Source organism: Zingiber officinale, chromosome 8A, assembly GCF_018446385.1.
Source record: "Zingiber officinale cultivar Zhangliang chromosome 8A, Zo_v1.1, whole genome shotgun sequence".
Classification (NCBI taxonomy): Eukaryota; Viridiplantae; Streptophyta; class Magnoliopsida; order Zingiberales; family Zingiberaceae; genus Zingiber; species Zingiber officinale.
In genome coordinates, this window is record NC_056000.1 from 140,544,965 (window position 1) to 140,617,053 (window position 72,089).

At 38.5% G+C, this 72,089-nt stretch overlaps 2 protein-coding genes and 1 long non-coding RNA gene across 5 annotated transcripts; 1 reads left to right on the forward strand and 2 right to left on the reverse strand.

Annotated features, from left to right (window-relative positions):
- The first annotated feature begins 10,980 nt into the window (after positions 1–10,980).
- LOC122010446 lies at positions 10,981–31,562 on the forward strand. Of its 2 annotated transcripts, XR_006119900.1 has the most exons (8): positions 10,981–11,172; positions 11,279–11,341; positions 11,440–11,493; positions 11,566–11,632; positions 11,719–11,774; positions 11,868–11,919; positions 12,024–12,079; positions 30,891–31,562. It is a non-coding gene; the product is annotated as an uncharacterized LOC122010446 (long non-coding RNA). The 2 variants fall into 2 exon arrangements; XR_006119899.1 differs by having other exon boundaries at positions 11,566–11,774.
- A 2,647-nt stretch (positions 31,563–34,209) lies between these two features.
- LOC122010447 (phospholipase A I-like) lies at positions 34,210–42,663 on the reverse strand. 2 transcript variants are annotated; one of them, XM_042566979.1, is made up of 18 exons: positions 41,911–42,663; positions 41,189–41,336; positions 40,956–41,034; positions 40,713–40,866; positions 40,428–40,637; positions 40,094–40,339; positions 39,847–40,009; positions 39,480–39,740; positions 39,273–39,394; positions 39,011–39,172; positions 37,279–37,465; positions 37,021–37,157; positions 36,615–36,753; positions 36,306–36,512; positions 35,740–36,211; positions 35,437–35,653; positions 35,255–35,344; positions 34,210–34,851 (listed from the first exon to the last, which is right to left on the reverse strand). In XM_042566979.1, the coding sequence occupies exons 1-18, from the start codon at positions 42,463–42,465 to the stop codon at positions 34,402–34,404; spliced, it is 3,999 nt and encodes a 1,332-aa protein (XP_042422913.1). In that variant the 5' UTR covers positions 42,466–42,663; the 3' UTR covers positions 34,210–34,401. The 2 variants fall into 2 exon arrangements, with proteins under 2 accessions (XP_042422913.1, XP_042422914.1); XM_042566980.1 differs by lacking the exon at positions 41,911–42,663 and having other exon boundaries at positions 40,713–40,877; positions 41,189–41,250.
- A 27,866-nt stretch (positions 42,664–70,529) lies between these two features.
- On the reverse strand, positions 70,530–71,477 carry LOC122011352 (zinc finger MYM-type protein 1-like). The gene has a single exon (XM_042567735.1). The coding sequence runs from the start codon at positions 71,475–71,477 to the stop codon at positions 70,530–70,532; it is 948 nt and encodes a 315-aa protein (XP_042423669.1).
- Positions 71,478–72,089: the final 612 nt, after the last annotated feature.

Sequence of the window (72,089 nt, forward strand, 5' to 3'; positions counted from 1 at the left end):
GTCTATTACATGCAGTGGTTTCCTTTTGCTGCAATCAATTAATGGTGAATGCATTGAGAACTTAGAGGTGATAGCTAGAGTTTCTATAGAACAGATGCAGATAAATCAACCAGGTTTGAAACGTTCTTGGCAGTAAGCAATTTGTAAGCTTCAGTAACCCAAGGGCCAGTAAAGTTGTTCCCCAGACCACTGCTCTGAAGCTTCTATTATGTTTTCCCACTTGATTGGTGACAAATAAAGCTCCTTGTCTCCTTGAGCATTCTCTTTGTGCTGTTTTAGTTTGAATTAAAGCATAAGATTCATGAATCGGAACTTGAGAGGTTGGGAACAACTTTACTTTTGATTATTCTTTCCTGCAACTCCAGACAATTAGCTTCAATTATGTGGTGGTCCTCTCTTTATGGGTTTGTGTAGTGAAAATTTATTAAAATTTTGTCATTTTATTAAACTTGTAGTCAATTGCTCAATCAAATATGTGCCTTTTTTAGAACTGTGCAGAAGTAAATATATGATTGAATGCCAAAAAAGGAAAAAATATTTCAAAGTCAACTTCATATTTGTTCAATATGACTTACTAAGCACTTGACTTGAGCTATCACGGGAAGAACCGGCCTGGACATCAGTATTTTTTAAACCAATATTGCATATCTTGGTAATTATCCTTGGTAAAGTACTGATAATTCTTTTTAATGTTGCATTACAGGATGAATATATATAGCAAAAGAGGGAGGGTAAGCTGCAATGCGAAGGAGCAAAAGAGGATATTCTTACCAAGGCACTTGAAACTCAGGAATATTCTGGGCGTGTCCGGGGTATCGGAGGTCATATCAACCCAACAATCTATTTTAATGTTGGTAGAACAAGGAAGAAATATGATGTTACCCTAGATATAATCGCTGAGCATAAAAGGGAGCTGAAGGAGGCGAAGATGCAAATTTTAGAACAAGATGTACGCATCCAAAAACTTGAAGCATTAATGCATAAAAGGGGTGCATGGGACAATTCAATTGATGACAAAGGCAGTTGCTCGGTGAAGTTTCATCAGAAGAATATTGAAGAAGATGACGTACAGATTGTGGGTAAAGACGAAGTTTTACAGGTAAAATACAAGTTATAGTGATATTCATTATTATTATAGCATTATAAACTAAATATAATCAACATGTTTTTTTTTTAATATTTTAGGGTCAATCAGTTGCATTGACATTGGAATCTTGCTCAAATATTGTTGCATATGGTACAATTGTTTGTTTCAATGGCATGGAAAAAAATGCTTCATGGTATTCCATTTCCCAAGAATTGCATTCGAGTCTCCATTGATCAAGCAGTGGACAAATCCGCTCCTTTGCCATATCCAATTCCAAGTGAATGTGAAGTAATTGGTGATGCCATAGGAACTGTTGTGGCTTGGCCTGAACAGCAGATTGTGAAGCAAGATGAGGTATATGAGATATTATATTTCTAATTATATTGTCACTTTATTATTATATTTCTAATTATATTGCCACTTTATTATTATTCAACCTAGCTATCTAACTTGTTTATATTTGAAATTATTAGAAGCCTAGAAGGAAGAAGTTTGAATGAAAAAAATCAAAACCTACTTTGTCAACAAGTGTCCCAAGAGCATTACATATGTTATATTGTTACAGTAAGCATGCTCTAGATGGAGGAAAATGTATATCAATGTGCTTAGATAATGAAGTGTTTGATGAAGATTGTGAACTTTTTCTTGACCTTGAGGACATCAATTCTTTGTATCATTTGGAGTCAATTTCAGGAAATTTGATCGTTGCCTACATATGGTAAGTAAGTTTATTTAAGCAATTTCAGCAACTTTTTCATCACATGTTTGCTTCCCAATTTTAGCAACTTATTATGGTTTATTGTTACAATTTCACCAACTTATTATGAGTGATCATTATTTTTTAATCCACATGATTGTTTTGTATCTAAATTTTATTATTTTGTATCTAAATATTATTTTCTCAGTTGCAACTGCATTGCTTTACTTATGCTGGGAAATTACTGCATTGCTTTATGTTTGCTGGGAAATTCTAATATCTAGCAAGACAGAAAATCCCTGATTTGAACTGCAAGAAGTTTACTAATATTGTTGTGTGAACAAGTTTACTCTTGAAAATTCAACTTCTAGTAATTTTCTCATACCATGTTATTCTCATTAAGTTAATAGTTCATCATTTCTATTGAGAGGTTTACTAATATCAATTGATGTGGTACACTTTACATAAATATAGCTCATTCATTTTCAACCGGCCCTTAATGTTTGCCTTCTTCCATTTGTTCTTCTAGACAGGAAGTACTTTGCTCATATCTTTTTTCTTGTATATTTTTAAGTATCTTAAATGTGCTTGTCCTCAAGAAATAAAAGAATTTGCATGTATACATTTCTGGTATGTTTAATATGCAAGATTCATAGTAAGTTCTCATGTATGGATGTTACTATCATCGGCCATAACTTAGTGTTATGAGTGATCATTATTTTTTCCAACTTATTATGAGTGTTTTGTATCTAAATTTTATTATTTAGTATCTAAATATTTTTTTTCTTTGCAATGATAGGTGTCTGTATAAAAAGATGGTGAAAGATACCAAGACAAAGAAATTCAGATTTATGAATCCTCACAAACTCCCATATCTGGCAAAAACGGCACAAGACAAATCAGTTAAGCTTGAAACCCTGAATCAAAGGGCAACTCTTTTAGCAGATAAGCTGACAAGTGCATCAACAGATCAACTAGTGTTAGTGCCATGTAATGTCGGGTAAGCAAGAAGTAAAACATCACTTTCAATTGCTTCCTTTCGATAATTTATTCAATTTTATGATCTAATCCTATGTATTTGCCTAGTTTCCATTGGAATCTTAGTGTTATTGAACCTTACAAGGATGCTATTTACTCTGGATTCCCTAAGTTGCCGCATTCGCGATGATGATTCAAAATACGTAATGGAAATGTGAGTTCAGATTTCTTTTAATAAATATTTATTATAATAAAAATCTTATTTAACAAATATTCTTAACGTATGAAGGGCCTTAAAATTGTTTAATTCAACCAAGGGAAGGAAAGGTAGGAAAAATGTTAAGTGGGAAGTAGTTAAGGTATGTGTACTTTTGTTTAACATATATTGTAATGTGTATAATTTTCATTAACAATTTGACTCTAATTACTATATATAGGCTCCTCAACAACCGAATGCGAAACAATGTGGTTTTTTTGTGATGCGATTTATGAGAGAAATTATTGAAGAAGTTGAGACTATTGAGAGAGATTCGCTACAATCAATAGTAACATTATTTAGCTTATCTCAAATTATTTGACATAAACTATTTAAAATTGCAAAGTGATCAGTGTTGATTATTTTTTCCATTAATATAAATTGTGTATGCTCACAGTTCACAAAAATAGGGTACTCTCGTGAACAAATTGATGAGGTTCGGTCCGAGTTGGCGGAGTGCATACAAGATCATATTTATGAATAGGTATGGAATGATAGTTGCCATAATTCTATTTAGATTTAAGTTCATGGAATGGTGGTTTTTTTTGGTGGAATCATAGTTAATGCCAATTTTTTTGATGCAGTGCATAGTTACCAGATCGACCTTGAGCAGTTGACCCCAAAGAAAAGTTGTCACTGAAGTTTAAAAACTTGTGAAAATTTTTAGTGAATGATGATGTTTTGTGAATGATGATGTTTTGGAAAAATTATCACTTAGGTGAAAGGATGTTTTCTGGATTAATATGCAAGTACAAAGCACTGTATTATATGTTATTCTGTAAAGTTCTGTCAATGTAAATTATCTAGTTTCTTTATCTAGCTTTTGTTCCACTATTGGGTTTGTTTTTCTAATAATTACTCGTGCAGCAAAATATTGAGCAAGAAGCTGTAGATCTTATAATCAGGTAAAGTAGAAAAAGTTAACTACTTCATTATGCTTTCATCTTAGTATTTGTATATTTGATTTGTCTTCTTTGAACCAGCTTCAAGTCAAAAAGCCAGATCCTCTAGATAGCTGTTAAAAATAAGGTATTATTTGGTTTGTCAGTGATCTTAATATTTGGTAATATTTGGTCTTTGATGCTCACGACAGAGTTCCAATGCTGCATGATTACCTTGTTCAAGCAGATTGCTCGCTGCCTCAGTAGCTCGCATTTTCAGGTTTGTTTCATCATTGATATTCCTTCTTTTTAGTGTTCTATATTAAAAGGAAATACTAACTGTCGATGAGATTGTTATCCTCTTGCTTGAACATGAACCAAAGTATATAAATTTGACCTTTTGATCTGAAAGTATAAAAAAAGTTAATTGGATACTAGTTTTTTATTTTTTTTTTGCAGTTGCATTTGTTGTATTTTCATATGTTTCTCAGTGAACTTCTAAACAATTCTTTTTTCATTAATTTATTAAGGCTTATTATAAGTTTCAGTTTGATGGTGCAAATTGTTTTCTTTTGTAATCCATCTGTTTCTTCTTTGGTTTAGGAAAGTTGAAGTGAATCCCTTGATAGTTGTTTCATAGGTTTGTTCCATTATTTTCCAGTACGTACTGGAATCACTATCAATAGCCCTCAAGGACTGTTTACAACCTTGCAATCAAATTAATTGGACTTATAATCTAATGTATGGTCATCTGGAGCATGAATATTGGAGGATTCATGAATGACTCTTTAGATGATGAATGTATGTCATTTAATATTGGTTCATGTATTTATTTAGATACATCTTGAGTATTCCTATAAATACCCTATGTATTTAACAATTCAAAGATGAAGAAAATCAGAAGTAGTTGAACACTAACACTTGGACGCCAACATTTTTGAGTTGGCGCCTAGATTTGACCATCTAACAGACACGGCTAAAGGATCAACTTCTATGAACACCCTTAATAACTTATACAGATATTTGTGAACAATTAGGTTGGTGGCTATCATTTATCCTCCCTTTTTGTTGTTTTTTCCATGTACCCAATGCAGCTTTCATTTCAAAGGTTCCAAGCTGATGAACAAGGATGGGTGGACACAATCAAGTTAGTGCGATTTGGAGGAGCTGTCAGGATTAGTACCATGGATTGGCTTGGGCAATCTCAATATTTGTGTCAAACTGTCTTGGCCTTCCCTATCATCTGCAGATCCGAGGTATACTATGCCCATTTACCGTGAATTTTCCTTATTGAGCTTGGGCTCGTGATGATTACGAATGTATTTTATTTCAAGAACCGTATAAGCAAGTGTTCGTGCATCTAGTTTTATAACAATGCACTTCGTATCTTTGATCTAAAAAGCTTCTGAAACAAGTCATCTTCTCCAAGCATGCCCTGGTCAACATGCTAGTCACCTACTGGAGTCATTTCCTCGATGGCACGGATGAATACCTGAAATCCATCCTCTACTCCACCATTCTTTGCCACTCCTCAAGCCGAAACAACTGCAAAGGTAGAGTCAACATCAAGTATTACATTGTGCCTGGCTACAAGAAGACCGGGGCCGCAAAATCCAATAAAGACAGGTCAAACATCAAGTAGCATTTTGTAACTTATTCCTCTTAGGTTATATGCTTGGTTAATATATATGCTTAGAACTTGTAAAGACAGGTCAAACATTAATATGCTTGGTTAATATATCCATCTACAGCACTCCCGCTTTTTCCTCTAAATATGATTTTCATTTAGCACAGAACTAATGCCAATTTTTTTATTTTGATGCAATGTTTAAAGAGCTTGAGTAGAAGTTGGCCCTAAAGAAAACTTGTCAGTTACGATATAAACACACTTACGGTATGAATTACATGTATATATAACATTGACATATTATTTAGTACGAGATTTACATGTATGAAAGTTTTCATACAAAATTTCTTGATTGCCTACAACCCCAGGTGTGCTGATGACAAGTTGAAGAAGATGGCTCTAAGAGTGATAGCTGAAAGCCTTTCAGAAGAAGAGATTGCTGGACTTAAAGAAGCAATTCCATGCGATGGACACCAACAACAGCGGTTAGTCAATGATGAGGTTTTGTAAAACTTGTGTGTTTGAAAAATTATTGTCATGAAGTTAAGGATAACTTGTATGATACAAATTTAATTTGTGGATCAATATGTATACATTTTGTTTGTATAATATAAAGTTTTATTTATTTGTTAAATAGTCTTATTATAAAAATGATTGTGGTTGTGGATATTCAATTATATGTAAATTTTGAGTATTTTTTTATAATTTTTGCTATTTAATTAAGAAAAACAGTATTTTTTATAAATTTAAAAAGATAACGTTTTTAAGTAATAAAAGACAACGCTTAAAAAACAATGTCTTTGAGACCAACCACAACGCTTTTAAAGCGTTGTCTTTGATATGTGCATTTTTACAACAGCATATTTAACAACGCTTTTTAAGAACGAATAGACAACGCTTAAAAAGCGTTATCTTTGTGACCAAGCACAACGCTTTTAAAGCGTTGTCTTTGATATGTGCATTTTTACAACAGCATCTATAACAACGCTTTTTAAGAACGAAAAGACAACGCTTAAAAAGCGTTGTCTTTGTGACCAACCACAACGCTTTTAAAGCGTTGTCTTTGATATGACTTTCTACAACACCATCTACAACATTACTTTTTAAGTACATACGACAACGCCAAAAAAACGTTGTTGTTTAGCTTTTTTCTTGTAGTGCCACCTGTAAATGTCCATTTGATTTATAGTTAAAAGTTTTTTTTAATAATGAGAATAATGAATCTGATTTCTTTCAATGAAGTTTGATGGGTTGAAATTAGCTAAAATAAATTATTTGTGTTTTTTTATTTAAAAAGAAATATGTAGTTCCTCGATATGTTTCACTAAACATCAAATAACTTGCCTTACTTAAAAATAAAAATGATCCCTTTCTAAATTTTATATATGAGTATTTTAAAATTATCTCTTGTATTTTTCTAATTTAGACAATTTCAAGAATAGTAAATAAATTTAAATCAGCATTTGTATGTACATTAATTTTGATTCGAAGTAATTAGAATTTTCTAAATTGAAAACTTATAAAGGGCTTGTGTAAAGATTTAAAGACACGTAAACCTAAGTGATTATTTCAGAAAAAGAATGGTATAAGAACATCAATTACTCTAAATTAAATTTTTATTTTAAATTTTATATTTTACATTAAAAAAGTATCACCCTACTCATTCCCTAAATATACATTTTATGAATAGTAATTTTTTAAGTTTAGGGAATGGAATCCATTCCCTAAATATTAAAATACTATTTATCTCTCATTCCTTTAATAATAAAAAATTTCTCTCTCCTTTCTCTAATAATACAAAATTTCTCTCTCCTCTATCTCTTTCCTCCATCTAATAATTAAAAATATGAAGAAAGAGAAAAAATAATAAAATAAATAAATATATGATAAATTATAGGGAAATTGATATATCATGTGATAAAAAATAGATATCTAAATTTAATAAAGTAGTTCTTTTATCCTAAATTTTAGATTTTGGATAAGGATATTGATGTGAATGGTCTAGAATATGTTATATATTTTATAGTTATAAAAGTTTGGTAGGCGACAAAATGTTGAATTTAAAGGGGCGTTTGGTTCTTTCCTAGGAATAGGAATCGGAATGGGAATCATTGTATTATGGAATGAGAATGAGTATGAGCATGAATATCACTCTTAAAAGTAATGTTTGGTTAGTTGCATATTTTTTATCGGAATAAATCAAAATTTTCTTTTTTACCCTTAAAAGAAAATAAGAGAAAAAAATTAGATGTGAAAAAAAGATGAATGTGAGAGAAAAATATGATGAAAGAGAATGATGAGAGAGAAAGTTTCATGAGAGAGAAAGTGTGATGAGAAAGAATGGAGAGAGAGAAAGTGTGCTGAGAGAAAATGAGAAAAGAGAGTGTGATAGGAGAGAGCATGATGAGAAAAGATGAGAGAGAAATTATGATGTGAGAGAAAGTATGATGGGAGATGATGAAGAGAGAGAAAATGTAATGAGAAAAATGAGGAGAGAGTGTGTGATGAGGGAGATTGAGGAGAGAGAAAGTATTGTGAGAGAGAAAGTATGATGAGAGAGAAATTGTGATGAGAAAAAAAGAGAGCAGTGAGTGTGATGGGAGAGATTGAAGAGAGAGAAAGTATGATGAGAGAGAAAGTGTGTTGAGGAAAAAAAGGAGAGAGTGTGACAAGAGAGATTGAGGAGAGAGAAAGTATGATGAGAGAAAAAGAAGGGAGAGAGTGCGATGGAAAAGATTGAGGAGAGAAAGTATGATGCGAGAGAAAGTGTGCTGAGAAAAAAAAGAGGAAAGAAAGTGTGATAGGAGAGATTAAGGAGAAAGAAAGTGTGTGATAAAATGATGAGAGAGAACAAGGAGAGAGAAGTGATATGAAAGAAAAAATAAATAAATATATTTTGATATTTGATATTAAGGGAGAAAATTTTAGTTTTAGGTCAAGGGTATTTTTGGAATAAGGGAATATTTTGATTGACGAAAATAGGGTAATGACTCATTGAAGGGGAGGTACATGGGAATGAGTTATTACCCAATTTCAAGGATTCATTCCCTTATTTGCATTCCTATTCCTATAATCCAAACATTAACAATGACAATCAATGATTTTCATTCCCATTCCCCACTCCTATTTCTCTAAATCAAACATTCCCTAAATTCTTATATACTGACTGAAATTCCTTTTGAATATAATCGATTTGTCACTAAAATATGATGTCACTAAAATATGAAAATCATAGACTGAGTGATCTCTTTCGAAGGTATAAATAAAAAAATATTTAACAATTTTTTATAATCAATAATTGTTTATTAGCTTTCTATTTTTTTATTAGTTATTGCTACCTAGATTTATCATGATTTGAAATGTCGATTAGTTAAGTTTTAAAAATATAAAAAAATATACTTATTTAAATAATCTATGTATCCTATAACATAAAGGAAATTTAAAGTCACGTGGTTTGTTAATTATTTTGGTATTAAAATTATTTATTTCACCTATTATTATTATTATTTTGAACTTTTGCCAACTAAAATAAATTTAGAAGAATATTATATTAAATGTTGAACCATATTTATTTTTTAACACCAACAGTTTGTTCATTCATTAATCTTATTAAGGAAATAAATTATGGGATATTATCCTTAATGTAATGGTCGTTTATATAAGAAAAATGATCCCATGATTATGGTATCATGGTAGGATATTTAGATTGTCTCCCAGATATTCATGGTTCAAATCCCAACTACGGCATATTTACATAAATTTTTCCTCCAAATGGGGGACGTAATCAAAGGATACTCGGCTTATGGGTTGGCCGCCATGTGCGTTTCCCGATTTACCCTAGTGGCCGGTGGAAAATTTCTGTGGGGCCGAATTGGTCATTCCAGGCTCGACGTTATCCAGCTTGGTTAATCAATTTTTTTATATAAGAAAAATGATATATAAATTATATCTTTTCGTTAATTTAATATATTTAAAGAAAAACTTTCCTGTATATATATATATTTTATTAAGAATTTTTTTCTTTATTAACCAACTTTAGTGAAACTTAAAATAAAAATAAATTAATATATTTTTTTTTGTTATTCACAACGAAAATAATTTTAAAGTTTATTAATAATTTTCACAAATGCATCGATCAGTAATCTAAAGTTTGAAACTCAGCTACGGTATATTATTAACAATTTTTCTCATTAATTAATTAAAAATTTAGAGTTCTTTTTAGTCTACATCTTAAAGTATACTTTTCTCAACTTACTCAGATCAAGTATGATATTAAATTAATTTTTTATGAAAGGAGTATCAGACATCATCCTTGCATTTTATTATTATATGAGTTTGGCACAACCATATATCAATTTTTTTTATTCTTATTAATTTAATATTTGATATAAATAATTAAATTAATTTTTTTATAAAAGAGAGTATGTTACCCACACGTGTTCATGTATTATATCATACACTCAAGCACAGATAGAGCCACGTATAACTTTGGTGCTTTGGTCAGGCAATTATCCCACCTTAATTTTTTATAACCTTTTATATATATATATATATATATATATATATATATAAAAGAGGTCGAAATAAGTAATGGAGGCTATTGTTGGACTCTTGGTTGAAATACATTGATGGACGTAGATAAATCTGATTGGATCTATTCCAGATCTTGTGAGTTCTGACGTTACAAGGAATTTAACAGTACCTTCCATTACTTATTTTTGTCTCTCACTATAATATTATGTAAACAGTCAACTAAAATGTGATTATGGTCTCTGAAAAATCAGACCAAGTTCATGGTAGTGCAAATCAATACTATCAATGATCCTAAGTAATTAAACTATGATGTTAATTTTTAAAAATAAGTATTATAATAGTTATTATATGTATGTAAAAGAGAGCTGAGGAAAGAAAAGAGAAGAAGAGAGGGATTGTATGCATATAACAAGAGAGCAAAGCAAAGAAAAGAAAAAGAAAAAAAACATAAGATTTGACCTAGGATAAAATGAGAGAAAGTATGCTTTCTAGATATTTCAAAATTTATGATGCTTTTTACCATTCTAAATTTTGGGTTCCGCTGGTCAATCTCCATTCTTTCCAAGATATGGGTTTAAAAAATATATTTCCTTTTGAATTTTTACTTATATTTTTTATTAATTTAAAAACTTAATTGATTATAATTTCTTTTAGACGATAGGAGCCTCTGGAGCTCTTTTCTTAATTTGCTCCTGGTCCAAGAAAAAAAATTAGTAGAAGACAATAAGTGAGCGTCATTGTCCTACACCAATATAAAGATTGAACCAAGATCTGATCCAATCCGTGGACTAGAGAATTATCCCATTTTTTTTTGCATTAAATACTTAAAATTTCGTAAAATATTTTTTTTAAAAAAGCATATTTTAGTAAAAAATAAAACTAAATAAATTTATATAATACACAAGAACAGTGGCCGGCACATGGCAGTGGACACAGAGACATGAAAAAGCCTTTTGATGCTGACTTTTTTCAGCTTTACTCCGCCGATTCCGCCGCTACTCCTTAAAATTTAAAAAGGAGGCATTTTTTTTTTCATCTTTTCCTTGATCTTCTCGTTCTTGGTGAATTTCTTCCGCTGCTCTTGGTATCTGGAGACCAAACAATCTGTCACTGGTAAGCAGATTGCGTTTCAATCTATCTACTTATGAAGATCTTCTTTGCTTTCCCTAATTGTTTCGTTTATTTCCTTGTTTTGGAATTTATGTGCTGCCCTTCGTAGCTGGAGAGCTGGCATTGGTATTTGGTGGTGGTATAGAGAGGAAGAGCAAGGGATCCGCCATTTGTAAGCAGATCGTGCTCGATCTGTTTGTAAAGATCTCTATTTTCTCTGATTTTATCATTATTTTGCTTGTTTTGGATTTCTCATGCTGCTGTTGATAGCTGGAGTGCTGGGGACTGGTGACCTTTGCTAAACAGATTGTGCTCAATTTCTTTGTAAATATCTCTACTTTCCCTAATTTTGTCGCCATTTTCCTTGTTTTTGATTTCTTATGCTGCTGTTGGTAGCTGGAGAGCTAGGAATGGTGGTGTCATAAAGAGGAAAAACTAGCAATCTGCCATTAGCAAGAAGCTTGTGCTCAATCTCTTTATGAAGATCTCTACATTCCCCAATTTTATCGTCATTTCCTTATTTTGGATTTCTTCTACTGCTCTTGATAGCTGGAGAACTGGGACTGGCGGTGGCGTAGAGAGGAAGAACAAGCAATTTTCCATTGGTAAACAGATTGTGCTCAATCTCTCTATAAAGATCTCTACTTTCCATATTTTTGTCATTATTTTATTGATATTTTCTGCTGCTCTTGTATCAGAGAGCTAGGACTGGTGGTAGCCTAGAGAGGAAAACCAAACAATCTGCCATTGGTAAGCTCAACCTGCTCAATCTCTCTAAAAAAAAAACAAACTCTACTTTCCCTAATTTTATTATTATTTTCCTTATTTTGGATTTCTTCTGCTGCTCTCGATAGCTGGAGAGCTAGGAAGAGCGGTGGTGTAGAGAGGAAAGCAAAGCAATCTTCAACTGGTTAGCAGACTGTGCTCAATCTCTTTTGCTAATGCGCTATACTTTCCCTAATTTTACCATATTTCCTTGTTTTGCTCCTATTATTGGATTTACTACCCAATATACTTGTGATGATGAAATTTGCCCTATGTGTGATTAGAATGATTTAGGGGCTATGAGAACATTCTAAAGGCTCTTCTGTCCTATTTTGAAATGAAGGATTATTTGTTTTTTTTTTCTTTATTGTTTTTTTTAAAAGGGAAGTTCAGTGCGCGAAGTTCCCGGTAATGTGGGATTTTGGAGAAGGGTTGTACTACATTAGGTCTATTGTACAACTTGTGACCTCCAAGTCACACGACAGTAACTTTACCGTTACCGTTGCATCAAGTAAAGTTGGCTCATTATTATTAAAAGAAAAAAAAAGGAGAAGAAATGTATCCCTATGTTATTTGTTTTGGCTTATCTTTTTGCAGTATTGTGGTGTCTTAGAAGAATGTTTGAATTATTCGATGGAGAAATGAAAGATTTATGATTTTGTTGTGAGCCAAAGATTTAGTCTTTGGCCAGAATGAAACAGTGCCAGTGTTGTGTCGGTGTGCCGACATGTGGTGTTGGTGGCACCATTGAGCAGTACTAGAAGTGAGAAGAGGAGAGCAGAAGAAATCAGAGAAGTAGGAAAGAAAGAAGAAGGGAAGGAAGGGGCTTTAGCTCTAGCACCTTGTTTAATTTGTCCCAGCTTGCAGTTGCTGCTTATGATGACCCAACAGCAACGGCTTGCCCACCTTTGCTAGTGCATGTTGGACCACTCTGCTTAACTGCACACCGCTGCTTGCAGTTGAAACCGTCGAAGTTGATTGCGGTTGAGGAAGGGGCTTGCTCAAAACTTCAACGGATACTCATGAATCCACCCACCCACTTGCAGCTGAGGAAGATGATCAAGTGCTACTGTGCAAGACAAGCATACACATGGAATTGAGGAAGGCACTCACATTTCGGCTGTATTGGAGTGTTATGTTTGTCGGTCGATGAGCAAAAAGATAAGTTTTGTCTGCTAGTTGGAAGAGTCCATAATACTGGCATTGTGCCATTCACGACTCGCTAAGGGACGAGAAGTGCTCGACCAACGGGAGAGGAATCAGACTCTTAAAGAAGGTTTGGATTTGCAGCTATTTAATTGTAGCTAGTTGCTGAGTGATTTGTCGGATGATATTAGAAGCATTGAATGGAAGGAGGGAGAAGGGAGCGGGTACGTAATCAGACTCTTCGGGACGAGGATAAAGATTTGGAGTCTCGCCGAGTTCCGCAACTAGGACTATAAAATACCTTTCAGTGTTGGACGTTGTAGACGTTGCAAAAGAATTGCAATGTTAAACATTGAGGAGATGATTGGTTCATCTCCCTCAACGTTTATTTCAATAAAGGCCTATCAAAGCATCGGTTTCAAACCGATGCTTTCTTTTTATATATTTATGAGTCCAAGAGCACTCGAGAGGTGTGCTAAGAGGCGACGGTGGGCAAAGGAGCAAAGGAGAACATCCCTTCAAGATTTAGTTTGTGATCTTACGAAGAGCTTTTCGATCTGTGATCACTCTTCCTATAAGAAGCAAGAAGAACTTGTAGAGATTTGGCTCGTGGTCTTCAAGATCGTCTCGGGAGATCATTGTAAGTGTTTACAATTTCTTTATAGAATTTGTTTCGTGCTTTACAAACTTGCAACAATGGCATCAAAATGATCTAGTTGTAAAAGCATATTGGAAATTGTGATCTGCCGCCAACGAAATCGTGATTTGTGATTAATGTTGGCAGGCAACTGGCTTTTGCAGCCGACGAACGCAGATGACCGCCTTTGAAAGGCCGGCGATCGACCGACCATCGTATTTGTTATTCCTTTCATTCATCTTATACCCACTTTGTTCAGAACATGATCTATGTGTCTGTCCCCACTAGATTGACTACGTCACACCTAGCCCAAGTAATACTTCCTCGTTCTACTTATTCAAATTACTTGTATATGAGTACAAGATTCTCGTACTCTTAACATGTGATGCTTTGAGACATCTCTCAAAATCTAGTAAGAGGTACTGTTCTGAGCAAAAGTATGTATCCCAAGACTCTTGAAGAAATAGTCAAGATGAAGAAAAATCATATGTTAGTGTTATTGGTAGTTTAATGTACATTATGTTGTGTACTCATTCTGATATAAGTTATACTGTTGGCTTAGTTAGTCGTTTCCAGTCAAATCCAAGGTCGAGACACTGGAAAGCGATGAAGAGGATATTTAGATATCTTAAAGGGATAGTGGATTATTGCCTCTGTTTTCAAGAATCAGATATGAGCCTGAGTGACTACATAGATGCAGATGGGTGGAGGATCTTGATGACAGAAAATTCACATCTAGCTATATCTTCTTGCTGAATGGTGACACCATCTCAAGGAACAGTAAGAAGCAGACTTGTATAGCTTTGTCGACAACAGAAGCTGAGTATGTGGTTTGTGCAGTGGTTGTGCAAGAGACTGTCTGGTTAAGAAGGTTCCTGAAGCATCTGAATATTGCTAGGACAATGGGAGGCATGTTACAATGTGATCCTGTCCGATAGTCGAAGCGATGAATTCTGGGGATGTGACGCTCTTGTTGATCGCTGGCCGACTCCTCTCGGACCTGCAATCACAGATTACGTTAGTGCCGAGCCAGGGAAGGGGTCCCCGACGATGGCCTTTCGACGCTCAAGTCAGTCTACGGCTAAGCAAGAAGAATAAGAAGTAGCGAGAACTGTAGCGCAACAGTATAAATCGCGTGTGAAAAATATACCTCCGCCGATGCTTGGACTCCTTTATCTAGAGCTCCGGCAGCGCACGTGCACGCTTCTCGAGACGAGTACACATCTCAAAGCTTTCCCTGAAAAGACATATCAGTAAAGTATCCCTGACACAGTACCTTAATAGGCCGAGCATATCTCTGAAGTGACAGTGGAAGCTTCCGCCATACAATTCTCTGTCTGACCATGCCGCCTGCCAGCGACACTAGTCCCCAAAAGGATATCGCAGGATATCCCTCTGCGTCTGTTGCTTGGTCGAGCGAAATGACCATTCGGCCGGAAGTCTGCTGTCCTTGCGTTGTCTGCTGTCACGTCGAGCGGGAGAGCCACTCGGCTGAAAGTCCACTGTCCTAGTGTCGTCTGTTGCCGAGCCAAGCGGGATGACCGCTCAGCGGGTAGTGCACTATCTGCGTGCCTGGCCGATGTCTGGTCTATTGTTAGGTTGAGCGAGGGAGCCGCTCGGCTCGACTTCTATGTGTCCCTTGAGCGTCGGTTTGATTACTCACTGTGCTCGAGACGGTGTGTGAGTGCTCAATCCCCGACTGGCGTCGTTCTCGCTCGACAGGCCAACACCGTCCACCCATTGACCATCTTGACTTTGACTTCCACTGTGGCAACAGGGTGGGACTTCTCTTAATCACCGCATCACAAGTCTTCCCTTCAAGTCTAGTCGAAGGAGGCTGTAGTCTGACTGACTGGACTATTGTGTGAGTAGATTCCCCCTCGATCAGCCTGCGTTGCTGTATGGAATCCGATCAGGATAAGCCCAATCCTCGCCTATCGACCCTTTGAAATTGGTTGCTGGGTTATAAGCAAGCTCCCTCGATCCGATCGGACGGATATAGGTTTGCACTCGTGGAACTTTTTCCTCGGGCTATCCCGAGCGAGCGCGGGCCAAGCTGATGTTACCCAGATTTCTTTGGAATTGTGCAAATCCTCGCCCATTAAGGCTGAGCACGTTCCCACATCTTCATTAATTGTCGACTTGTGATGGTGTGTCATGTGTCACACTCGCAGCCGCCGCACGCCTGACGTGACAGGCGTGATGTGGAGTTTGGCAGTTTGAATTCAACGGTGAGATCTTGGCCTGGGTTTCCGTGACCTAAATTGAACGACACCGGTCGGTCGAGCCCAAGCCTTATAATCTCGTTGCGCCTCTTCCTTCGCATATTCCGTGTGCGAATTCCCTGATGATCGTTTGCGTTCCTTCGTGCTTCACTCTCTGGCAAAGCTCCGTGCTTCTCCGACAACCTCTGCTTTCCTGGTGCCCTCTCTCTCGTAAGCCCTCTACTCCTTGCGCCTATCTCTGATTCTTTTTTCGGCTTTTTTCCTTGTTCCGACGACATTTCAGCAACCTTTCCCTATCTTTTTGACCGCATTTCTTCCTTTTCGCATTTGTTTTGGCGATGGCTAGCTCCTCTCAGCCGCTTGCTCCTGTTCCCGGACCCTGGTATTCATCCATGGAGTTTAGGTTTGATGGAGGTGATATTGAGAGCCTGCGCGAGACTTTTGAAATTCCTTCCGACCATCAGATCATTTTTGCCTTCTCCGTCCGATCGACCCAATTTCTCGCTGACGGGCTGCCTTTGTTTCTTCCGCGATTAATTTGTTGTCGGCCTGCGGTTTCCTCTTCATCCTTTCATTCTAGCGGTTTGTAAGTACTTCCGTATTTCCCTTCTTCAACTTGTGCCGAACTCTTTTCGGCTGTTGTGCGGGGTCATCATCTTATTCCGCATGCACGACATTCCCTTTATTCTCCAGGTCTTCCACTACTTTTATTACCCTAACCCGTCCGATCCGGGGACCTTCCTCTTCCAGTCGCGAGTTGGTCTAGCCTTTTTCGACAAAATGCCGACCTCCAACCAGCACTGGAAGGAATACTTTTTCTTCGTGCGCCTTCCTGAGCGGCCAGATTTCCCGACCACTCGAAATGGCACCTCATCCCCCTCTGAAAAGTTACAAGAGCTGGTCGGACTATTTGATTGCAGCCTCCATGTTAGCTGGTCAGATGTATGACATCCATAAGCTGCTGCTGGAGGACGTCTTGTACATCTTCAGCTTGAGTTCGATCCGCACCCGGCTGCCGACCAGCCTAGGTATGAAGCCTCTTTACCTCTTCTTTTGATGATAACTGATTTTTCTTTTTCTCTTACAGCCGAAGTCATGATGCGAGCGCGCATGGCCGGCAAGGCGAAACTTAAGGACACTGCGATCGAGGCGGTGGCCACTGAAGAGCTGGTGAGCCGGGGCCTACAACCGGTTGGCTCCCATGAAAATCCGCTCGGCTTGAGCGAGGAGACGCCAATGGTGATGGGCGAAGGCGAGGCTAGCCATGCGCCGAGTGGAAGAGCTGCCCCGGGCTCACAACCTTCGGCCGAGCAACGCCCCATTATTCCCGTCGAGAAACTATCGGGCTCGGCTTCCTCTGACGTGCCATTGAACCGGCGCAAGAGGCAACGGCCCGAGCCTTCATCGCGTTCTGCTACTTCGACAGCGCAGTCGGCCGAGCAGGTCGAAACTTCGACCCCAACTCTGGCTTAACCAACGGTGGCCTCCGCGTCGTCTGATCGGATGTCGTCCCTTGCCGAGCTGCCGCAAGGGACTCTAGCCGCTCCACCGGTGGCCTTCATGTCGCCGACTTCGAAGCCTTAGAAGGTAAAGAAGTCCGACATCCGTCCGGCATCCACCCCTCGGCCGTCCGATCGAGCTACTTCGACGCAGTAGACCCCGAGCAGCCAGCGCTACATCACGGTGATCCTCCACTTGCCTACCGAGAAAATACAATGAGACAAGCGCTGAATCTCGAGACCTCGAGCATCATATTATCATACAGGGGTCGCTCGCTAAAATCTGGGAGGACGCTTGAGCCCGTGCGGTGATGATGCCTCCGAGCGTCTTTGCGAATAGTCGCACCCAAATATCCACTAGAGTAAGTACTTTAATGTAAATTCAGATTTTACCTCCGATCGGCACTTACGAACTCCTTTTTGTTTGTCCGTAGTACTGGGTGGAGAGTTTGGTCATGTGCCACAGGTTTGCGTATCTGGAGGAGGAGGTAAAACAACTGAAGGCGTCGAGCGGCCAATCCTCCGCCACTCAGCAGAAGACAGACGCCGAGGTGGCCCGACTCCAAGCCGCTTTGGAGAAGAGTTAGAAGTTGCTCGAGGCCGAACGGGCAAAGAGCGCTAGGCAGACCATCATGCTTAAGCGGCTGAATAAGCAAGTCGCCACCTTTGATAACAAGATCGAGTCGCGAATGTGAGGAAGAACCGGGCCATCGCCGATCTGGACGAGAAGAATAAGGAGGTCCGGGGTCTTGCCCAGAAGCTGAAGGAGCTTGAAGACTTCTTGGCTGTCGAGCGGAACAGCCGCTCGGTCGAAGAAAAGTCCCTCCGCGACCAAATTGCCTCCAACGATGTCGCGCTAGCCACCGCTAAGGATGAGCTGGAAGGCTCCCGGGTGGCATTGAGGATTTATCAGGATGCCGAAGGGAGTAGGTTTGAGGCTATGAAGTAAGCCTATATCCGTTTGTACGCATTCTGTGATAAAGTCACCGACTGGGCCCTTCGGCTATTTGACTTGGTGATCGAGGGAACGATCGATCAGCTTCGCGAGGGTGGCCACCTGCCGACCGCTCTGACCAGCAAGGTCATAAGCCGGGACAAGTTTACAGCCGCGCTGCCCGATGACATACTGGATTATCTCGAGTGAGGCAGAGTCCTGTAATGTGTAGTCCTCAAGTTTTGTAAAATTTTTGAAGTTGAAATACATGCTCGTCCGCTCGGACGAGCTTTTTCTTCTTGTATGTTTTTTTCGCACCCTGCTTATTTGCCAAAGCTCTTAGCTTCGTTCATCATCTTTCTATTTCCTGATCGGCTAGGAGGCTTGTGACTTTCGAACGCTGGACTCATGACTTAAATTCAATCTTCAAATACAACTGAGTGGCATGGGAGTTCTAACTCGAGGATTTATAGTCGTCACTTGACTTGTTGATGAAGGTCCGGGTTTAAGGTCGCTGTTCGATCGCTAAGGAATTCGTTTTCAAGACTTGAGTTTAAGGTCGTCGCTCGACCGTTTATGTAGACCAGCGTTCAACGTCGCCGCTCGACGGTCGGTGGGAACAAGGCTTTAACGTCGCCGCTCGACGGTTGATAGAGACAAGGTTTTAACGTCGTTGTTCGGCGGTCGGTGGAGACTCGCGTTTAAGGTCGCTGCTCGACCGTTGTTATACATTCGTATACCCAGATTTAAGGTCGCCGCTCGACCGTTGAGGGAGATGCACTTGAGAGTCCTTTGCTTTTTTATTCAAACTTTGCCTCGCGTTCAGCAAACACACAACAGATACAAAGTATAAGATTCACTTGCGCACCTCTCATTCAGACATGGAGGGTTGAAGATGGTTCGCGCTCCATGGCCTCTCGAGCCACCTCCCCTCTTCATCCTCTAGATAGTTTGCGCCCGAGCGAAGCTTTTCCACGACCTTGAAGGGTCTCGCCCAAGGAGCTTCAAGCTTGGAGACGTCGCCGACTGGTTTTACTTTCTTCCAGATTAGGTCCCTGGCTTGGAAAGACTTTGGGATTACTCTCCGAGTGTAGTTTTGCCTCATCCGTTGCCGGTATGTCATTAGCCGAACGACTGCTTTATCTCGCGCTTCGTCCACCAAGTCAAGCTCCATGAGCCTTCGCTTGGCATTGCCTTCACCGTAGCTCCGCACCCGATCGGATTCTACTTGGACTTCTACAGGGATGACTGCTTCGTCGCCGTACACCAGGTGGAAGGGAGTTGCATTGGTCCCTTCCTTTGGGGTCCTGCGGATCGCCCACAACACGCTTGGGAGCTCGTCAACCCAGCTACCTCTGATGTAGTCGAGCCAAGCGCTTAGAATTTGAAGAATCTTCCGATTGACGACTTCCGCTTGCCCGTTGCTCTGGGGATAGGCCACAGAAGTGAAGACTTACTGGATGCCGTAGCCCTCGCACTATTCTCTGAGTATCCGACCAATGAATTGCCTCTCATTATCTGATATGAGCCTACGTGGTATGTCGAACTGCATATGATATGCTGCCAGATGAACTTCACGACCATTTGCTCGGTTATCCTTGCAAGCGGTTCGACCTCTACCTAGTTTGAAAAATAGTCCATCGCCATGAGCAGGAACTTCCGCTGGCCGGTTGCCAAGGGGAACGGACCGACGATATCCATGCCCCATTGGTCGAACAGACAAGACACCGTGGATGCCTTCATTTCTTCAGTCGACCGGTGCGAGAGGTTGTGATACTTTTTGCAGGACATGCACGTGGCCATCGTCCGAGCGGCATTCTCTCGGAGGGCCGGCCAAAAATACTCGGCCAAGAGTATTTTTCGCGCCAAGGACTGTCCGTCCGGATGTCCTCCGCAGGATCCTTGATGCACCTCTCGCAAGATATATTCAGGATCTTCCGACCCGACGCATTTGAATAGAGGCCTGGAGAAGACTTTTTTATATAACTGATCTTCGATCAGGGTGAACCGTCTGGCTCTCTTCCTTAGCAGGTGAGCCTCCTCCTGATCGGACGGGGTGGTTCCTGACCGTAGGAAATCTATTATAGTCGTCCACCAGTCGCTCGGGAATATGATCCTCTCCATTTGATCAATGTGCGCGACCAACGACACTTGTTCGTTTGGCTGAGCTATGGCGATTGGCGACAATGAACTGGTTAGTTTGGCCAGTTCATCTGCGGCCTGGTTCTCCGCTCGGGGGATCTTCTGGATAATGACCTCCTGGAAGTTGGACTTCAGCTTTTCGAGAGCTTCCGCATAAAGCTTGAGTCGGACACATGCCAAGCGGCTTGTAAGCTGGCGATCAGTGCCTTATACTCAGCCGTATTGTTGGTGGCTCTGTAGTCCAACCGAGTAGCTAATTGCATCCGGTTTTCTTACAGTGAGATGAGCAATGTACCAATGCCACTTCCCTGCCGGGTGGACGAACTGTCCACGTATATCTTCCAAACGACTTCTGATTATGGGTTTTGCACCTCGGTAACGAAATCCGTCAAGGATTGTGCTTTGATGACCGTTCGGGGTTGATACTGGATGTCGAACTCACTAAGCTTCGTAGTCCACTTGATCAGCTGTCCTGATGCCTTTGAATTGAGGAGGACTTTTCTCAGGGCACTGTTGGTCATTACAATTATTGAATGCGCGAGGAAGTACGGACGAAGCCTCCGTGCGGCAAGGACTAATGCATAGGCTAACTTTTCGAGACCAGTGTAGCGAGACTCAGTATCTTTTAATATATGACTCGAAAAGTACACCAGCTGTTCTTCGCCGTTCTGCCTAACTAAGGTTGAACCGACCGCATTCTTGGTAGATGACAAGTAGATTCGGAGCGGCTCGTCGATACATGGCTTAGCTAGAACGGGTAGGGAGTTGAGGTACTCTTTGATCTCTTCGAATGTCTTGTCGCATTCAGCGTCCCACTGGAATTTGGTAGCTCGGCGTAATATCTTGAAGAGCGGTAGACTCCGGTCGGATGATTTGGAGATGAATCTGGACAGCGCCATAATCCGACCGATCAATCGCTGAGCTTCCTTCAAGTTGCGAGGCAGGGGCATATCTTGTAGGGCCTTCATTGTGCACGGATTTACCTCGATGTCCCGCTCGGTGAATATGTATCGTAGGAAGCGTCTACTTCTTGCACTGAACAGACACTTGCTTGGATTCAGCTTTATCCCGTAGGTCCTCAATGTTTGGCAGGTCTCCGTGATATCTGTGCATAGGTCAGCAGTTCGGAGGGATTTGATGAGTATGTCATCGACGTATAGCTCCATATTGCGGCCGATCTATCGTCGGAACACTTTATTCATTAGCCTCTAGTAGTTGGTTTCAGCGTTCTTCAGTCTGAACGACATGATATTGTAACAGTATGTTCCATCGGCTGTAATGAAGCTGACCTTCTCTTGATCTTCCCGGGCGAATGACACTTGGTGGTATCGTTGATACACGTCGAGCATGCAGATCAGCTCGCAGCCTGTCGTCGTGTCTATCATTTGATCTATCCTGGACAGCGGATAGAAGTCCTTTGGGCAAGTTTTGTTGAGATCACGGAAGTTGATGCAGACTCGCCATTTGTTGCCTGGCTTGGAGATTAGCACAACATTAGCTAGCCAACTCGGGAATTGGACTTCTCTGATATAGTCAGCCTCCAGTAGTTTCTCTATCTCCGCCCGGATAATCACGTTCTGCTCCGCGCTGAAATCTCTCTTCCTTTGCTTGACCGGTCGAGCGTCCTGTCGGATGTGAAGCTCGTGCTGAGCCATACTCGGGGAGATGCCGGACAACTCATGTGTTGTCCAAGCGAACACATCATGATTCTGTTTGAGGCAGGCGATCAACTCTGCCTTCTTCTTCTTCTCCTTCTCCAGGTCGGCAGCCACGAAGGTCGTGGCTTCCGACCGACTTAGGTGGATTTACACCCCCTCATTTTCTTCATATACAAGGGTGGGAGGTTTTTTGGTAATGACACTTTCCTCTAGCTGTGGAGTTTTCCGAACCGCTTTGGCCTCGGTTTTGACTATCTCTACATAGCAGCGCCGAGCAGCCAGCTAATCGCCTTTGACCTCACCCACCTGATCGTCTATTGGGAACTTTACCTTTTGGCACTAGGTTGACACTACTGCCCGGAACTCGTTGAGGGTCGGTCGGCTTAAAATGACGTTGTAAGCCGATGGCGCGTCCACTACTATGAAGTTAGTAGTTCGAGTCCTCCTCAACGGCTCTTCTCCCAGCGAGATGACCAACCTTGCTTGGCCGATCGGCAACACTTTGTTTCCTGTGAATCCATAAAGCGGGGTCACCATAGGCAACAACTCGCTCCGATCAATCTGTAGCTGATCGAATGCCTTCTTGAAAATGATGTTCACCGAACTCCCCGTGTCGACGAAGGTCCGGTAAATAGTATAGTTGGCGATCACTGCTCGGATGATCAGAGCATCATCATGGGGGATTTCAACACCCTCCAAATCACTGGGCCCGAAGCTGATCTGAGGCCCTTTAGCCTTCTCCTTGCTGCACCCCACGGTGGGGATCTCTAACCGCCGCGCGTATGACTTCCTGGCTTGGTTGGAGTTTCCGCTAGTCGGCCCTCCTGCGATCATGCCTATCTCTCCCTAGGAAGCGCTCTTGTTTTCCTCCTCCCGGGCGGATGACCTGTTTCGCTCAGCTGGGATCCTGGTGGGATCATTTTCCTCCCTTTGCTGATGGCGATAGTGTTCGAGCTCTCTTCTTTCTTCTTTTCGTCGCTTGGTCGAGCAGCGATGATCTTGTCGATCAGGAGATGGGGAACAACAACGATATCTTCTGGGGACCGGTCGGTTGACGATTAGTGTTAGTTTTCGGCAGTCCCGTATGTTGTGCGTCACCGACTGGTGGAATGAACAAAACATAGGCGCCCACACCTTGCCCTTCGGCGCCTTGGGCCGACTGGACGTCACATGCTGTACAACATGTGTCCTGGTCTCCTGGTGCGGTCATACTCCTTCAGTCGTCGACCCCTTGGGCGGTAGATAGCTGCTAGCCGATCGACGCTCAGTTGGCGCCGAATGCTCAGTCGATGCCTCCTTTCTTCTGGTCGCTTGGGCTTCTTCCACGTTGATATATTCGTTGGCCTTCTTGAGCATATGGTCGAAGTCTCTTGGCGGTTTTCGGATGAGTGACCGGAAGAAAACTCCCTCGGCGAGCCCCTGGGTAAAGGCATTTATCATGGATTCGGACGAGACCGAAGGGATGCCCATGACCACTTGGTTGAAGCGCTGAATGTATGTTCGGAGTGTTTCCTTGGGCCCTTGTTTCAGTACGAAGAGGCTGACACTCGTCTTTTGGTATCTTCGGCTGTTGGCGAAGTGGTGTTGGAAGGTAGCTCGGAAATCTTTGAAGCTTCGTATCGAGCCATCCGGCAGCCTTCTGAACCAGAGCTGAGCTGATCCGGAGAGAGTCGTGAGAAAGACTTTGAACTTCACTTTATCCGTGTACTGGTATAGCGTAGCCTCGTTGTTGAATCGATCTAAGTGATCATCTGGGTCAGTCGACCCGTTATACGTCCCGATCGCCAGCGGGGTGTAGTGTCGGGGCAGAGGGTCTTGTAAGATCTCCTCTGAGAACTGCCGGTTGATTCGTTCGGGAGACGTGTCACTTCGGGGCGCCTTACCTTTTCGTACGTCCCAAACGGGAGCGTCATCAGAGGATGACCCCCGCTCCTGGTGCGCTTGGCCCATCTCCGAGGGGGTTTGTAACAGAGCTCGATGGAAGAGGATCGATGCAGACAACGTTTCCCCTTGGGTGTTGGTCGGCCTCCGGTTCTGCCCCCATACAGAGAGTTGCTTCGCTCGGTCTTCTTGCCCCTCTCGCCTGTCGACCCTCGATGTTGCAGGCTGTGACGCTAGTCGATCGGCTAGCGCCTGCGGTTGTTGTTGCTTTATCATTTTTGCTGCTCGTGCTTGCACAAGCATCTCGAGCTCCTCCTGAGTGAGCGTCACAGTGGTTAGTTGTCCAACGTCTTCTATCTTCTCGGCTCGGATTCAGGTGACGTTCCCACAGACGGCGCCAAATATGATCCTGTCCGAAAATCGAAGAGGTGGATGCTGGGATGTGACGCTCCTGCTGACCGCTGGTCGACTACTCTCGGACTTGCAACCACAGACTATGTCAGTGTCGAGCCAGGGAAGGGGTCCCCGACGATGGCCCTGCGACGCTCAAGTCAATCTCCGGCTGAGCAAGAAGAATAAAAAGTAGCGAGAACTGTAGCGCAACAGTAGAAATCGCGTGTGAAAAATATACCTTCGCTGATACTTGGACCCCATTTATCTAGAGCTCCGGAAGAGTGCGTGCACGTTTCCCGAGACGAGCACGCATCTCAAAACTTTCCATGAAAAGATATCTCAGTAAAGTATCCTGACACAGTACCATAACAGGCAGAGCATATCTTTGAAGTAACAGTGGAAGTTTCCGTCATACGATCCTCTGTCTGACCATGCCACCTGCATGCGGCACTAGCTCCCAAAAGGATATCACAGGATATCCCTTTGCGTTTGTTGCTTGGCCGAGCGGCCATAATGGCCGCTCGGCCGGAAGTTTACTTTCCTTGTGCTGTCTGCTGTCACGTCGAGCGGGAGTGCTACTCTGCTGAAAGTCTACTATCCTACTGTCGTCCGTTGTCGGACTGAGTGGATGACCGTTCGGCGGGTAATGCACTGTCTGCGTACTCGGCTGATGTCGGGTCTATTGTTAGGCTGAGCGGGGGAGCCGCTCGGTTCGGCTTCTACGCATCTCTTGAGCATCGGTTTGATTACTCACTGTGCTCGAGACGGTGTGTCGGTGCTCAATCCCTGACCGACATCGTTCTCGCTCGACCGGCCAACACCGTCCACTCGTTGACCATCTTGACTTTGACCTCACCGTGACAACAGGGTGGGGCCCCTCCTAATCACCGCATCACAGTGTACTGTGACAATCAAACTGCTATAGTTTTTTTCAAAAATCCTAAATATTACACGAAAGACAAATATATAGAAAATAAGTATAATTTTGTAATGGATATTATTGATAAAAAAAAGATAGTTCTTGAGTACATCCCTATACGTAATATGTTTGTCGATCCTTTTACTAAGCCTTTGACTAAAGAGTCATTTCAAGGACATGTGAAGTCTTTGAGACTTCAAAGAATGTAACTTATTGTAAAGATATTTATATAAATGAAAATGACATGATTTATTCAATGTATATGTCTTTGTTATATTTAAAAAAAGTCTCGATAAATATGTTGGCAGATTGAGATTGGTCTACTCACATGGACAATCATCTCTGTTTGTTATATTTGTTAAGTATGAATAGAGATAAAACTTCTTTATAAGACAACTTATGTAGCTGTGAATAGAGACATACTCAGAAGTTAAGGTCGCCTTGATAATTATGTCAAGATGAGATCATTTATGTAATGATCAAAGTAAATGAATCCGCCATTTAATGAATCTGCTTAAGGTCATATTGGAATTCATATGTTGAATTCAGGATTAGACATTAGGTATGTTTATATCGAAATCTATATGATGTTAAATTTTGAGAAAAACATGTGTTCTCTTTAGCATATATTTCATATCACATGTGCTATGACGACAATAAGGATAGTATGAGAATGGATCCCTGCTTCTCTACTATGTGAGACCCTTAAGATTATAAGTTAATTTCAATCTTGCTTTAAATGACTATATAATTGTCTACTTGAAGTTCTGATCAGTGTTTGCTACTTTAACATATTTTTGATTGACTATAGATGATTCGGTCTATGGAGCATAACTAGGAAAGCGACTGATTAGAATGAATAGATTCTAACTAAAAAAGGAAGATTAAGATTGATTTATATTTGTGACATTTCTTCACTGGTACTAGTTACATTTTTTTCAATACATACAATGTAATTATGAATAATTGTGTTGATTAGAGATGTCATGTTTTTGACATAATAGTCATTATGAGGGATTAGAGATGTTCATATTGATATAAATAATGTAATATGGGGTAAAGACAAATTATTGATGTCTCTGATTCGTTCTATAGAACAGCTATATAAAGTGTAACAATCTTCTTAGCAATTATTGCTCAGTGTGCTTGATGTCGCACGAATCATTTTCTCTAGAGTATGAATTGAATATTCTTGTTTTGGTCTTTGTGATTGATAGATTTTGTTCTGGTTTTCGTGACTTGATCATCATATAGTTTATGTGACTTATTTGGTCTTTGTAAATAATTAATGTTTTACTTTGACCTTTGTGACATGATCATCTTGTAGTCTATGTGGCTGATATGATATGTGATCTGATAATCTTTATGGATCGACTTGGATGAGTGAGAGATGTTGGACGTTGAAGACATTGCAATTTTAAACGTCGAGGAGATGATTGATTCATCTCCCTCAATGTTTATTTCAATTAAGGGCCATCAAAGTTTCGGTTACAAACTGATGCTTTTTTCTTATATATTTATGCGTCCAAGAGCAATCGAGAGGTGTGCCAAGAGGCGACGGTGGGCAAAGGAGCAAAGGAGAACATCCCTTTGGATTTGGTTTGTGATCTTGCGAAGAGCTTTTCCATTTGTGATCGCTCTTCCGACAACAAACAAGAAGAACTTGTAGAGATTTGCTCGTGGTTTTCAAGATTATCTCGGGAGATTATTGTAAGTGTTTACAATTTCTTTATAGAATTTGTTTCGTGCTTTACAAACTCGCAACATTTAGATGCTGCGGCAGGCGTAGCACCATTAGAATGCTCCAGAGTCCTAGTTGACATAGTGGGTTCATCTGCATGGGACTCTCACCCTCCCCAGCACCAGGGGCGTAGCTACATAGGGCCAAGGGGGTGCGGCCGCCCCTCCTGAAATTTAGGGAAAAAATTAATACAGTGAAATTATTTAAAAATAATTTAATTATAAATTCTAAAAATATCAAGATTTTTTTTACAAATTGTTCAATTAAAACAAATAAGAGAACCCAAACCTTTTTTTCTTCTCTCAGCCAATTTTTTTCTTTCTCTCGATATTTTTTTCTCTCCCATTGCCTGTACTTTTTCCCCTCTCCCTTATCGTATTTTCTTCTTCCTTCTAATCCCCTTTCCTTTTTTCACTCCCGCGGTTGTCTTCCTCTTATAATCCCCTTATTATTCTTTCCCTTTCCCTAATCCTAATTTTACCCTCAAAATCCTCCGCCGCACATTGATGTCGTTGTCGTCCATGTTGTTATCGCCGAACGCCGCTATCACTAGAGCTGATATCGTTTGCTGCCAGCGTTGTCATCGTCGCTTCGCCGATACTCCACAGCAAACGCTTTTTGATTAAGGTAAAATTTTCTTGCTTTATTTCGTTCGATTACGAATTTAAGTGTTGGAAAAACATATAATGTTAATTTTTCATATATTTATATTTTTGTTTGCTAGTCAAATATTGTTTGATTTGTTATATGAAGGTGATTAATTTCATTGGCGAGCCTTCAAAAATTTGATCAATTAAATCATATCATTTATTGCAACTCATCATATAATTCACTACAAGAAAACTCACAATTAACGATGAAATTTAATTTCCTTCGCTAATTAAAAATCGAAATAAATTATGGTCACTAATTTAGCAACAAACTAAGTTTCCGTTGCTATTTTAGTGATTGAATTAAGTTTCCATTATTAATTAATTTTCTAATTAAGATTTTTATTCTCGATTTTTCTTCTTAGCGCCCTAAAATCTTCCTCTCTGATCGACCACTTCTCCAATCTCTAGCACGTTCCTATCCTCTCCTCTTCGATCTCTAGCACCAGTATGCATCGTCCCATCGGTATGCTCGATCTTCTCCCCTTCCCTCTCCTCTCTTAGCGATAGCTTGGCAGCGGCGTCACAGGGAGAGATCTCGCTTTGGCCGCAACCTCGCTGTGAGGTTTTGCCTGGGCTACGGCCTTGCAGCGAGGTGGCGAGATCAGGCATGACCTCAACAGTGTGCCATGGTTAGCTTGAATTCGCCCCCCTTGATTGTAAATTCTATCTACGCCACTGCCCAGCACCAAGAGTTTATGGCCCAAAGTCATTAATGGATTAAGCTAAGCTTACGTGAATGGACGTAGTGATGAAAAATTATGAAAGATCTATCCCTGCCCTTATCAGTCTTGCGCCTCATTCTTCGCTCCTCTCTTTCCTGCAGCTACTTATAATGAACAAGAGGAGCCTCTAATTGCATTCACTTTCACTCGAACTCTGTACTCATTGAATATGGGATTCACCATTCACATAATACTGTAATTTTTTTTTAATGGATAGAGAAGTAAACAAAACAAGCAAGAGTCTCATATCTGAATCAGAAGATGAGTGTTATATAGAAGAAATTAAGATTCTATGACCTCCCTTGAATATTTCTCACTCGGATATTATGAATGTATTGATCGAGAGAGCTCCGCCCAATAGTGCTTCACAGTGGAACCTGTCTCGATATTTAGCTTGGTTATTCGTTAAGGCTTAATTTGATTCAATGACAAGAGTTAAATGGAGATATATGGCTCGTAGACGTCGAACAAAGTTTTGTTTTTTGCGTCAACCTTTGGAGGGGCTCATTTGAGACTCAACATAAAATTAGAGCTGGTAGATAAGTGTTTTACTACAGGTAGAATTTTAAATGTGGGCAATCTTGGGAGCAGGAATTAGGTTCTCATCCTTTATCTGTAGTTTGTTTTGTTTTTTTGCCATGCCATGGTATATTCTTCCTTTTCTGCGATGATTAATTGAGCCTGTAGATTGTCAATAAGTTAGGTTATGTTTAGGAATCTTTGGTGGTCGATGGTCACAGAATGTGGAAAACAAAGTTCTGTTGTAGTGTACTTGAGCTAGAAACATTTGTTCACATTGAACATTACTTTGTAGTATTTTTGATTTGGTGCAACCTATAAGGCTATAATTTTCTCCTACTTAAACAAGTATTATAAGTACCGAAGAATGAGCTTGTGACTTCATTTTTAACACTTAATTTGGTCTTTCTCGTAAAATCGTTGATGTTGGTTCCAAGCCTGTATGAAAAAGGGTTGTGTTAGATTGCCGGTTAGCATTAAACATAGACGAATGTTTTATGAATAGATCCATCAAACTTAAAGGTTATATAGAATACAAACATGAGGGTTGAAATGATTAAGAGCATTAGGTATTTTTTTTTTTATCGTAAAGTACCTCTAAAATTTAAAGGACCTGCTATGTTATATGAAGCTGAATTGGGTTATGACTTGAGCACACGAATAGAAGAAGAGAGTTGCAGAGATGAGGATGTTAAGGTAGATGTGCGGACACACGAGGGTGAACAAGATAAGAAGTAAGAATATTAGAGAATTGAGATTGTATCTATTGAGGAAAAATTTCGAGAGATACGGTTAAGATGGTACAGACGTATATTTACACGATTAATAAATGTTCCAGTTAGGCTACATGAAACTATGATAAATACGCACATTAAATAAGGAAGAGGAAGATCAAAGAAGACTTATTTAGTAACGATAGAATAAGATAAAATTTATTTAAATATAGATCATATAGTAGATAATAGAGTCCAATAACATAGAAAGATTTATATAGCTAACTAATGCGGGAAGAGAATAACAATTTTAATCTTTTTTATTATTTATCCAAGTTAGGGTTTTGAGGGTATTTTTGGCTTTGCAATGTTAGAGTCTTGAGTCTATTTAAATCATTGTTTAGTTGGTTTTAGGTTTTTGAACTTTTTTGGATTAATAAGAATTTGCGGCCGTGTCATATTTTTCCAAACATGGAGTTTGGTTGTCTATTTCTTGATATTCTATGGAATCAATAAGGTTTAAAAGATCACTTTCGGTATTCGTGTGCGAATCAACGAAATCGATAGTTGTCCTCTACATCAGTTGGTCATTTCCGATATTTATACGCGAATCAACAGAATCGATAGTAATCCATTGCGTCCCAAATGAGATAAGACTTGATTGTTATTGTTGTTAATCTAGTCGTGGAATTATTTGGTTGTAACTTAGTTCTACAACAGGAACAAACCTTATATGTTCAGATTATTCGGTGTCAGATATGTGAAACTTAGTTAGCAATAATAAAATTTATTTATAGTAGGAGATAGAGTTCAATGATGTAAAAGAGTCCATATAACCGATTCCATCTAGTGAGATAATACTTGATTGTTGTTGGATATGTAAAACTTAGCTTCCCCGCTAGTGAGCTTCGTGTAAGGTTATATTTTTCTGCGCACACATGGTTAAAATTGTTTATTTTGAGAACTGCACAAGCCCATCTCATTATTGCATCATTTTAACATTTTGATCATCAGTTCTACTCGGCCTATTATCAGTTGTTTTAATTGATAAACGCAAAATGGTTTTATGTTTATATTTCTTTAAACAAATTTCAATGAGGAATTACTTATTTTTTTCTTATGGAATCACTAGATGAACTGTATGTGTACTAACTTTTCATGGGATCGATATCAGAAATTTCATCAGCAGTGGAACAAATAGTTCTTTCCTATCTTCATAGCATGGCTCAAAGAACAAATGCTATCGATCGCAATGGAGCCGCTATCAAGGTTGGAACAATCGGCACAATAGGTTCCTTGATGACTCGAGAGTTAGAATGCACCAAGCATTCGGACCAAACATGCCCTCCAATGCAGCGAAAACAACAAACAGCGCCGGTGTCCATACATTGCGGTGCCAATTCGAGGAAAACATTGCAGAAAAGAAATCAAACTAACGAACATGGGAGCAGCAGCCGCAATGACAGTGGTAGCAGCACAGGGCATGCTAATGGCGCACCGCGAAGAAACGGGCCCGAGATTCCGATGCTAGTAACTGATGGCAGTCTAGTAGACCAACATCCGAACACTGATAAGGCAGAAAAGAAAGCACACTCTTATATTGTGGAGGTTGTCGACTTAAAATGCAGCAATCCAATGAGCACACGGTTGAAGAAACTCGGGTTCTCCAAGCTCTCCGAATCGATATCCTAGTTCTCTTAATCAATTTGTAAAAGTGAGGTCCTTTGGAGAAATCATCAACCTACTTGATCTTGATCTTGGCATCGGATTGAACTGTTTGCTTCTACATGGTAATCGAGATCTAAACCATGTTTTTTATGACAAGCGACCTTATTTCTGTTGGGCATCGATGCATTGTATTTTGCTGTGATGCAAAGCGGCATTTGATATGGTGCATTCTGTTTAGTAGCTTTGGTTGGCGTCTTTCTTGGTGGTGCTTCATTTTGCACATTTGTTCTTCCTCGTGAATGAACAGATGAAGGTGGAACATGATGGTGTCCATATGTGCCCGAGTCATGGTGCCATGGCAAGATGCTCAAATGATCTTAAGTATTCATGGTTCGAATTTTGGCTACAGTGCATTACAGGGTATTTTGATGAAAAATTGTAGATGTTGGGTGAGAAGTTGTTCACATTTTTGGATTTGCCTAGTGACCAATTTGTGGAGTTGGGTCGTCCACTTCCGGGATAATTGGACTGAAGGTTTAGATATTTAAATTATATATATATAAAAATTGATGGCGTTTATATGTTACCGGTAAAATGTAAATTCGTTTCCTTGATGACCCCTCTAGGGTGGGTCCGCATTATTTGGAATGGAGGTAAATCATGTGGGACTTCACTCAGCAATAGTAAAATATGCAAGCAGGAGTTGAGACAATCAATAGAGTATTCCACACCTGTCGAGAATCTTCTCAACTTCAGACCTTTGGCAACAAATGGTGTTCATAATAACACCTCTAGGGTGGGTACACATTATTTGGAATGGAGGTAAATCATGTGGGACTTCACTCAGCAATAGTAAAATATGCAAGCAGGAGTTGAGACAATCAATAGGGTATTCCACATCTGTTGAGAATCTTCTCAACTTCATATCTTTGGCAACAAATGGTGTTCATATGTTATTACCATGTCATGGTTTATTTTTTCTTATTATGTAGTTATTTTTTTATAATCTAGATATCTAATTTTTTTGATTTGACTAATTTTAGAGATGACTAATTCAGTTTTGTGAAAATTTTCTATCTACCATCAGGATTAATCCAAAAGGTATAGATACATTTTAGCGGACGGTCCAATATTACAAGTGGTTTGAGGATATATTTGGTGCAAATTAGCTATTCAACATGTGGCCAGAGCCGACCTTGACTTTTGGGGGCCCTTGGCGAAAAGAGAAAAAGGGCCCTATAAAAATAAATATTTACTAATATACAATTTGAATATAGTTTAATAAAAAATTTAAAAATCAATATATTTAATTTAAAATATGATAAACTCTATATAAAATATATTTCTCAAGATTCTCCAACAAGTGCAACATTATACAGAATATATTTTCCAAGCTTCTCGAAAAAATACAATACCTACCAATACAAAAAAAATATCAACTAATCATTGAAAAAATCTAAATCTTCCAATATTTTGAGAAGTAAAATCATTAATAAGGTCTCCAAATTAAAATTTTCTAACACCTCATTTTCAATGTCTAAAATTACTAAGCCATTTAATCTTTTATAAGACATAGTTGAACACAAATGGATTTTATCAATTTTAATTTAGAAAAAAAATTCTGTTAATGTTACAGTAACTAGTATAGTTAACATTTTTTTTTTGTTTCTTTTCTGACTCCCAGATTGATATTTCTTTGAAAACATGATTGTACTACATATTTCAAGTGTAAAAATAAAACATACAAAACCAATAATAAGCTAGCAACGAAACAAACACAAGTAGTGAAAATGATAGTGAAAGAGCAATAAAACTTGGTTTGTGTTTGAAGCAATTAATATAATCTATTATATGATGATTAAAATTAGGATTATTTATTTAAACTTTTTCAAATCGACTAGAAAAATTATAAAATATTAGACTCTAATACAATATTAAAAATTAATATTGAATATTGATAATAAAAAAATACAGATAAATAGGTAACTGGTTTATATATTGTTGAATGATGATATTGTTAAAATTAAAATTTTAATTGGAGAATAAGTTTTTCTGATTTAATTTTAAGAGATTCAAAGAAGAACAAAAAGATGAATTATTTATAGAGCGGACGTGTCACGTGTGCATCCACACTAATAGATTTCAGTCGGAATCCGACTATAATTATAGAGCGGACGTGTGCATCCACACTAGCGGCATGAAGATGACACCACACAATCGTCTCGCAAGCCATTGGCCACCTTGCATGATCACAACCGCATCGCAAGTCACTGGCCATGCTTGCCTCACATCATTTCAAGTCGTAGATGGGTTCGCTCGAGTTGTAATAACTTCGGCATTTTTTTTTCTTTACATCATCTTCCTTTACATAAGCTTTTATTTTCTCTCTTATTTTTTTAGCTGGAGGATTTTTTTATAAGAATTAGAATTAAACATTCAATTAATTTGATCAATAAATTAATTAAATTAATTAAAAATTAATTTAATATTAACTCATCGAATTAATCAAAATTTTATTAAAACTAAATTAATCGAATTAAATTAAAAATTAATTATTTCAATTAATATTGAATTAATCAAATTTATTTTAAAAATAATAAAATAATATATAAAAAATTAATATTACTCATCCTAGTACGAATTCCTTTTCTTCCTCTTGTATCCACAGTGGACGGAGGAAATAGCAGCTAACAATGAAATATAATTCTAATTCCATTTTGATTATTGGCCTTACCATCTTGACCAATCAGATCATATCAATATATAATAAAATATTTATCCCTATCTCAAACTATTACTATAGATTAATTGAACTTCGACTTTGCTTCCACAAATATTATTTTATTCACTGAATTATACTGTTACATATTTCGGCCTAGATCATACAAATATGAATAAGTTTGAATCAAACTTTTCAACTTTCTCGAACGATTTTGTTTTGTAAAACGGACAATCTCTCGCATATTTTTCATTAATCACAAAACTGTTTATTCTAACCTTTGAATTGTAATTTTTAACTAAGGTAAATTTGGGAGGTGGCATATGTACCTCAACTTTGGGTAGGACCTGAGAGCGCTGTGTAGGGCAACATCCACTCTAGATCCTTCGCGGAACAATGAATCATATAAATGGCATATGAACTCTGATAGATCCTCTTCGATATCATTCAAGACGAACGAGTGTTCGCCGCCTTTCTCTGCATCACTATCTTCCCAGTCACTCGCGGAACTACCTAGTTCAGGCACAACCTCTTCCTCGGCCTCTTCTTCGTCCCCAATCTCAAATTTTCCATTCTCGAAACCGTTGTAGTCGTTCATCCCATTGAATTGTATGGAGTGCGTATCGGGGGGTTCAACGGATGGTGAGACAACAGCTTTGGCACCTGAATCAAGGAAGGCCTTCACCAGGCTCGGAGCAAGCCCGAATCTTCCAGTGCAAATTATGATTCGGTCTCGCCAAGCTCCAACCTAGTAGAATGCATGTAGTTGAATAAGTTTGTTTGGACCTCTTTAACACCCGAATTGAAAATGAACAAAGAAGAATGATGGATAATCACAAGAATAAAGAATAGAAATAACTAGATTCAAGAGTAAAAGCATTGTTTGACTTCTGAATCATAGTCAACCAAAGATACGTTAGTATGAACTTTTGATGTTTAATGCACTAGATTTGTAATAAAATTGCAAGTGTTGGAGGCATAAATTTTTTAAAATTTAAAGATTGTTAGATTCATTAAGAAATCAAAATTTCATGCTAAATGTACCAACTATGCCTATTAAAAATGCTAACAATATTCACTCGACTTGATCATCAAAGTAGTTGCATTTTTCTCCAAGTACAAAATAAATCATAGTCAATATGCACACTTACCATCCAACGAACATCGTCAGATGTCAAGTGAACAGCAGGAACTCTTCGGCGAAACATAAATGCACTTATCTCTTGGTTATCCTCCATGACCTTCAGAAATAATTGTGAAAGTAAATTTAGCAAATTAGGTTCTTGCTAAAGAGAAAACTAATACAAAATTTACTAGATAAGAAAATGCATACTTGTGTTTGACGTCCGATATACCTATGGTGAATACTGCCTACTTGAAAGGATCGCCATTTTGTTATTAGATCAGCTACCGATGAAAGCTTAGTCAAGGCATAAGCTTCCTTTTTGCTTCTTCCTCGCACAAGTGAAGAAAGGCCCATTTTAACACTTTGAAGAAATCCATCTGCAAGCTTGCCAGGCTCAGCAACCACGAACACATCATTCTGCCAACTGATGGGATTTACTAATCAGGACATATTTAATTAAAAAGTTAACAAATATACCTTAAATAATACAGCAAGGAGAATGACTATAACCTTAATATTGAACCTGTTAAATCATTCTCAAGAGCCAAATGTATAATGCCTACTTGTGGCAAGTTCTGCAATTTTTCATGCAATGATCGAACATGTGAAGAAGGCTGCCTTGAAACCAGAGGAGAAGTGGGTGGAGACATGGATGTTTTTCCGATCGGATGACCATCCAAGCTAAAAGGTGGAACAAGATCAATCCGATTAATCCGCTGAGGTCCAAATTCTGGACTGTATAGTGGACTTGATGGGAAGCTTCCAGTGATTAAAGGGGATGTAAATGGCGTAGAAAATCTAGTGGTAGGTTTCAAAAGTCCAGAAGTTCGACTTGTTAGAGAAAGCCTTATGCCATTACTAGCACAAAACTTTTCAAGAGATCGAGCATGATTATCAGTATTTCCAATATCAGTGCTGTACGAAGACTCTACAAGTAGCACCATCCTCCTCCATCCTAATGAAGGGCTGCTTTCTTCAAGACCTTGGAGAGTCAAAAATATGATTCACAATGAACACCAAATATTTCAAGTTTGAAGTAAATCCCAACTAAATAAAATGTCGTTGATGACAAGTACCTTGATTTGATGACTTAGTTTTATAGTATTGTTGGCCATTCAGCCTTTCAAGCATTCTTTCTTCATTTTCATTTCGTGAAACTAACCGCTCGCAGACATTCTTGAACAGCTCAGAATGTTTCTGAATGTATTCCTCTGTTGCAGCCTCCAACTTGAGCCAGATAGCAGGATCAGTCTCATCAAGCTCCATATCATATCTCTCATCAACTGTTAGAAAAAAGCAAGTAGCAACATATCAAATTTACCTGCTCGTTTCTTGGCTTCAAAACCTTAAAGTTAATAGAACACATATAAGACTCAAGTTCTAACGTGGATTAAAGCGAAAATACTGCACTTCGGGAATCATAGGTAACAAAGCATCCAATGCTTCCTCCACCCTATCTACAGAGCAAGCACTCTCAATTAATACTTGACCAGTATCCATATAGCGCCAGCCACCTTTCCGACTCTGCATAATTATTAGGCCATCAATGATTCATTGCATTGTGAATCCAAATCTTACTGATACCAGCAATTGAAACATGTTAATAGGGACATAAATTAGTTGTTTTTTACTACTGTAAAACAGATGGCGAACTATTTTACAAAGACCAGATTCATATTTCTGCTAGGCAGGCCATTAAAGCATCAAGTAACACTTTATGGTGCTATATTATCTGTTGATAATGCTAGAGCCAAATTATAGATTGGAGAAACAAAGAGAAAAGTTGATTACCTTTGTTGGAATAGAACCACATCCTATGGAAACTAGACAGTCAATGCGTGTATCAGGCCATAAAAGTTGCGCTTCTCTAACAGCAAATATGGTTGGATTGTTTGCTACAATTGCGCCATCTTGCCAACGATGTACATCTGAGTTAAGATAATTAAAAAAAAAAATTAACAGTCACGTACTCTGTCTGCAAACTTTAAGCTAATGAACTACAAGTGAAAAGCAAATAAAGGGAATAATTATAGAATGAGGAATGTGTACCATCAGAGAAATCATCAAGATAATATGGAGCAGCAGAAGATGCTCTTATAGCTTCCCATATTCGATGCTTGCAGCTCCCAATAGAAGCAACACGATGCAGACTAATTTTTGAACTATGAGGAGTTCCAATTGAGGTTACAGCAGGGCTTTCCATTCCTAATGGTGTCTCTAGAGTACCGGCTGGATACTACAGCAAGAAAGAAGGTTATTGCCAATCACATCAATTTAGACTAAAAGACAAACATTTTGTGTCAATTACAACTTTAAAGCATCAACGTTTGTTCTCTGTAAACTAAAGAAATATCATAAAAAATTGGTCCTAGACAAACAAAGATTTCAAGAACAATGTCAACTTCCATACCTGTAGAGTTTAAAAACATAATAAAAAGAATCCATTTTATCTATATAACAATAAAAGCAAAGACAAAACAGCTAAACAATACTACCAGAACATATTCTAGAGTTGAAAATGACTTGTAGAACATTCCTGGTGCTTTATTGGTTTGATAAAAATACCAGAGGGTATCAATAAATGGAACAACATTTAAGACAATGAATTAAAAAATTGCTAGCTACATAACTTAAGATAATCATGATATTCAACGAGTTAAAGATTTTGGCAAACACAATTATATCAATTAGCTTCATAGTGATTTTGCATACTTAGTCCTCTCAGCTTATTAAAATGAAGGGGGCCTTAAAAGAATACTGATTTCAGTGGGGACATAAGACTCAGGTAGCTGATCCTAAATTGTTGGGACTAACACGGCTTGATGATAAAGAATATGGATGAAAAGGAGTGATAACCCACAGTTTTCATCCTGCTAAATACATTTTGGTTGTTTCTTCCTTTTTTGCAATTGAAGAAAAAAATCATGAACATTTAAATACTAGATGAAAGGAGAAGAGACTGCATATTTTCAAGTAATGTGATTGTATCTATACTTTGATACCAAGGAAGCAAAACCAACCATTACAACAAGGGAGAACCAAATAGCTTCTTTTAGAGAGAAAAATAAAAGGAAAACAAAAGTGAGGCAAGGCTTTTCTTATCCCACACACTATTTTTAATGTATCATCTGACCCAAAGTTGTGACTATGGAAGTAGTCAGGATTCTGTAACAGAAAGAGTTCTAAGAAAACTCACTATTCTTCAAAGATGAAGTATTAAAGTTTTTTAGCTCTTTTCTGCTTTTCTTACTTATTCTCAGACATTTTTGCACAACACAACATAAAATCGAATTGCAATATAAGACAGACATTTTCATCTGACATAACAAAAATTTAGAATATATAATATCTTAGTATAACTAATTTTCTAAGATAATATATGTTATTTTGAAGGTGAGCTTTGACATAACAGTAAAGTTGCTGCCGTGTGACCTTGAGATCATGGGGTAAAAATAGCCTCTAGCAAAATGCAAGATAAGACTGCGTTCAACAGACCCAATGTGGTCCGAGTCCGACCCTTCCTCTAGATCACGTATTGGCGGGAGTTTCGTACACTGGGCTGCCCTTTAATATATGTTATTTTGAAGTTTCAAATATTTATATAATGTTAGCATTGTTTTATAAATTTTAAGTTGTTTATTATGATTTAAAAAGTAGATAAGCCTCTACATCATTTTGATAATTATATACTGCCTACTTTCAGTTTAGTAAAAACATTTGCAAGCTTTAACACCTAATCATGGATAGGAATGGGTGAAGAGCACACTAGAAGTAGACAAACCTGATAATTTCGAAATACAAATGGTTGAGCAGGTGTTACGCTAACTAGTGTAGACATTACAACAACTTTTGGAATACTCTTCACAGCAGATTCAATTAAGAGGTCACCATCTTCATCAGCACACATCTCTTTCAACAATCTTTCAAATTGATCTGCACTATGCTGTAAATAAATTTTGAATTTTTGATATGAGTAATATGTGTCTCTATCCATATTAACTAAATCAATAGAAATATAGAAATAGGAACTTCTAATTTCATACTTTGGACCCATGTACAACTACTCTAAAGCTTTGTGATGAACTCTTGAAAAGCTGATCAAGCTTCTCCCTCCAAGATGCAGCTTCATTATCCTTAGGAACAGGTTCGGCAAAGACAAGTTTTCCTGAGAAATGAGCACAAAAAACAATTAAATATTTGGCACAAAAAAAACAATGATAATGGTACTTTGCAAAGTCCAAACATTATACCAAGCTCCTTATATATATCTTCACATTGTTCTAGGGTCATCAGTTTAATTCCAAGAGCTACAGCAAGCATACCACCAGTTGATGTCCCACAAATCAAGTCAAACATTTCATGAATACGCTTTCCAGTCCCTTGCTCAATTTGTTTAAGCATCTGAACTGTTGCTAGTCCCTTCATACCACCACCGTCCATGGATAGAATACGTAGACCTTGCTTCCCAACAGGTCTTCCTTTTATTGCTCGTCGCAGGTTTTCATTTTCACCTGAGTTTAACATAATTAGATAGTGAGAGTTGAAACAGATACATACAGACCATTTAAATATACATATCATAAATAACTATCAGCTGCAAAGGACAAATTGGTGTACCAAGAATGGCCAAAGCACGAGCAGCAGCCTTGTTTACCCGTGGCACAGATGTAACTGTGAGGCGTAAAAGAAGATCTCGCAGACTTTCAGATTGAGATAGAATTCGACGGTTTTCAAAACAGAAAGCTAAATTGCCAACAGCCAATAATGATAAGCGTTGCACCTAAATAATGTGAAAATAGCAATTTATTTCCCTCAAATTGGCATGGATAGATAAACTAAAATATTGTACACCGGCTAGCCTTACCTCCGTGCTCTTATGTGCATAAAGTGCTTTAAGAGATTTGAGTACATCCTTGGTCAGCATCTTTTGAGCTACACTGTCAGATACAAATGCTAATGTGACCAGAACTTGCAGTACAGAGATCAATTCTTCTTGGTCAACTGATTTCAAAAGTGATTCAATGGGTTGCATAATATCAGACTTAATCAATTGCATTGCCAAAGAAACATCAGAAGCCAGGGACGAGAGAGCAAAACATGCTTGTTCAACCTGCAACATATAGTACATGTTTGGAAAATTTCTTGTATGCCAATTGATAATTAGTACATCCTATACCAATATCCTAGTAACAACTTACCACATGACGGTCATCACTGCTTATCATACTTATCAACTGTCTTATGGCATTCTCTTCTTTACTAATTGCAACACGATTGTTGTGATCTTGCATGATTTTAGCTAATGCAGATGCCAACAAAGGATGATGACATGAAGAGAATCGGAAAATAAGGGAGAAGAATTCACTGAGTTTATGCTTTGATGCAGCAAAATAGGAGCTGTTTTCTGTCTGTAATCATGAAGAAGGTTGCAATGGTAAACAGAGCATGAACGAGGATAAATAAAAATTGTAGCATCACATCACCTCTATATGCACGTTAACTGATTTAAGATTATCAGTTGCCTCAATCCTTATATTAGCTAACGATAAATGACGAAGGTTGTGCAAGGGTAAAAAATCTGGAAGAAATTCAAGAGGATTTCCAAACAGTCTTAGAACACGGAGCTCGGCCATAGCCCTGCCACAAAGCTGAAGATAAATGTTAAGGCTAATAGTATATTAAATGCAGCATTGAAAGACATCAGACAAATATGCCAATCAAATGACCTGAAATCCAGAAGTGGCCTGACAAGTTTATTATGTTCCAGTGACAGTTCAACCAGCATTACACATTGCCGCAACTCGGCTGTTTGAAAATTGAGATCCATTTTGCCAGAAATAAGCATATATGACAAGCAATTATTAGCGCATATAAATGTGTACATGGGTTTACATGACCAAATAGAAATAAAATAATCTGCTTTATTAAGTTCACCAGTAAAGCATATATGCAAGCTCACCTGGGACAGAACTAAGCATATTATTGTCAACTCTTAGAACCTTCAAATTTTCCAAATCGCCAAGCTCGGGTGGCAAAAGTAATAACTTGTTGTTATTAAGATACAATTTCTCAAGAAGGGGCAGTTTCGTTAGCCCCACTGGAAACACCTGATAAATTTTAAGCTTGTATCAATGGATATAATGTCTGATGGCCTCTTAGTATACCACACAAAAAAGGATTGTACTAAGGTGCATAGGAAACTTGGGGGAAAAAGAAAATACATCAAATAACAATTTCAAAGTATCACGCTGGAAGGTCATAGTAGTATAAAGAGTTTAACATGAAAATACCATAAAATGGATGTTCATTGCCACCAAGTAAAGCTCAATATATGTAAAAGTGTCAAAGCTATACCCAGTTTCAAAAATCATTCTTTGCAGGACATTGGAGCAGAACTAATAAACATTGAAACTGTCAGAAAAAAGCTTCGACATGTTCTAGCAGATATATTAATGCGTAGAGAAAATTATCGAGCAGAAGTAAATCGCAAGTATATGGTTTTCAGCAACTACTCATATATTTTTGAATAGTCGTATTTTGATATTTGTGAAGAGCAAGGATGAGGATGATGAAGATTATGGTATAGACTGCACAATAGCAAAATTAAGTGACATGAAAAAAAAAACAAGCTACAAAAGAAAATGAACAGAGGATTCGAGCAGGAAAAGGAAAGTAACCTACAGACAAGCCGCACCCGCAGAGGTTCACCATGGTCACGCTTTTCCAGTGGTCGCCTAACCCCTGAACCCCATTCCCCATCCCTGACGGCACCAAATTGGACCGAATCAACCGCGTGAAGACGCCGCCTCCATCGCTCTGCTGCCCCGACCCCGCCGCCTTAGACATTCTCACCGATCTGAGTGACTCCCTCCGCCTGACCACCTTCATCTCCACCTCAACGGATCCGCGCTCCTCATCCCCGCGCAGATCCAGCACCACGGCGTCCTGCGGCGGGGGGAGCGCAACCATCAACTGCGACTGGAGGCGGAGGGCGATCTGCTCCTCGTCATCCCCTGCGGTCCAGTCGAGGTTGATCCGGAAGCCGAGATCCCTGGAAGTTTGTCGGCGGACGGATGGCGGCAGCGGGGGCGGCGGTGGCGGAGGGGGGTGAGCAGGAGGGGGAGGTGGGGAGGTGGAAGGTAGGTTAACGTCGGCATTGTCGTCGGGTTCGCCGTAGTCAAGGGAGAGGTGGAAGATTTCGGAGGGTCGCTTCCACCCCAATCCCCACGATTGCATGAGCGCTCAACAATTTAACGGCGGGAGGGATTCAATAGGGTTTGAGGAGAAGACATCTAGCGGCGGCGATGGAGGAGGATCGACGATCGGAGGCGAGGGGTACGGTTTTTGATCGATGCGTTTGGGAACAACACAACACCAGCGCGGAGCAGGAGAAGAGAAGCAGCGGAGAAACAGACGCCGACTTGGATCGAAGGGTAGTAGCAGTACCTATGTATCTTCGAATTCAATTCATTGTTTCTCTCGGGCCGTGTAATACGTCACCTGAATAGCAGCCCATTAAAAGCCCACGAAGGATCAAGTGCAAAATTAAATCGAATTATCGGTACAACACTAAAGTCAAAATTTATTGGAAAAAAAAATAATATGATTGAAGAATGATTTTAAAACAATCAAATAAAATCATCACGTGGAGCACGTGACATGAAAAAAAAAACAGAAATATTCGCATCTATCTTTATTAATATTTAGCTTGATATGAAAATTTGAATGGGGCTTAAGTAGGAAGATTATCTCTTTCTATATAATTTTTTTTAAAATTCAAGAATTCAGTTCTATAAACTGATTAATTCTATGATTAGTGCAGTCTTATATAAATTTACTAGGATAAATTAAGAAATACTTACATAGACTCATTCAATCAGTCAACTTTCTTAAATTTATCGTTCCATAGAAGGATCTTTATAGTACATCGTAAATAGAATTTAAACCTTAGATATCTAGTTAACTGCTTGTTCCTACTTTGAGACATTCGATGAATGAGCCACGGGTGAGTTTAGGAAGATGTTGACTGAAGTCGTTGGAAAGTGAATGGAAGGGATTTCGTAGGAGGGTGAGCTAAACCTGAGAGGAAGAAAAAAGAGAATAAGAGGTTAGAATGACAACTAGGAGTGCCTCGACGTTGCCACTGTGATGCTCAAATTTCGACGTAAAAGATGGAGAAAGATGAACAATTGTTTTGGATCCAGATGTAAGCATACCGCTTGAAAGTTTGAACGCCTTTTATAATATTGCTATCAATTATCTCTCTCTTCTATATTAATTGTGTATTAATCATTGATGAGGCATGTATCATACTGCGATAAAGGGAATGTCTAATCATATCTGCTAGTATCATGAAGATCAAGATACAGGGGATGACCCCCATGTGCTATGACAATCAACATGTTGTGTTAGTGCAAGCGCTAGCCTCTATTATGGGACCCATACGACCTTTAGACTGTAAGATAATTGGGCTGGAGATTGAGGGTCTACCAAGTGGAAGAGCATCTGCTAAATGGAAGACCGTCAAGCCACCAGGACTGAGTACGAGTAAGGCGGGCCCAATCGGTGCGAGTGATAGGCTCCTGGTCGATTGGGCGGGGAATAACAACGCACTTTTGCTCAGTAGGCTCGTTCAGGGTGAAATGGAGTACGATCGATTGGTGGGACGAACTGGGGGATAAGTTGAGCGCCTTCGATTGGTGGGATTCTTTGGTCAGTGGGACAGACCGAGGGAGAAGCTAGGCTTCTTCGGTCGGTGGTACTGACCGGCGGAGAATCTAGGCCCCTCCGATCAATGGGAATGACTCGAGGAGAAGTTAGGTCTCTCTGGTCGGTGGGACCAACTAGGTAGAGAAGTTGGGCGCCTCCGATTAGTGGGATCGATCGGGGGAGAGGCGGTGTATGATTGATCAGTGTGACTAATCGGGATTGAGAGACAACGCTTTGTCCCATCGGGATTAAAGAAAGCCACTTGAGCAGATCTACTCTGTGTTGACTTATCTTGACCTTGGCCTCCACCTAAGCTTGATGCTTGACCCTTATGGACATGTGGAGGCTTGGCTTCCCATATTCATCTTATCGCAAACCTCTCCCTTAAGTTTAGTCAAAGGAGTCATAAGTCCGATTGACTAGATGATTGTGTTGGGAGTAAGCTCGACTAACTGGGACATTGAATTGGGAAACAATCACATCAATTTTGCTACATGTCAAGATTCTGAATCTTTATCGTGATTTGGCGTAATTTAGATCGTAGCTTTACATTTAATGTGAGCATGATGATCAATTAATGTGGCGTGGTGATCAATTAATGTAGCATGGTGCTTAATTAATTCAGTGTGTTGTAATCAATCTTGATATTCGAGTCGAGCGTGCTAGCATTGTACTTTTTCGAGGTCACATGATCAATGTGATTTGATTGGCTGATGGGATCGAGGTGTCATACAGATTGAAATGATTATCGAAGATTGTGTTGATTGGCGTGCTTGATCAGATGATGGAGAAGCGATCCCACCTTTTTGCCTTGTACATCTGATAGATGTGGACGAGTGGGCCAACGTATATTAGGTTGAGGGAGGAGTGTCGTTGTATTCATTGTTTTTCTCCCCACACTCACTTTTGGTGATTTCCTTTGCTCCTGATGATTTTCGTAAGTTTTTTCTTCCTTTTCTTTTGTTTCTTACTTCGGGACCATGACCAAGGGACATCCACTATCTCCTTGGTATGAGTCGATGCAATCAACGCTCACCAGGGATGTCCGAGACAAAATGAGGATAGCCTTCGACATTTCATCAGACCATCGGATCTGCATACCAACCATGGATTAGGTGCCCTGTCAATCACCCTCGGGCTTTCTTACTTTCTTCCAAGGCCAACTCCTTAGTGGACTTTGCTTTTGATCCCTTAGTTCTTTCGGGATGTATCAAAATATTTTTAGATTCCTCTCCATCAATTAGCCTCAAATGTCTTTAGTATCCTTTGCGGTGTAGCTATAGTGTTTAGGTTATACTGAATCTCTTTAACCCCTTTCCTTTTCTATTATGAAGAGAGCTCCGTCTTCAGTGGGATATGTAAATCCCATTTGGATGATTATCCACATTTCCACTTGTGTTTTAAGGTTGTACTCCATTCGGCTCTTCTAGTAGTTGAAATCTTCGTTGGAGAATTGATGACAGAATGAATAATGCTCAGAATAACCAAACTATAAGGATACACATCTATACAATCCGTAAAAATTGGTGTCAGGATGACCTGTGGTCACACAAAAAATCTAAGGCAGAAAAGGATGTCGGCGTAGAAATTAGCAGTACAGGGCGTCAGCGGCGAAATCGGCAAAAAAGATTTCGGCGCCAAAATCAACAACACAGACCGTCGGCACTGAAATTAACAAAAAAGAGCATTGATGCCGAAATTGGAAGCATAGGGCGTTAGCGCTGAAATTGGTAGAAAAGAGCGTCGACATCGAAATCAACAGCACAAGGCGTCGGTGTCGCAATCGGTAGAAAAGAGCGTCGTCGCCGAAATCGATAGCACAGGGCATCGACGTCGAAATCAGCAACAGTAATAGGAGACGACACGCCAACAGGAAGCAATAATAAGGGGCGGTAGAAAAATTAGATCAGAGAAAAAGAACCTGGCTCTAATACCGTATAAAAATTAAGAAAAAGAAAAAACTAGACATATTATTAAATCTAAAATTGATGTTTAGAAATACTGACTATAAAGTCTTATATAGTTAAGTTAAGATACCCTAAACCCTAAATATAAAAGGAAAAATGACTAAATTACCTTAAAAGCTATAAACAAATAAATGTATATAATCTAACAATCTTTATGTCCTTCCTCTTCCGCAAGTGCAGCTCCAACAATTTCCTCAGCCTCCTGCTTTAGCTCTCCTACCTCGGCAATGACATCATCGCCATCTTGGCCCTAGGTAACCTCCTCAGCAAGTAGAACGACGTAGTGGAGGCCAATACTAGCAGCGACATCATGACTTTTTGGGCCCCTTTCCTACTCCTCCACCTTGGTGGCCCTAACACCATCACCTCCTACTCCCTCAAAGACAATGAGCTCTAGCTCCGTCACCTCCTCAACCTCGTTGTCGAGGTGGTCATAGTCGTCTCCGTCTTCCTCAAATCCCTCCACAACCCCCATGTTTAGAAGCACACTATCGTCCTTGTTGCCGCCAACATCCTCAAGTACGGTGAGCACACGACATCTTTCTGCTTTGCCTCCATGGACCACCTTTTGTTGGGATATGCCCAATGTGGTGCATGCAAAAACACATTTCGTAAACATACGTAGCGAAAATAAAATAATAATAATTCTTAAATTATTACATCACACACACCACATGCATACAAGGATATAATATGCCAAACATGATCACATAATTATTTTTTTTATGGAAAGTAAATTTACGCTAGGTGTACCTTACGGATGACCTGTAACAAGAATGACATCAACCATAAGCGATGTTGTCGAACCGCGCATTTATTCATATCCACGCCGATCTCCTCAAGACAACTCCTTGAGTACAAGCCTCTCCTTCGGAAGTTACTAGTCACGAGCGAAGAAGAAGGATCAAGAGGAGAAGAGAAGCACACAAGGGAGAGTTTTCTCCCTTGTGGTGGTCATGACAATAAGGAGAAAACTTCTCCTGGTTGTTGTGTGGCTGACAGCAAAGAGAGAAGGGAGAGGGAGAAGAGAAGAGAAATTGGGTTAAAGTTTTTCAAAAACTATACAAGCCAATTAATGATCTCATGTATTATTTTCTCTCCTAACCATATCTTTATATAGCCTTCATTAATGAGTTGGATTAAAAAGCCCAAATCTAATTCATTATCTCTTAACCAAAAAATTGGCTCATTAACCCCTTTGGTTTGGTTCACAACTAAACCAAATTGGTTCATGACTAATCTAATTTAGTCTAACTCTTCTATTAGTGATGTGGTCCATCCACACTTTCATTCCGACAAATATTTCCATATTTGTCTTATGCATGGTTCAACCTGTTAGAGTGTATACTAAAAGACTAGCTTTTTGTAAACATTTATTTTTGAAATAAAGAATCACATTGGTCAAATGTCTACATTTATAAGCTAAGTATAGTTGTTCAATTAATTTATATTGTAGATAACATAGTGTGTGGTGTCACACACAGAAGATCATGTTATCAGTTCCTTATAAATTATAAATAGTAGCTCACGACTAACATGGATAGGAACAAACCATTGGAATAGTCGTAGTGTAATTTGGTATTAGTTTATCTTGACTATAAAATTATACTAGTACACTCTGAGTGTATTGAGCAGGACCAATTGAGATAGTTTCTTTTTATACTGACTAAATAAAAGAACAAAATCTCTGTTATTATGGAAGTGTGTGCTCTTAATCCTAATATAATAACAAGCACGTATACTTAATATTTATTTCTTTAATTTATCAAAGGGTGCGATTTAGTTCGATAAATCAATAGGCCCGATAAGTTGAGAAATAATATTATTTATAGTGTGTGTTGTTGATTATAGAAGGAAACTGTGTCCTAGGAATCTAGGTTGATGATGTCCCCAAGAGGAGCTCATAAGGATTGTCATGTAAACCCTGCAGGTGGACTTAGTCCGACATGATAATAAGGTTGAGTAATACTACTTTTGGAGTTAGATATTAATTAAGTGAGTTGTCAGTAACTCATTTAATTAGTGGACATTCGATATCTTAAACACAGGGAGATTAACACACTCATGATAAGAAGGAGTTCATACAGTAATATGGGATTGGTGCGGTAGTTCAATACTAACTATTTAGTGGTATGAGTTATTATTGATGAACTCAAGTTGGGTGTTCGGGGCGAACACGGGAAGCTCAAGTTCATCGGGAGACCAAAATCAATTCCTCCTCTCGATCCCTGTCATAGCCTCTTATTTATAAAGTCTTATACCTACCTTCTTACCCATCCTTAGGTGGCCGGCCAAGCCAAGCTTGGAGCCCAAGCAAGGGCCGGCCAAATCAAGCCTTGGATGGATCAAGTGGTGGCCAACCCTAGCTTGGAACCCAAGTTGGTGGCCGACCACAATAAAATTAAAAGGGATTTTAATTTTAAAGTCTTTCCTTATGTGGAAGCCATGATTTAAAAGAGAGTTTTAAAATTAAATCTTTCCTTTTATAGTTTCTACAAAAGATTAAGAGAAAGGTTTGATATATTTCCTTATTTGTAGTTAAAAGAAAGATTTTAATTTTGGAGAAAACTTTCATTTTTGTAATCATCCACATGTTTTAATAGAGAGATTTTAATTTATAAAAGTTTCCTTTTATAACCAACCATGAAGGGAATTTTTTAAAGAGAAATTTTTATTTTAAAAATTTTCGGAAATAAATTAGGAAGTTTTAATTTTGTGTTTAAAATTTTCCTATTTTGGAGGACTTGTAGGGGCCGACCATTAAAAGAATAAAAGAAAATTTTTAATTAAATTTTCCTTTTGTTCATTGGCAAGGGAAAATAAAGAAGTTTTAATTATGTTTAAAACTTTCCTTAATTGCCAAGACCAAGGAATATAAAAGAGAGGGTAGAGGTGCCTCACCTCATAACACATCTATTATTTCTCTCCTCTCCTTTCCTTGGTGGTGGTCGTCCCTCTCCTCTCTTCTTTCTCTCTTCTCCTTTTGTTGAGGCTGGCGGCACTTGGAGGCTTTATCTCATCTTGGTGGTCGGTTGCTTGTGGAGAAGAAGAAGAGAAAGAAAGCTAATTCCCTTCAATAAGAGTTGGTGGTCGAAACTTGCAAGGAGAAGAAGAAGGCTTGAGTGGATTCTCGTCTCGGTAGATCGTCGCCCACACGACGTCCGAGATAAGAAGAGGAATACGACAGAAGATCGTGAGGTCTATAAGCTACAAAAAGTATAACTAGTTATTAGTTTCTGCATCATAACTAGTTCATTCTTTTGTTTAGATCTTGAAATATCAAACACAAGAGGCTAGTGATTCTAGGCTATCGAATTTATGTTTCGATTTTGTGTTTCTTTTATTTTTCGATCTTGTGATTTGATTGTTCTTAATGGTTAAACCTAGGGTTACTATAAGGAGATTAAATATTGAATTTCGTTGAAAGGCTTTGTCTAAGAAGTGGTGGATGCTCCCATACCCAAGAAGGTCTAGTGCCTCACCATGTTTAACCTGGAAGCCGATCTCTGAAATTAATATTTAATCGAATTTGTAACATGGGTGGATTTGGATTAATAATATTAAGCATCATTTGCAATCCAAGTCTAAACCTCTAAGAATTGATAAGTTAAATTTGAAATCAATAATGTTAAGTTCTGTTTACGATTCCAAATTTAATTTCTAAAGAACACAATAGGTTGTTAGGAAAGGTTCAAGACTTGTACAAAATTTTTGTACAGGGAAACTAGTACGATATTCCTTGTAGCACCCAACAATTGGTATCAAAGCTAGGATTTGCCTCTGTGTGTTTGGTTTTTAGTTTAATTATGCACATGTCATACATAATTTAGGCAGGATAATAGTAGGATATACTAACTCTGTAGTTGCAGGCTCCAACTATTATGGCTTATTGTGATTGTGTGTGATTGGACCCTTGGACATGTCAAGGGTATTTTATGTGTGTGCATGATTGTATTTATTAAATACAGCAGGAGCTGTATTAGCCGTAGAATTTTACATTTTTGTTTGATCTAGACTTCGTGTACATTCCCTTGTGGAATATAGGATTGATATATGTAAAATTTTATTTTTGTCACGGATTGTATTCTTGCAAGGCGTGGTACTATTGGAGGACCAGAAGCGTAGCAGAAAAGGAAGCTCGATGGACACGACGACATGAACCATAGGGTTGGCAGTACACGGAGGACATTGATGGAAGAAACCATAATAGTTGGAAAATTAATTTCCATATTTATTGCTTTTATTTACTGTGATGTGTGTGTGCATGTGATGTGTGCTTGCATGAAAAAATTTCTCATCTTAAATAACTAAGTGGGAGAGGGATTTTAAATAAATTACACGGTCTCCATTACTGGTTTGTAAGTGATGCAACAAACTTGCGTGTTGGCTCTGAGTGCCTCCCTCCACAACGGATGAGTTTGTTTGCGGATCACTAGATCAAACTTCCTTTATGGATAGTTATAGGAAATTATTTTGGAGCGTGTGATCTTCTCCAACTGAAGGGGTACAATCCTATTTAATGGACTAAGTATCAAGTAATGGTATACACTTAGGCGCATTTAATAGTATCATCCCTAATGGAGTCACTGCTATTATTTGTGTGACTAAAGGAAAATCAACTATTAATTTTATTTGTCATAAAGTTAGGATGACAAGATAATAAAATTAATGGGTAAAACTTTCTCTTACAAATGTTGAATTTGTATACGTCCACACTAACGTGGCATGCAAAATTCATGGTGTTTTGAGGTGTTGGTAAATTTAAATAATATTATTTGAGGAATCAATGTTATTCTAAATTTAGAGTCTTGACCAAAAGTTTATTTTGTGATTCTTAGGATGACTTTCAATCCACTAGCTATTATACTGAAAGAGAACAAACTTACTAGTCCCAATTACATAGATTGGAAAAGAAACCTGAACATTGTCCTAACTGCTGAAGCTTATAAGTTTGTACTATTAGAGGCCTGCCCTAATGTGCCTAATAGTTATTCTAGTGAAGAAGAGATTGAGTATCATAAGAAATGAGTTAAGGCAGATGAGATGACGCGGTGTTACATTATGACTTCAATGTCAAATATGCTGCAACATCAGTATCAGGACATGCCAACTGCTTATGACATGATGAGCAATCTCAAGGATCTCTTCGGACACCAGAATCGGGCTGCTAGGTAAGAGCCAATGAGAAAATTAATGATTGCCACCATGTCTGAGGGGATACCCGTAAGGGATCATATCCTAAAGATGATGGCTTACTTGAACGAGATACAAATCCTTGGAGCTAAAATCGATGGGGAAACCCAGGTCGATATCATTCTCCAATCGCTACCTAAAAGTGTTGAGCAGTTCTGCCTGAACTACAATATGAATAAAAGGATTTATTCATTGGTAGAACTACTGACAGAACTTCAGGCAACAGAAGGGCTATTTCGTCATAATTCTCAAATTCACTTTGCTGAAAATGTTTCTACTTCTAAGTCGAAAGGCAAGAAGAAGAATAAGAAACAAGCTGGCTCGACAAAGAAAGTGAAACAATCTCTAGGTACTGGACATAAAGCAGGAATGAAGAAGCCGAAGGGCAAGTGCTTCATTTGCAAGCAGTCGGGACATTGGAAGGCAGACTGTCCTCGTAGGAGAGAGAACAATAAAGGTATATCTTATTCTCTAGTAGTTGAAACATGTTTAGCGGTGTTATCTACCAACACCTGTTGTGTAGATATAGGAGCCACTGATCATGTCTGCAATACATTGTAGGGGTTCCAGGAAATCCGACGACTATATGAGGGAGAGATAATCGTCTACATGGGCAATGCTACAAAAGTGGCGGCTGTTGCAGTGGGAGACGTTTACTTATCATTCGATAGGAATAAAACTTTGGTTTTGAGAAATTATCTTTATGTACAAACTTTTAGAAAGAATTTAATTTCAGTTTCTAAATTATTTATGGATGGATATTCTGTTTCTTTTGATGGCAAAGTAGTTGTCAAGAAAAATAGGTTAGTTATAGGTTCTGGTATGTTGATTCAATTTGTATACTCTAAATCCAATAACTTCCATGATACAACAAATGGAAATTAATAACACATCTTATAATTCTAATAAGAGAAAGAAACCTTCGGGAAAAAAAACTAAATATATCTTTGGCATCTAAGGCTTGGTCATATTAACTTAAGTAGGATTCAAAGGCTAATAGCCGATGGACTCTTGGGTTCATTAGTGTTGAAAAACTTTCCAACTTGCGAATCTTGCTTGGAAGGTAAAATGACCAAGAGAACTTTAAGGCCAAGGGGTATAGAGCCAAAGATGTGTTAGAATTGGTTCATTCTGATTTGTGTGGTCCTATGTCTATCCAGGTAAGAGGTGGTTTCGAATATTTTATCTCTTTCATAGAGGACTATTCAAGATATGGATACATTTACTTGATGTATCGCAAGTCTGAGTGCTTTGATAAGTTCAAAGAGTATAAGGCTGATGTGGAGAAATGTCATGGTAAAAGTATCAAGACACTACAGTCTGATCGTGGTGGTGAATACCTCTTTGGAGAGTTTATGAATTACTTATTAGAGGCTGGGATTCAATCCTAATTGTCTGCACCTGGTACACCCCAATAGAATGGTGTGGCAGAACGAAGGAATAAGACTCTTATGGAAATGGTTAGATTGATGATGAGTTATTCAGAATTACTAAATTTATTTTGGGGATATGCTCTGGAAACAGCAATGTATATTCTGAATGTGGTACCTTCTAAATCAGTACCCTCTACTCCCATGAAATTATGGAATGAGCGTAAGCCTAGTATGAGTCATATTCGGATATGGGGTAGTACAACACATGTGTTGAAGGGAGATACTGACAAGTTGGAATCACGTACAGAAGTTTGTTTATTTGTGGGATATCCTAAAGGAACGAAAGGTGGTTTGTTTTATAATCCTAAAAATCAGAAGATCATTGTTAGCACCAATACTCAATTTTTAGAGGAAGATTATGTAATGAACTATAAGCCCACGAGTGAAATTGTTCTAGAAAAAATTAGAGAGGACACGTCTAGACTAGTACCAACAGTACAAGATGAAATATCACAAGAAACTGTAACACGTGTCACAAATGATGCACAATTACAAACAGTGTCTCGTCGTAGTGGGAGAGTTGTGAGGTAACCTGAAAGATTCATGTTTTTGGGAGAGTCTTCAGACTTGATCCCTGGTGAACATGAACCTGATCCCCGGACATATGACGAAGCACTCCAAGATAAAGAAGCAGTATCTTGGCAAATAGCGATAAATTTTGAAATAGAATCTATGTATTCTAATAAGGCCTGGGAGCTTGTAAAACCACCAAATGGTGTAAAAGCCGTTGGATGTAAGTGGATCTACAAAAGGAAAAGAGGGATAGATGGGAAGGTGGAAACCTTCAAAGCAAGGCTTGTTGCGAAGGGGTATACTCAGAGAGAGGGAATCGATTATGAGGAAACCTTTTCACCAGTAGCTATACTTAAGTCTATCCGGATACTCTTATCTATTGCTGCTTATATGGATTATAGGGTTTGACAAATGGATGTCAAGACAGCTTTCCTTAACAGAAGTCTTGAAGAAAATATCCATATGAAGCAACTAGAGGAGTTTTTTGCAAAGGGCAAAGAGCATCTTGTATGTAAACTCAATCGATCGATTTATGAACTGAAGCAAGCTTCAAGATCTTGGAACATCCGGTTTAATGAAGTAATCCAGTCATATGGATTTATTCAGTGTTCGGATGAGTCTTGTGTATACAAGAAGTGTGATGGAAATGTGGTGGTATTTCTTGTACTATACGTTGATGATATTTTGTTAGTTGGAAACAATATCAAAGTGTTGTCGGAAGTAAGGGTATAATTGTCCAAGCAATTCGATAGGAATGACTTAGGAGAATGCGCATATATTCTTGGGATCAAAGTGATAAGAGATCGCAAGAAAAGGATGCTGTGCTTGTCCCAAGCTTCATATATCGATACAATCCTAGCTCGTTTTAGCATGCAAGACTCCAAGAAAGGTTTTCTACCCTTTAGGCATGGAGTATTTTTATCTAAAGAGATGTCTCCAAAGACATCAAAAGAGATAGAAGAGATGAAGGCAGTTCCTTATGCTTAAGCTGTAGGAAGCCTAATGTATGCTATGTTATGCACGAGACCGGATATCTGTTTTGCCGTGGACATGGTTAGCAGATATCAAAGTAACCCTGGACAAGGACATTGGACTGTTGTAAAACATATATTAAAGTACTTGAGAAGGACTAGAGATTATATGTTAGTTTACTACGCAGATGACTTGCTCCCTGTGGGTTACACGGATTCTGACTTCCAATCAAATAGGGACAATAGTAAGTCTACATCAGGCTATGTGTTTACTTTAGGAGGTGGAGCCATTGCATGGAGGAGTGTTAAGCAGAAATGCGTTTCAGACTCAACCATGGAAGCTGAGTATGTGGCAGCCTCTAAGGCAGCCAAAGAAGCTGTATGACTTAGGAACTTCCTAATGGACTTAGATGTGATTCCTGATTTGCCCAAAATCATCATAATTTATTGTGATAGATGCAGTAACAAACTTGAAGAAACCATGAGCCCATAAGGCAAGTAAACACATAGAGCGTAAGTACCACCTGATACGAGACATCGTAAAGTGAGGAGAAGTTGTTGTTGCCAAGATTGCATCAGCGGATAACCTGGCAGATCCTTTCACTAAGGCCCTTCCGGTGAAAGCTTTTGATCGACATGTTGAAGGAATGAGAATCAGATGTATGACAGCGTTTATAGTAGCATAGTCTTTTAGTATAAGTGGAAAATTGTTAGAGTGTATACTAAAAGCCGGGTAGTCTACTCTACTGAGTAGTCTACTCTTGGTTACCTTTGTTGGATAGATTGGAGGTGCCAGCTATTCTGGAGCCTACCCTTGGATTACTTTTTTTTAAAAGATTTTGTATGAATTTAATTTATAAATTTGATTTAAATTTTGAATTAATCTCATTTAGTTTAATTTAAGTTTTATTTAAATTAAGTTTAGTAAATAAAAGGTACTTGATTATAGCTTGGTTTGTAGTGTTTAAGTTTTACTTTAGACTTATAACCCAAGTCTAAATTTCGTGATTTGACTAAATTATTAACAATCTTATCTAATTTATCAATTTTATCTTTTAAAATATTATTTTGTATTTCTAATTTTCTAAGAGCTAATTTCTTATTTTTATTTGAATTAATTTTATTCATTACATTATTAGCATGCATATCTAATTTTGAAGTGAAATCTATACTAGAACAAGCATGATTAGTTAAGCTAGTGCAATCATGTGTTGCAAAAACTGGATTTTCATATAATGTAAATGTACTAACCTTGATTTCTCCCTCTGGATTCTTGGGTCTTCTTTCTGGGCATTGTCTTTTGCAGTGACCCATTTGTTTGCATTTGGAGCATTTAATGTGTTTCTTCCCTCTCCTGATCATTTTCTCCTTCTCCTCCGATTGTGCCGGTTGAGTGGGGCATTCGTTTCTATAGTGCCCTCTCTCCCTACACTTAAAACAGGTTATGAGAGATTTACAATTTGAATTTACAATTTTACCTTTTAGATCCGTGATAGGATCCTCCCCCTTGACTGTTGCCATTTCAAATTCTGACTCAGATTCAGATATCTTGTCTTTGGCCATCAGTGCTATGAAATTGGTTTGCTCTGATTCTTCTAAGTCTGGTTCGGAGGTTGACTCTGGGGATTCAAATTCAGATTCGGACTCAGGTTCTATTCGATCTTTTGACTCTGAAGGGATCTCATAAAGCTTGAGCACTTTCTTCTAAAACTCCTTAGCATTGTTGAACTTTCCAACTCGATCAAGATCTGAATTTGTTAGTCCGTATAGGAGAATCCATGTTGCTTTTGCATTTGCCTCGAATGTTCTTATTGTTTGTGCATCCCACTTGTCACAGGTGATGGGTACACCTTCTTCGATGGGGAGGATAAATCCAATATGGACTATGGTTCATATTTCTGCTTCGGTCTTCAATTGGTGCTCCATCTGGTCTTTCCAGTATCTAAAATTTTCGCCGGACAGAAGTGGTAGGAATGTGGAGCTGTACCCATCTTCGTAGGCCATTAAGAAGGAATCTCGCAAAATAAACACAATAAAACTTGTTCCAAGACTTGGTCTTGGATCAGTAGTGCGGGAAATAATAGAAATAGAAATTCATGAATTTCGAGAAAAAAAAATATTATTAAAAAAATATTATTTTAAATTTTGCCAAATTCGATATTTTATTAATACTAATAAATCATGAAGAGATGAAAATGAATTTTCAAAAATAATTTTGGAGGGAAAAAATGAAAGGAGTACCAATTTAGAGCTCGAACGAGAAAGCGACGAAAAAAATGCTCGAACGGTAGTTGTACCAATTCAGAGCAACCCTGCTCTGATACCAATTGTTGGATTGAGACGCGCTAGAAGGCGGGTGAATAGTGCTCATGGCTTTCACTTTTCATTTCGGAAATCTTACGAGTAACGCAGCGAAAATAAATAAAACAACCAACACACAGAAGACTCCAAGATTTACTTGGTTCGGAGCCTAGAGCGACTCCTACTCCAAGGCCCGCGATCGTTGATCGCTTACTGTGGGCAACAACTATATCGCGCAAAAGTTTGTACAACTGAGAATTACAATAAGTGCAATAATTAAAGTAAACTTATACCGACGACAGAATCTTAAAATCGCGGAGCTCCAGGTCGTCAGAAACTTGTAGCAGCACTTCAGGGTGTTTTTGAGGCAGCGTGTTGTAGTTTGATCGCTTGGAAGATGTTGTTCTAAGCTGTTGCTCGAACTCCCCTTTTAAACAGTGCTGGAGGCGCCTCCAAGCCTGTCCGAGGCGCCTCTAGGTAGGGGTGTCAAAAATGAACCCGACCCGACGACCCAACCCGAGTCGACCCGAAAAAAACCAGGTTCCGGTTGGGCATTTTCGGGTTCGGGTCGGGTTCGGGTTGGAGGGTTAAATATTTTCGGGTTGGGTCGGGTCGGGTTCGGGTTGACCCGGGTTGACCTGGGTTGACTTAAATATAGGATTTTGTGGGATTTTTTGGGGTTAAATCAAATTTTATTTTAAAAATTTAGATGTTTTTATGTATATTAATATCATGTTTGTATGATAATGATGGAGTATTGAGATAAAAGTGAAGAATTATAGGGAAAATAGCCCAAAAAAGTCGTTTTGAATCGAATTTTCGGGTTATATGGGTCGGGTTCGGGTTGATCGGGTTGGTCGGGTTCGGGTTCGGGTTTAGGTGTTTTGGGTTGAAGTTGGGTTCGGGTCGGGTTGGGTTAAAAAAAATAAAAAAAAAAAATCCAACTCGACCCACCCGAATTGACACCCCTACCTCTAGGCCGTCGAGTAGCACACATGGATCAGCTCTGATCTGGTCGCACCTTATCCCATTGAAGGCGCCTCCAAGCTGCTCCAAGGCGCCTCCAACGCCTGGTCCAAGGTGCCTCCAGTGTCGTTGAAGGCGCCTCCAGCTCCTTTGGACAGCTGGCTTCGGCTTGCACCCGAAGCGCCTCCAAGCCCCATGGAGGCGCCTTGGACACTGTTCATCCAAGGTTTAAATTGCTTCTTTGTTCCTGCAACATATGTTAGTCCCAAACACAAACTCTGCAAAACAAAGTTAGCATAGAAACAATATGATATATATAATTGACAGTCGTCGGACTGTCCGGGACTGACTTCGGATTTCTAACCGGAAACCCTAGGTCGACCCGACGCCTACTGTTCCCTCTACGGGAAACGCGTCCTCACCTACTCCACTCAGGAGATTTACCTGTTGCCAGTGCAATCCTCCATATCGACTGGACTTTTGCTCAGTGTTTGAAGCTTCCGGACTTTCTGCTGGACTTCCGCTTCCCAGCTAGTCCAGTCTTTCACCTGGTTCGCGAAACCAGGACTTTCCACCTAGGGTTACCCCCCTAGGACTTTTGCCTGAAGCTCTTGACCCGTCAAGACTTTCCGTATAGGGTTACCACCCCCTATGACCTAGGGTTACCACCCCCTAGGGTTTTCCACCTGCCTAACCACAGCTAGGACTTTTACCTAAGTACCACTTAGTACTTTCCTGTAAGCTCCATGAACCTTGTTAGATAACACCGCAGCTTAACTTTGAACCCTTTGCCATAATCAAAACTCAGGTTCGATCATCTGGTGCTCACTGCACCAACAGTTTAGACAAGAAGGGATTCTTATTTATAATAAAGGATAAATATTGTTCTATTTATTTAAATGACATGTTTTATTCTAGTGCACCTCTGATAAATGGACTTTATGTTCTAGACTTTGAAAATCTAATTTATAACATAAATGCGAAGCGGTTCAAGTCTAATGATCTGAACCAAACATATCTTTGGCATTTTCTCTTTCTCTTAGGTTACATAAATGAGAGTCGTATATCCCAACTCCATAGGGATGGACTTTTGGATTCATTTGATTTTGAATCATATGAGACGTGTGAATCTTGTCTTCAAGGTAAGATGACAAAGACTCCATTTAGTGGACACGGCAAAAGGGCTAATGATATGTTAGAACTCATACATACTGATGTATGCGGCCCTTTCAGAGTAGTAGCTAGAGGAGGCTATTATTACTTTACTACCTTCACTAATGATTTCAGTAGATATGCCTATGTGTATCTGATGAGACACAAGTCAAAATCCTTTGAAAAGTTCAAAGAATTCAAGAATGAAGTACAAAACCAACTTAATAAGAGTATTAAGATGCTTCGATCAGATCAAGGTGGGGAATACCTTAGCCAAGAGTTTCATGACCATCTCGTTGAGTGTGGGATCATATTTTAACTCACTCCACCTGGAATACCACAATGGAATGGTGTATCAAAAGGAGGAACCGTACTTTATTAGATATGGTACGATCGATGATGAGTCATACAGATCTTCCTACTTCCTTATGGGGGCATGCTCTAGAGACAGCTACTTTCACACTTAACCGAGTTTCATCCAAGACCGTCATAAAGACACTATATACGATATGGATAGGGAAGAGTCCCAATATGTCTTTTATGAAGATTTGGGGTTGTGAGGCTTACGTTCGATGGTAAGTCTATGATAAATTAGGACCCAAATCAGATAGGTGCTACTTTGTTGGATATCCCAAGGAATCAAAGGGATATTACTTCTATAATCCCACACAAGGAAAGGTGTTTGTTATCAGGACTGATGTGTTTCTAGAAAGGAAATTTATTTCTAGAAAAACTAGTGAGAGTGAAGTCGATCTTGAAGAAGTTCAAGATACTTGCACTGACACCATGATGGAAATTGAACAGGTACCACAAGATGTTGTGGATCAGGATTTTATTACACCACAATAAGTTGTGGAATAACAACCTGTTCAAGTAGCACACGCTCTGCAAAGATCTGATAGGATCCATCGTCAACCTGAGAGATATTCTTTTCTCTTGTTTGACAATGGTGATGTAGTGCTTATTGGTCTTAATGAGCCTACATCTTATCAGGAAGCTATACAGGGCCTAAATTCTGAGAAATAGCTAGAGGCCATGAGATTCGAAATGGAATCCATGTACACTAACCAAGTATGGACTTTGGTTGATCCACCTGAAGGGATCAAACCCATTGGGTGTAAGTGGATCTTCAAGGCGAAGACTGACATGGATGGTCGTCTGCATACTTATAAAGGTAGATTGGTGGCTAAAGGATTTAAGCAGATTCATAGTATAGACTATGATGAAACTTTTTCACCAGTTGCGATGCTCAAGTCCATTTGGATCATGCTTGTTATTGCTGCTTACTATGATTATGAGATCTAGCAGATGGATGTCAAAACCGTATTTCTTAACGAAAATCTACTTGAGGATGTGTACATGACACAACCTGAGGATTTTATAGATTCAGAGAATGCTGGAAAGGTTTGTAAGTTGCAAAGATCCATTTAAGGATTGAAGCAAGCTTCTAGAAGCTGGAATCTTCGATTCGATGATGCGATCAAAACGTTTAGTTTCATTAAGAATGAAGATGAACCTATTGGTGTTGCAAGGTTGCAAACATAGTCCCACATTGAAAACACATGAGAAAGATCATGGGTTTATAAAGAGAAAGATATCTCCATTGGCATGAGGCCTTTTGGGGAGAGCTCAAGAGCAAAGCCATGAGGGTCTAGGCCTAAAGTGGACAATATCATACTATTGTGGAGATATCTAAATTCTTTTTGATCCTACAATTGGTATCAGAGCCCGGACTGCTAGAAGGTTTAACTGCCGACTGTGCACAAAAGTTATGGTCTAATTGAGTCATGTGGGTACAATATTGACCTCAAACAAAGAAGGTGGGGGCTCCTATGTTCAGATTAAGAGGACCAGACATTAGGCAGGAAGTCCTAGTTGTAGCTAAGTAAGGAAGTCCTAGTAGGTCGGGTGGACCGAGGGGCAAGAAGACTTGGTAAGTCGAGTATCGGATATGGAAAGCCTGTGGTCCTTTGTTTGAGGGGGGGGATTGTTGGTGTTGTAAGGTTGTAAACATAGTCCCACATTAAAAACACATGGGAAAGATCATAGTTTATAAAGATAAAGATATCTCTATTGGCATGAGGCCTTTTGGGGAGAGCCCAAGAGCAAAACCATGAGGGCCTAGGCCCAAAGTGGACAATGTCATATCATTGTGGAGATATTTAAATTTTTTTCAATCCTACAGAACCTTGTGTTTACAAGAAGGTTAGTGGGAGTACAGTCATCTTTCTCATATTATATGTAGATGACATACTACTCATTGGAAATGATATCTCTACTCTTCAGTCAATGAAGACTTGGCTTGAGAATTATTTTTCAATAAAAGACTTAGGTGAAGTAACCTATATTTTAGGTCTTAAGATATATAGAGATAGATCTAAGAGATTGCTTGGCCTAAGCCAGAGTACATACATTGACAAGGTGCTTAAACGTTTTTCCATGGAGAATTCCAAGGAAGGATTCCTGCCTATGTCACATGGTGTGAGTCTTTCGAAGACTCAATTCCCCTCTTCTAAGGTAGAAAGGGACCGCATGGATCATATTCCCTATGCATCTGCTATAGGGTCTATCATGTACGCTATGCTTTGTACTCGCCCAGACATCTCGTATGCGTTGAGCATGACGAGCAGATATCAGTCAGATCTAAGTGAAGATCACTAGACAGCAGTCAAGAATATTCTTAAGTACTTGAGAATGACTCAAGATTATTTCTTGATATTTGGAGACGATGAGGAGCTTGTTGTAAAGGGTTACATCGATGCTAGCTTCCAAACTGCAAGGATGATTACAGATCGCAGTCAGGGTATGTATTTTGCTTAAATGGTGGTACTGTGAGCTAGAAGAGTTCAAAGCAGGACACAGTCGCTGATTCTACAACAGAAACTGAGTACATTGCTGCATCAGTTGCAACAAAAGAGGCTGTTTGGATCAGGAAGTTCATTACAGAGCTTGGTGTTGTTCCTAGTGTAGGAAACCTAATAAACCTCTATTGTGATAATAATGGGGCTATTGCACAGGCTAAGAAACCTCGCTCTCATCAGAGATCCAAACACATACTCTGGTGATTCCATCTCATTCGAGGGATCATCGATATATGAGATATGATAATATGCAGAGTCTCGACCGATGCTAACATTGCAGATCATTTGACCAAGGCTTTAGCACAGGGAAAGCATGATGGTCACACTAGGTCAATGGGTATTCGATACCTCAGTGATTGACACTAGTGCTAGTGGGAGATTATTAGTATTAGCCCTAGTACTAATTATGAGATGATTGCAAAGGGCTCATTTTGTATCATATATCATTTATTAATAAAAGACAAAGTTGGTTATTATATTTATTTCAGTTCAGTGCCAATTGAATAAGTATAATAATATCCTTGGGTAGTATGTTCTTATCTACAGCATATCAATTGGTTGAATTGATAGTGAGATATTGTAGAGAACACTACTCTTAACTGTTCCTAGTCGAACATTAATATACAAGGGCAATATTAATACGTTGAGACTAGCATGTAGGTCAACGAATGACTTGATCTCATAAGTCATGGATATGAGATATTAGGTTGACACATGAGTATATATTAGAGAATATATACTGAATGACCCGCTATGAGAATGTTTCATGGATCATCGTATGAGTGTCATAAACATTCTCATGTGACTATTGGTATGAATAATCCTTAGACCTAAAGTCATTACGGTTCCCTACATAAGGAGTTGTATACTTTGGTATCGTCAAACGTCACCCGTAACAGGGTAGACTATAAAGTCAATCACTGGATATGCAATAAATTATGCGGAGGGATGTGAGTGATGTAAATGGGATTTATCCCTTCCATATGACGGAAGCGATATCTGTGGGCCCCTTGATTAGTAGGATACAAGAAAGCATGGACATGCGTAAATGAGTCAATATGAGATATTGAGCTCATTTGTTTGAGTGTGTGTACTTAGAGATCAAGAAACACAAACATTGATAAGAGGATGACATGGTCTATGCCTCATTAATCAATCTAGATATCAAGGATAGAGGGACCAAGTCATACAAGATAATAGCCATGGACAGGTTAGGTCGGATCTCGACTTTCTCATCACTTGGGTAACAATGATGCCTTACTAGATGTCACTCATTGTTTATGTATCTAAATGGTGATTTGGATACATTGCCAACGTTACGAGAACTTATAAGGTCACACATAAAGAACATGTTGATATGGAGATGGGTTCATGTGATGAATCATTGGATTAAGTGTAATCCGAATTTGACTCATTGAGTTAGACTCAAAGGGATCCAATTGTTAGATTAAGTCGAGTTGCATAAGAATCAATGGGTTGGACTCATTGGGTGAATTTGAGTTCACCAAGGAAGTTTAATGGTCAAACTTGAACCATTGGATTGAATGGTTAATTTTGAGCCATTGGATGGGAAGATGAAAGGGCAAGACCCTTTGTATTCATGTGATGAGTATAAGTATCATTTTGGATGATATTTTTGTTAGATCGGATAAATGCGATAGAGGGGGGGGGGGTGAATATCGCGCTCTTTTAAAACTTTTCTTTTTCTTTGGAAATCAGAATCGTGCAACGGAAAGTAAAATGAAAGACAAGTTTGTTTACTTCATTCAGAGTCTAGGTCGACTCCTACTCGAAGGTCCGCGATCCTTGACCGCACCAATGGACAATTCACTATAACCATTCTTTCCGAAATCCTCGGAAAGAAGCAGATCGTACAAATGAGCAAGATAGTAACAATCCTACTATCTTACTAATGAAATAATACAATGCAAGCTAAAAATTAATATACTGACAAAATGTAGAATTTGAAGCTCGATCGGTACTTCCGGATGGAGTAGTTTGAAGAGTTGTAGTGAGCTTGCAATACGAACAACTTGCGCAGAGGTGAGCCTTTTTGTAATCAGAAAGTTATTTTTGCCTTAGACCTCGAGCCCCTTTTTATAAGTGTCTTTGAGGTTCGGTCGACCGATCCCTCTGTTCGGTCGACCGAACCAGCTCCCTTCCTTTCTGGCTAGAGTCTGACGTTGGCTCAATCTTTTGCATTAACTGCTCATTAAGGGTTCGGTCGACCGATCTCTCTTTTCGATCGACCAAACAGACTCCTTCCCTGTTCGTCGAGATTTGCCAAGGTCCTCATTTAATGGTGCTTTAATGTTGATTGGTTCGGTCGACCGATCCTGGGTTCGATCGATCGATCAGCTCTATTTCCTTTTACTTTTGATCGATGTTGATGAATTGGCCTATGCTGAGTCAACTTGATTCGGTCGACCGATCTATACATTTGGTCGACCGATCCGGCCGAACCTGCAACACAGAGTTAAACAAAGTATCCCTGCAACACAAAGGTTAGCACAATAATATATATAATGCATGAATAATATTAGATAGTAGAACTGTCTTGATCTTAACTTGGAAACCTTCCTAGTTTCTCTAGTTGGATCAGCGACCTTAGGTTGTTCCCTTCAGGAACCCGACCTCACTGTCGCTCCTCCAGTTGTTTACCTCAACTTACCTGCCAAACATGGTCCTCCAGACATGTTTGGACTTTGCCTGCTAAGTGTCTGATCGCCTGATCCACTAAGACTTTTCCTACAATACTATATTAGCCAACAACAATAATAGTAATACAGAATATAATGGTAAACTTAAGCCTAGATTTACCGAGATTCGCTGGTCCGGTCAACGGTCGATCAACCTTGCTTGGAGTTCACTCCTCCAAGACTTCCGGTTACCTAAGGTTACCACCCCCTAGGGTTTTCTCAACCTGGCTTCACTCACCAGGACTCAGTATTCGGCTACCCAGGGATCAGATCCTCCAGACCTATCCATCTGGCTTCCACGATATATCGAGATTTCCCTTGCCTCAGTATTCGGCTACCTAGGGATCAGGTCCTCCAGACCTATCCACCTGGCTTCCACGATCTACCGAGATTTCTCTTGCCTAGCCTGCAACTAGGACTTCCCTTACCTAGCCTACAACTAGGACTTCCCTAGATCAAGCTTCATACTTAAACATACTTAAACATATTTATCTGACATTAAAACCTTGGAGGTCAATTGCACTAACAATTTTTCATAAGGTTGAACATTTGAGAAGGTGAAAAGTCTCTTGTCTTCTTCTTCTTCCTCCTCCCCTCTCTTGGTCGAAACATACATTGAGGTTGCTAGCACAACCTTGTGTGTTTTCTTCTCCATCTTGCTTTGTTTGTGAGATAAGCAAAGACAAGGTTTTTTCATGTCGATACCATAAAGGCGCAGACGTGTGATCGTGCTGAGATCCGAGTTGTCGGGAGATCGTGTGCACGCATCAAGGGTATAATCCAATCATCTAACTTAGTATAGATTATTTGTATGCAATGTTTCTTCCCTTCACATGGATCTGCTGGATGAAGGATCTAGTTAATTTTCGCTGTGCTTTTGCATGTTTAGCGTGCTAGATCCCAACATTGCCGCCCTAGATTTGTGATAAAAAATGGAAGAATACTTATTCAATTCAAAGGGTAAATAATAAAGGTTATTTTTGAGAAAAAATTTACTTAACCTCAGAATCGTCCAAAACCTTACCATTCATAAGTTTTTCGATTCCGGATTATAACCTCATTTTACTGACATGGTGAGAATCAAATATAACTTGGGAATCACCTATCACTGTGAGCCAAATAGAGTTAAACAATATAACCTTGGGCGGTTAACCAAGGTTATGGAAAATAATCCTGAACCAAACATGCCTAATATATAGACTGCAATTCTTATCTTATAAAGAAAAAAAAAAAAGAAATTCTAAAAGAAAGGAAAAAAGACTCATAATCCTAAAATCACTAGATAGACTCAAAATTCAAAAATACGAAATAGAAATTAAAATAAATACTAAAAATAACTTAAATACCAATAATAATAATAATACACAGAATCTCCTGGAAAATATTTTTTTTTTCTTTTCTTTATAACAAATTCATGTTCTATTTTGAAATCATTCAAATTATATCCTTAAACAAGTAAAATAAAATAATAATTAAATAAATAAATAATAGTCAATCAATTTAACTCAACTATAAATATGAAAAAAATAAAGAGAATGGAAACCTTATCTATTTTTTTTTTATTTTTCTGTCTCACTTAGCTTCAACGGCAAGAGAAGATAAAATAAGAGATACTTTTGTCATAGAGAAAGAAGAACTAGTTGCTAGTTTGTTAGAAAATAGAAAATAGAAAATAAAACATAAAAAATAAAAAAGAAGGATGAGTGTGGCCCTTGATAAGAAGAGTTGCTATTACAGAATGAAAAAAAAACAAGGCTACGATTGAGAGAAAATATATATATATATATAAAAGAAAAGCCGACATAGGTTAATTACATGGAAGAGAATAAAAAAAGGTTCTCAATAAATTATTAATTATTTTTAAATTAGTTAACTCATTTAACTCAATTAAATTTAATTTAATGATGACTTCACCAAATTAAATTAAATCAATTCCAATTTAGACTAACATATTCTTTATATTCTTTATCTCCGTGCCTAAAAAAAAATTTATTCAACTAAATTCAATTTTAATTATCTTGATTTCATATCCAATTTATTTATTTATTTAATCTATTAACTAATTTAATATTTAATAAAATATATATACATTAATTGAAAAAAAAAAAAAGAAAAGCTGGACTAAAGCAAACCGGCCCCTATTTACATTTCGTGTCCTCATCCTGGGGTCCACCGTAAGCATAATTCCCACTTACACCTACCAGCAGTCTTCTCCTTCACCTTGTTTTTTTTTCTCACTTATGGAGCATCAAATTGTACGGACAAAACCTGTTTTTAGAAACGTTTTACACTTCTTCCAAATGATGCTGGTAAAACAAAATGTTGACCCCATAGATTATTCGAGTTGGTATGTGATGGGATGTTTACCATATGAGGTCGCGGGGTCGAAACTAGGGGTAATCGGGGCGTAAATCCCCGGTCCCTGTACAACTCACCCCACCTGCCACATGCTCGCTCAGGATGCTATGATTTACCTCCCTCGTGATGGTCTTGGGTCGGGTGCGGCGGGGGCGCTGGAGGCGAGCGATTTCGTCTTTTGCCACATGGTAAAGCAAAATGTTAAAATCTTTCCAGATAGATGGAGCATCACTTGCCCAGGTTAAAAGGAGAAAAAAAAAAAAGGGGAGGGGAACGTGCCGTGCGTATCGTCTCTTGCACAGTATGAAGCGTAGAGATTGAATGAGAGCTGAAAACTCCGTTGCTGCGACTCATATGCATGGAGATCATTCCGAAGGAAATTCACAAACTATGGAGCGAGGAAGAAATCCCCATCCTGGTCCTCCTCAGCCTTTTCCTCCAGATCATCCTCATCTCCTTCTCCCTCTTCCGCAAGCGCAGCTCCAACCAGGTCCTCAGCCTCATGCTCTGGCTCTCCTACCTCGGCGCTGATACTGTCGCCATCTTGGCCCTAGGCAACCTCCTCAGCAAGCAGAACGACGTAGTGGAGGCCAAAAGCAGCGGCGACATCATGGCTTTTTGGGCCCCATTCCTACTCCTCCACCTCGGTGGCCCTGACACCATCACCTCCTACTCCCTCGAAGACAACGAGTTCTGGCTCCGCCACCTCCTCAAACTCGTCGTCGAGGCCGTCGTAGCTATCGCCGTCTTCCTCGAATCCCTCCCCAGCAATCTGGACGAACCAAATACTATAGGTAAAAATACAAAAGAAACTTCAATCGCCTTACTTGCAATCCATGCTTAAAGATACTTATTACCAAGTATTGGTTTTTGAATAAATTTGCAGCATCAACAAATATGAAGGCATATGGTTCAAAATCAAATTTTCTTCTAATACAAAACTACAAGATTTTATGTATATGAAGGCTTGAAAGCTGAAGTCTATATCAGAGATGCAAAGACAGAACAATCAACATTCTTTAATAGGTACCAATCATTCTATAAACAAGAAAAAGAATTCTTTAATAGATTAGCTTCGATGCTCCAAGCTGATCTATAAATTCCCAACTGTATTTTTGAGAATCATGAAATAACCAAGTAGCAAGTAATGCATTTAGGAGAATACCTTGATATGTGGGCAACTATGACCAACTACATATAGTGATTCATGGGTGATAAATGTACCACCAATATTCAGGTGTTCTAAGGAATTAGCTCGTGACACCTGAATAAAATTATATATAAGTGATCGCAGATAGAATTTGCAAGATATTATTAGTTTAAATTATGCAATTTACAAAATGCATTCAAAAAATTGGATCCAAAAGAAAATATTACTCAGTAACAAGGAAAAACAATTGCAAGAATGAGAGCACTAGAATGAAGGAGTGATCTCATGGGATAAGTCATGCTTTTAGCAATTGAAATCAGATATTAGCCGCTTTTAGCATACATAATAACAATGAATTTATCTATGTAATCCCCCTTATTTAGTTCATAACCTAACTGAAATGACACAATTACAGGTCACTAATCAAACTTTGAGTTTGTAAATTATAACATAATGAAGAAAGAGGCTAGTAGGAAAATTGAAGCGATAGCCATCAACTTATTAGTTGTTCACAAAACTTTGTCAAAACTTTCTCGATATTTTCCTAATTTGAGATGGTTTGGGATCAACGATAGGTATCTCGATAAGGAAGATAACTAGCTAATGATGGGAAAAAGTCAACTGATGAGAAAAGTAAGCTAAAATAAGATGGGTCAACTTGAACAACATAAGGAAACATACAATTTAGAACCACTTAAATGGACAATTGACCTATAATTCTTCCAAGGTTACTAATTGACCCAACAACTCCTAGAACTATAGAAGAAAAGTAGTTTCCATCAAATTAAAAAGCTAAATATAAAGAGGGCAAAGTTTTCCAAATTTCTAAGAAGAACTAACTTTCTGTCCAAAAGTAAGCTAAATTACTCAACATAGTACTTGAATCTTCACAGCATTAGTTCTCAAATGTATAAACTCTTATCAGATTTTCTAATATTGGTAGTTCTTCTAAATTGATGCAACTGTATACGAGTTATAATAAATAAGAAGAAACAATAAAAACAACCAAAGAGAGGAGATAGAAGTATGTTACGGACTATTGCAGTATATAACCTTTTAATGAAGAATCTTTTATATGCTAAATATAATAAATTGTAGAAAACATATATACAAGTGAAGTTGTAGCAATAAAAAGTACAAACTCATGATTACATGATCACTCCTTACATACATATATATATATATATATATATATATATATATATATATATATATATATATATATATATATATATATATACATTACTGTAGCAAATTGTAAAGATTAGATGCTCATGCCAAAAGTTCATAATTCAAATCACTTATAGATTACACTAGTTAACCAAAAGAGTTTTAATGCCCAAATTTCCTACTCATCTGATATATGGTCTTGTATGTAATTTGCCCATTCAGAACGTACTTCTTCAATTTTTTTTTTTTTTGTGGCTATCACTGATTTTGCGAACTGCATGAGAATAAATGAGTGAAAATGTTAATTACATGCAAATAAGTTTATCAACAAGTTTCAATAAGAAAACTTGGAATTATGTATAATATTACTATAGCCTGCAACAAAGTCTTTTCAATTGATTTGGAATAATCAAAATATCCTTCATATATCGTAGGATGAAATAACCACATTGGGCTCCATCCAATTGCAGGGGAGCCTATGGCAAAAATGGTAGTAACAAAATGAATGAGAATACTACATCCATGTTGGTTTAATTTCTAATACCATTATTTTGCTAATATATATTAAACATATTCGATCTCTACTAGATTAATGTTTTAGGACAAACATAAATTTATTTCAAGTGACACTTATATATAGGAACCTTTACAATAACTAAAACTAATTCTTTTATTCTAGAGAATAATATAATAAAGTCAAACTTTCAGTAGAGAAATTTTTATTAAAAAAATATGTAATTGCTAATTGGCATTCTTTGCAAATGATAAAGTCATAATTTAGGTTTTAAATTTTTAGATTGACATAAGTAAATCTATTTTCACCATTTCACTAAGTGGCAAAGTGAGACACTGATGCTAAGTAATTGCCTTTAATCAGTGGCGGATCCAGAAATTTAATCATGGAGGGGCGGTCGCGATCTAAGCGCGGTGAATTTTTTTTGAATAATAACTTCTATGTAATTAAAAAATATTTTTAAATAACTTGGTATACAGGAGAAAAAGGTACAATATTATGAAAAAAAACTCGTACAATAATATTAAAATATTAAAACAATATACTAACAAATACGTGACAATTGCATTCTTCGAGACTCCATGTTCTGAAAACGTTGTAAAATTGGCTCATTGTCGACAATATTAAAAACATTTTTCTCGATATAGACTACCAAACTATCATTCATCCATTCATCTCCAATCCTGTTTCGCAAATCTGTTTTGACAATATTCATTGCCGAAAACACTCTTTCAACGGTTGCAGTAGCAACTGGAAGAAGTAAGGCTAACTCAATCATCCGATAAACCAAAGGAAACACACGGTTCTTCATTGTTTCAATCATTTTCTTTGCAAGAGCTCCCAAATCTGAAATGCCTTCAAACCGTTCATCTGATCTGACGTCATCAATATATGTTTCAAGCTCTTGTTCAACCAACATACGCTCACTCCAAGAAAAATCATCCTCATAAAAATGAGCTAGACGTACTAATTTTTGTACATCAAATCTAGAGAACGAATTCCTAGGATCAAGGCATGACATATAAATCAACAAATCTGTAGTTGTTTCAGAGAAACGACTATCCATCTCCTGTAGAATAATATCAATAACCTACAATTTAAAAATCAAACATAAAAAAAAAATTAGTAAATATGTTACTGTTTAAAAGAATTTAATTGACGGTAAACAAAAAAAAGAATTATGAAGTTACCTCACAAAAGATTTCAACATGGTAGTAGTGATAAAAATTAACATTTTTCCCATCTCTCTTCAAACGACTACGACTGTTGATATTATCTGTCATATTAATTATTTCAATGGAATGAGTGTTACAAAACTTTTTCACATCCTCAAGTAAAATATCTCATCCAGAATCTCTCAACTTTTGCAATTTGCATTTCACATTATTGATCAAATGCATCGCATTCACAATATTTTGATCTTTCTCTTGTAGAACGGTTGACAAATGATTTGTGATTGCCAATATACGTTTCATCAATAGTAGAATAAACACAAATTCATACCTCTCCATTCTTTCAACCAAAGTTCTACTTAAACCCTTAGAAGAACGATCACCATCATCAATCAAATTTTGAAGAACCTCTATAACAGATGACCACATTTGTTCAATACGACATAAAGTTGAATGATGAGACCCCCATCGTGTATCTCCAGGTCTAGCTAGACTAGTTTCTTGGTTTAGTCCTCTACCAGAACTAATCTCTCCTCTTTCAAGAAGTTTAACTTTTCTATCATGTTCAAGTTGTCGAAGTTTGTCGGCCCTTTTGCAAGATGATGCAGATGTGTTCACAATCGAACCAACAATCCACATGAAATCACAAACATATTGATTTGCTTGAGCAACAGCTACAACCACTAGCTGGAGTTGATGAGCAAAACAATGAACATACAATGCATACGGATTTTCGTTCATTATCAGTGACTTTAAGCCATTAAATTCTCCAGACATATTTGAAGCACCATTATATCCTTGACCCCTCAATCTCGCCACTGACAAACCATACTTAGCAAATAAAGAGTCGATTGCCTCCTTCAAACAAGCAGCTGTAGTTGTTGCAACATGAACTATAGCTATAAATCGTTCAATCACCTCTCCATGTTTGTTCACATATCTAATAACAACTGCCATTTGCTCTTTTACTGAACAGTCACGAGCCTCATCAAGTAGTAAAGTGAACCACCTATCTCCAAGATCAGCTAGAATAACATTTGTGGTCTCAACTGCACAAGCATTCACCAACTGCTTTTGAATTTTTGGGGCAATCATTTGATTATTTCTAGGTGCATTCATTCCAACAACTGCCGCAACTTCTGAACACTCTGAGCTATACCATTTGAGCAATTCTAAAAAATTTCCTCTATTGGATGATGTTGAAGACTCATCATGTCCCCGAAAAGGCAATCCTTGTAACAACAAAAATCGAATTACTTTTAAAATGGAAGTCAAGCGTTTGCGATAAGCAACTTCAAGCTCATGTTTCCCCGATGAAAATGAATACTCCACACTTTGTCTTTGATTCTTGAAACCCTCAAACTGTATTCTTGCCTCATTGTGCGCACTACCAACTCCACCTACATGCTCATTGAATTTTTCAATTGTTTTTTTCCAATTTATGAAACCAGATCTCGTAAACACATCATCTCCTCCAAACCCTATATTACTAGGTCTAAAAAGATAACACCAGAAACAAAAGGCTGCATCCTTTGAAACACTATACTCCAACCAATCACGGTCTTTAAACCAAACATCTCTGAAACATCTATTGTCTTTACCCATTTTTTTTCTTGGAAATTTATGGCCTCGAGGTTGACAAGGGCCCATAGCAACATATTCTTTTCGAATACGATCTCTAGCACCAACATCATACTCTTCAATCAATTTTCGTAAACCAGGATCAGCAAC

Excerpts from the sequence above, each read along its gene's own strand:
- LOC122010447 (XM_042566979.1), bottom strand. The coding sequence starts at position 42,465 with ATGCAATCGTGGGGATTGGGGTGGAAGCGACCCTCCGAAATCTTCCAC. Across the intron at positions 39,741-39,846 it reads TCGTGCTTTGGCCATTCTTG|GTGAAAATGAAAACCTGCGA; the intron begins GTACACCAATTT and ends TGTTAAACTCAG. Across the intron at positions 36,754-37,020 it reads GTGGTTCTATTCCAACAAAG|AGTCGGAAAGGTGGCTGGCG; the intron begins GTAATCAACTTT and ends ATAATTATGCAG.
- LOC122011352 (XM_042567735.1), bottom strand. The coding sequence starts at position 71,477 with ATGAATGCACCTAGAAATAATCAAATGATTGCCCCAAAAATTCAAAAG.